Below are 72,089 nucleotides of genomic sequence, written 5' to 3'. Positions count from 1 at the left end.
TACTTCTGCCCAACATGAGGCAAATACTGCATTCTTGTCCTCCGCGTGGTACATAGTACATATTCTGCAACTATAGTCTTGTATTTAGTACCAACGTTAAGAGCCGTGTTGTTCAGACGTGTCATCAGAATACTTTGTTCCTGTTACCAAAAAAGACTAATGGCCTATGACTTATGAGTACTCATCCCCTGTAAAAGGATATATAAATACTGGTTGTTTGCGGAAGGAATCTGGTGATCAATACAACACACAAGGTTAGATCTCAGGAACTGTGAAATCATCACATTCTATTATGTAATAATCTATAATGAATAAACTATCTGACTATGGAGATTTGTTGTTTTATTTGTAAAAAACATTCATTCATTCATTTTCTACCGCTCATCCTCATGAGTGGTGCTATCTCAGCTGTCTTCGGGCGAGAGGCGGGGTACACCCTGGACTGGTGGCCAGCCAATCACAGGGCACATATAGACAAACAACCATTCACACTCACATTCATACCTATGGACAATTTGGAGTCACCAATTAACCTAGCATGTTTTTGGAATGTGGGAGGAAACCGGAGTACCCGGAGAAAACAGAGAACATGCAAACTCCACATAGAGATGACATGGGTGGAATTGAACTCGGGTCTCCTAGCTGTGAGCTCTGCGCGCTAACCACTCGACGACCGTGCAGCCCTTGTAAAAAACATTTTAAAAAATTTCAAACGGAAAAAACACAAATGTTATACGACTCAAGGTCCTCATATTGGGATAGAATAGCAGGAATTATATTTTCTGGTATTCAAGTATCCCAATAGTATCCCAATTTCCCTGCAAGGGATCCTCTGGTGTATCTGTATTTGAGATTTACTGGTCCACTGGGTCTCATCCGGCTTTCTGCAGGTTCAACTGGTGTCCCATGCAACCCCAAAGTGTTCAGGGGAAGCTGTTGGCAGCACGTTGCTCCCCTCAACGTCCTTTTCCACCATCCCCCAACATCTCAGGAGGTCCACCCAGGCCTGGCAGCCCGTCAAAGACGCCCTTTTTCAAACACATCCCCTGGGAAGCAGACCCCCCATATTTATGCAAAGTGAAGCCCTAACTGTAGTATCAGTTTACAAGCTAAATTCTTCTCGAGCGCATTAGCAACTGCAGTTAATTGTAAGTCAAGCAGAGGTGAATGTGACAGAAGACATTTTTTGAGGACACACTGGGATTTGGGGGGGAGGAGAAGTGGGACGCGGAAAGCTTACATCATTACTTTTTTAAAATAGGTGGACCTCCCACATTACGGTAAATATCCTCTTTGTTGAGCTTTGTGCAGGGATTTGCTCTAATACAGTAGAAGATCACAGCAATGACTCACACGTTGTCAGAGGCTGTTTTGTCAGCTTGATAGTTGATGTCAGTTCTGTAGTTTACGCAATTGACCAGCAAAAATGAACCACATTATCAGATGGGCAAAGACACAGCGTTACTGGATGAACAATACCGATTTTTTTTGAGTCTGCTAGAAAAAAATATCATAACGGTGTTGATTAATTAAGAGGGGATGTAAAGCGATGTGAGTCGGATGAACAGAGACAGCATCAGGCCTCGTGGCTCTAAGCTTACTTTATTGAATTCTCTGTTGTCTTTACAAGGCTCAGGCTAAGACAGGGCAAACAGGTGCTGGTCTGAAGTGAGATGATCATTAGGACTTTCCCTTTGACCCAAGAGGAAGCTTGGACAGCTGCAGTGTCTTTCTGTGGATAAGGACCGACTGGATGGACGGAGTTCATCTGGTCACAGTCAAAGGTGGGCTATAGGAATAAAACTATGATTTTTTGATTATGACCCAACATGTACATAATTTGGATAACTTTCAAATTCAGTTTTATTGACAAGAAAGAAACAAACTTTCAGAAAAAAATCCATACCTCTTAACTGTGTTCAGTGGCTGTAAACTGAAATTCTGAGCATGACCACAATACTAGGACTCATATTTATTTGTGTATTTTTAACTATACTGTGTAATATAAATGCTGGAGTTATTCAGCTAAAATTCCAAGATTGTGAAATACTCACAGGATGACCTGCTTTATGCATGCGTAGTGCATACATTGTGGTTTGGATTAAAGTGGTGAATCTCACAATTGGGAATGACAGACGGTGTATTTATTACCTGGACCTTCAGTGGAGACTTTGCCAGATTTTTTTCTTGGGCCAGTATTCTTAAAAAATGTATGCTACCATTCACTCTGACCTGGATACAAATCAGGTTTTCCTGTGCCTAGTGCTCAGTCACGTAAACAAAAAGCCAAACTGTAACACTATACAGTTGACATAATTGCCCAGTTATTAATGAAGCAAGAGACCGACTTAATCCTTTCTTTCCTAATACATTGTCATTGATAAAATACACCTATTCACCAGAGATAGATATTTTTTTTTTTCATTAAAATTAAAGTATCAGAAAAACAATGGCAAAATACGGGAGTTTCCCAGGGAACCAGAAACTAAAACAACAATACCAGTGTCACTGAAAAGTTCAAATTATTATTATCTTTGTTTGGATAGAACTAAATAAACATTTTAGCATTAAAATGTACAATACAAACATTTTAGAATGCTACTGACAAGCAAAGCTCTTCCTGGTATTAAAGAGCTGATATTTTTTCCACCATCAACATCATCCATTATGGGAACCAGCATGGTAACAATGACTCTCAGTAGGAATGACTGAGTATACCACTATGTGTATCTGTTCACCCAACTAAAGTACCTGTATCTGTATGGGTGAGGTATAATGAAAAGTTTGCAACGTACACACTAGAACACAGGGGTCTCAAACACGCGGCCCGCGGGCCATATGTGGCCCGCAGGACACCAGTTTGAGGCCCCCGCCTTGATATGAAAGTTTAATGTTCGTGCGGCCCGCGCAAGTTTGATATGGATGCTGTATGGTATCATGTACCCAGAAAAAATTATTACGTTTGACTAATGTTCATGTTAAAGGTTAAATAACTGTTAATAGTTATCCTCCCTATTCGTGTGGAAGTGGTAAGTTTAAGGCTATTTAAGTTTAAAGGAAATAACTTGAAGGCTACCGTTTAGGTCGCTAGCTCTCTAGTTTGCGAGTTAGCATGTGTCTCAAGACCCTGCAGTTGCGCAATATGTTGTAAATAAAAAGAGTATAAATGTGACTATAGTCGTGTTTTGTCATGTCTACAGGGCTCTAATAATGCTTTGTTCATTTTAATCTGAAAAAAATAATTTGTCTACCCACCAACTATATGTGGTTTCTTAAGTTTTTATTATTTGCTGTTTTATTGTTATTATTATATTTATTTATTTATTACGGATTGATTTTCTTTATTCTTGATTTGTTTATTTATTTTTCATCTTATTTTGTGTATAAAAATAAAAAGTAAGATATTTGAGAACAGTGGAATGTTTTATCAGAGCTTTTCCTGTAGAAAATCGAAACCAAAGCAAAGTTTATTAATTTTTATGTTTTTGGCACAAAAGCTGTCTTCAACCTGCCAATTTCACCGTGCAAAGCTCAGCCCCTCTGTGGCTGCAGCCTGCAGCCTGTAGAGTCGGTTTCGAGAAGGGTGGTTGATGTGTGTGACTGGCCAATCAAATTTTTTGTATTTAGATTACAGTCAATTAATACTGTACATTTTCCTTTGAATCGGATGTATGGAAGTTAGTTTATGTGGGAATAAAAATGGTTGCAACTTCCTTGGCAGTATGAGTGCAATGTGTGATGTCAATCCTCGGAGCCTCTTACTGTAAAATCCTACTTTTTTTTACAGTTTTATACACAATTGTATTATGTTAGCTAGACTAAACTAGTCAATTAAGGACTGGGCTAAGACTGAGAGGTGGACATGAGCGATATTTCAGTGGTCCATCCATCCATCCATCCATCCATTTTCCTCCGCTTATCCGGGTCCAGGTCGCGGGGACAGCAGTCTTAGTAGGGAAGCCCAGACTTCCCGGTCCCCAGCCACCTCCTCTAGCTCCACCGGGAGGACACCAAGGCGTTCCCAGGCCAGCTGTGAGACATAATCCCTCGAGCGTGTTCTATAGGTCTGCCCCGGGGCCTTTTCCCAGCTGGGCATGCCCGGAACACCTCACCAGGGAGGCATCCGGACTAGATGCCCAACCGAGCCACCTCAACTGACTCCTCTCGATGTGAAGGAGAAACGGCTCTACTCTGAGCCCCTCCCGGATGACTGAGTTCCTCACCCTATCTCTTAGGGTGAGTCCAGCTACCCTATGGAGGAAAGTCATTTCAGCCGCCTGAATCCGCAATCTCATTCTTTCGGTCATGACCCAAAGCTCATGACCATAAGTGAGGGTGGGAACATAGATCGACCGGTAAATTGAGAGCTTTGCCCTCTGGCTCAACTCTCTTTTCACCACGACGGTCCGGTACAGCGACCGCATTACTGCAGAAGCTGCACCGATCCGTCTGTCGACCTCACGCTCCCACTTTCCCTCACTCGTGAACAAGACCCCGAGATACTCGTGAACAGGACCTAATTCCCAACCCAGAGATTTCAGTGGTCCTCTGACAAAACATCTAAATCTAAACCAATGGGATGATGCATTTATATGAGAAAGGAATTTAGTTTTGACGCATAAGTGAACTGTTTTGGGAGAGATATAAGCTTTTGCAGGTGAACTGCGGTGTTGTGCCGAACCATCCAGGTTATTTTGGCAAAAGCACCAAGAGTGTTGAGAATGTCTGGTGAGTCAAAACAATTGAAAAGGATCTTTGCAATTTGGAGGTATTGAGTATTTATTTGGGGTGGCACGGCGGTCTAGTGGTTAGCGCACAGACCTCACAGCTAGGAGAACAGGGTTCAATTCCATCCTCGGCCATCTCTGTGTGGAGTTTGCATGTTCTCCCCGTACACCGGGTACTCCAGTTTCCTCCCACATTCCAAAAACTGGCCACTCCAAATTGTCCATAGGTATGAATGTGAGTGTGAATGGTTGTTTGTCTATATGTGCCCTGTGATTGGCTGGCGACCAGTCCAGGGTGTACACCGCCTCTCGCCCGAAGACAGCTGGGATAGGCTCCAGCACCCCCGCGACCCTTGTGAGGAAAAAGCAGTAGAAAATGAATGAATGAATGAATGAGTATTTATTTGAGAAAGAAATTGAGTTTTGGCACATGAGTGAACTGTTTTGTGAGAGATGTGTGGTTTTTGCCAAATTATCTTTTTCTGTTTCGAGAAATGAGCCAAACCAATGGAGAAAACTATAACATGCAAAATGAAATATTTCACGTTGTCTAACAAGTTTCTACCATAGACCAAAAAAAGTAACAGGGTAAAATTTCAATACCATAATTCACTCCTCAATCTTTCCATCTGTCTCCCGGGCTTAAGGTGTGTTGTGGCATGCACGGTGTGGGAAATCACACTTTGGCCATCTGCCAAAGACACTCGAACAAAGAATTGACGCACTGCCCTGTGGGTTTTTCCTGCCCGTCTTTACACCATTGAGCATGGAAGCTTCGCAGCCAAGAATGATTACATGTCATCTTCACAACACCCTTCTCTGCCAACTGCTACTAAAACATCAGGGTAGCAGCAGACTTTGACGGTGGATGGGAGGGGGCTGGTCAACAAAACACAATGCAGCACATATATAGCCCTAAAATCGATTCTCTACGTATGAACTTCATTGTTTTGAAATGATAATTTGAATGCAGAATGTTATTTTATAGGGGTGACAAATTCAGATATTTAGTTCGGCTTTGTATGAGCGCTACAAGGCTATTTGCCAAGTTGCTGACTGGGAGCCGGGCTTTGATTGACGGCTGCACCTGACCAAGCACAATTCCTGAGATCAGCCACCGTCACCAGCAGCCGCAGCTGTCGACCAATGAAAACGACTTTTTATGTAGAACAACCCACTCTTATGACCAATGATCCAATGGTAACAACGTTCTGCAAGCACGTCTACGCATTTCCATCCTTCCTATAAGCCACTGTAATAAGATGATGAAGGATGTGGTATCTCACAGCAGGATGGCCACACACACATTAGGAGTGCTGAGGGTTTAGACTGTTTCAAGAATCCGAGAGGGTCATCTGACCCCATAGTGTAATGCCGTGTTGTCTATTTTCTTACTGTCTGCATCTAAGCCTGGCTCATTAAGTGTTACATGGAGTTACTTTGGAGGATTGTGTTTCTGTATTTCTTGGGAGACGGCTTGATTATAGACATCCATTTACAAAATTCATACAGATTTCTATAAACAAATATTCATATTTTAAAGCCGGGCTTAAAGCTGTACATTATTTTAATTCTGAAATTGATTTGGATTGATCAGAAATTGCTGTATGTATTGTCTATTCAACTATTCCTTAAGACCTTATTCTTTAATTATGTATATATATATTATAATTATAAGTAAATAAGTTAAATAAAGTTAAATAAAGTTAAATAAGTAAGACCCTCAAACAATGCACAACGATGAGCCAATTCAAGAAACAATACAAGCAGTTGATGTTTTCTAAATACAAGGATGAAGAGTCTTGAACCAGTCATGATGTGCTATATATATCACTATATTGACACTTACTATGGTACCCATTATGTCATTGGATGCTCATATCACCTCGTACTTTGGTACGTGACAAAAATACAAAAAAAAAAATTAACTATATTAGGAAAGCAGGAAGTGAACAAATGTAACAGTAAAAGATTATGGGATGCACTCAATTGTAATCTGATGCACGTTCAAATGAAATAAAACCATTAGCATTAGCATTAGCATTAGCATTAGCATTAGCATTAGCATTACCATTACCATATTCTGTCAGTCTTGTTCACAGTATTTTTCTCAAAAGCACCGCATTCGGCACTACAAGCAACCAAAACAAGTACTCAAAAAAACCTCACCATCAGTAACTGATGCACAATCGTGCCCGCTGTCTTGAAATAAATGCACCGTGTAGTTACGAAAAACAAGTTTGCAAGGTGCATACTGCAACGTATTGAGAGGGGTGCAATATTTTAGCACTCTCATGTCAGCCATACATGCAGGATGCTTGATGCCGCACTTGTGCTCCAATGCAAGCGTACCTAAGGTTGTGGTCAGTCAATGCAGGTTACCGTTACCACTGTCTGTGCACGGCTAACTGAAATTTAACAAAAATCTTATATTCTAGGTAGCACAGCTGTTTTATGATGACTTCATGGAATAATACAAAAAGTAATTTCAAGGAGGGAAAAAAGTGGTTGTGGGCAGCACGGCGGTCGAGTGGTTAGCGCGCAAACCTCACAGCTAGGAGACCAGGGTTCAATTCCACCCTCGGCTATCTCTGTGTGGAGTTTGCATGTTCTCCCCGTGCATGCGTGGGTTTTCTCCGGGTACTCCGGTTTCCTCCCACATTCCAAAAACATGCTAGGTTAATTGGCGACTCCAAATTGTCCATAGGTATGAATGTGAGTGTGAATGGTTGTTTGTCTATATTTGCCCTGTGATTGGCTGGCGACCAGTCCAGGGTGTACCCCGACTCTCGCCCAAAGACAGCTGGGATAGGCTCCAGCACCCAGGAAAAAGCGGTAGAAAATGAATGAATGAAAAAATTCAGTTGTTGATGTTGTTGTTCAATTGTTGTTGTCTGTGCTGCACTGTGCACCACACATGTTACGGAACAAGTTAACCAAGTAACTTTAGATCCAAAACCAAAATAGCAGTGAGCTGAAGAAAACCTAATCAAGTGGAGGAATTGTGACAAATGCTGAGTGGTTTTCAACTTCCCAATTGCACCGTGTATGTGAATGAGGCATCACTGAGCTGAATGAATGAGTGAATACATAATGAGTATTTTCCTTAAACACGAATATGGATAATGATGAAATGTACTAGTTTCATACTCATTATCCACATTGCTCGTTATAAACGACTATCCGGCTCATCCCTACTGATTAGTGAGGCATGTTCCAAAATAACGACCCCAGTGCCAGTGTACTATTACTCTGCTCACCGGCCATGACTGTTCACTGAAAGATTTGAAACTTTGCTTAGTCTGTTTTCCAGTGTTCCGTTCTGTTGCCACAATGTCCAATACCTTACATCTGAGGGATGTTTTTGAGTCCGGTTGTGCCAAATGAATAAACCAGAGATGTTCAAGTCTGGCCTGCATGCTAATTGCCTTCCCTCAGCAATGTTCCGACAAGACCACCCATTGTAAGGAGCGTGCATTTCAACAAAGCGTGTCATTATCTCTCCGTCTGTGATGTGCTACCGCACCACTAAAAGATAAAAGTTATAATGCCCTCCACGATTTCTTTAAGGCAACATGTTTGATATTGTGAACACTGGTGGATATAAGCTTTTGTTTTGAAAGGCATGCACTTTTTTTTGTTTCCTTGTTTACACAGTATATATTTAGACTAGACTTTTCTAAGTCTGCCCTTGCCTGTTTTGCAGGCATAGAGAAGATTTGCGGGATAATGCATGAATGGATGTAGGCGGAGCTTCATGAAAAGATTTTCCTCCTTCTCTGGCCAAATACTCTTTGGTCCTGGGCCCCCCCCCTCTGTGCCAAGGATTGCTGAGAGGGGTCTGAGTTAAACCAACAACTGGGCTACTTGATGAAAGGGGCAAGAAGCCGGGGGGAGGCATAAACTCAACATCATCTTACTATCCTGATGACTCTATCCATGGTTTTTCCTTTTCTTTGGTGCACTAAACGCCTCCGAAATATAAAGCTCACCATATGGTGCTGATGTTCTTATACATGAGTTATACTGAGTAGAACTCATGGCATTTAACAGTGGATGCATCTTAGGAAAAATACAATGACATCAATATTACTGTATTATTTGATGTGGCCGAGCTGCAAGTTACTCCAGGAACTCTTTATAGGGAAGTCTCGTTTTTAATCTGTGATATCCGTCAAAAATCAAGATAAATGTCTTCACCTGCCATTTTGAGTGACCCAAAACTTGACTGTCAACTGTGAAAATCAGGGAGTGGCTCGGTGTAGGGAAGGCTTATCTCTTGCTGTTGTAGTATGACATGAATGTGTTTCATCCGGAGACAGGGGGACTATTACAGGAAGTGGCGGGGTGGTGCATTTGGTACCTGGTCCTTCGGTGGGCTGGGCAGAAAAACAAAGAAACAATGATGGTAAATATTTGCCAAACCACTAAAGTCACTTTAGCACTGTACCATGCGTAAGATAGCCGAAATCACTGTTAGATTGCTGCGATAATAATATACAGGAAGTACCCTTATCTTCAAATACTGGCCCCGAGATGCCTGACTTACATTACTGCTAGTAGCTGGTGCTCAAATTTGTTTTTACGGGGGTGCTGGAGCCTATCCCAGCTGTCTTCGGGCGAGAGGCGGGGTACACCCTGGACTGGTGGCCAGCCAATCACAGGGCACATATAGACAAACAACCATTCACACTCACATTCATACCTATGGACAATTGGAGTCACCAATTAATCTAGCATGTTTTTGGAATGTGGGAGGAAACCGGAATACCCGGAGAAAACCCACCCATGCACGGGGAGAACATGCAAACTCCACACAGAGATGGCCCAGGGTGGAATCGAACCCTGGTCCTCCTAGCTGTGAGTTCTGCGCGCTAACCACTCGTCCGCCGTGCCGCTCAAAAACACATCTACTCACCAAATTTCCTCGCCGGTCAGCCATTGTGGGTGTAAACCAGCTTGCTGTAATAAACCAATCAGAGAATGGAAAAGTTATAATATCACTGTGGGTTAGGGCCACTAGCTGGCCCTGAGTGGTGAATGTGAAGTCTGATTGTCTAAAAACAAAAAAAAAAGAAAAAAATGTACGATTACAGGCATCATCCAATGAATGTAAAAATGACCTTTATAACCACAGTCAAGGTTACTGGAGTTCAATGTTGCAAAAAGTGAAAGCACATCGACCACCCAGTATTTCAACATGGCTGCAGGGAACAACACACCCTGTGAAAACGACACATGATAAGAAATTAAAAGACATAAATATCACACAAATAGTTGATTTTTAGCCACTACATCGTTTCCCATGAAAGCAGCAGCCACAAACACATCCGTGTACTGAGACGTAGTATTTGTTTTCCTTCAAGCACACCGCCATATTGCGCTAGGCCCCACTAAGTGAGGCATGACAGAAAAGACATTTGATTTTATTTCTCTGATCAGAGGTCTCGACTTGATTTCATTTTTGCATATGGAACTCATCAAAACTGAATGGCATGTTAATGCGAGGATTGCTCAGCTGGAAAGTTGTTTTCAAATTCTAGGCTATTGAAGAAGCATGATGTAACAAAATACCCGCCGGGGCTGCACCATGAAGTCTGAAAAGCTTTTGCCCGTGGAGCAGAGTGCAGTAAAGCCTCAAAGAATAGGCCTGCATCTCCGTTGCTCAGATAAGGATCAAGACGTGATTGTACTGGGAGATTTGTAGCATTAGCATGTGGAGCCACAACTGGCCCTTGTGTCAACCTGAGCTCAGAGGGAAGTGTCTTTGTGCATTGAAGGCGGCAAAATTAGCACATTTATTTTCATTTACTGTGTCATTAATTAATTAATTAATTAATTATTGCCACAGACGTAGTGCCCATGAGACATTTTTTTTTCTGAACGAGAAATCTTGTCATGTTTTTAACTGGTGAGATCTTGTGACACCCCTAGTAGTATATTCATTCATTCATTCATTTACTACCGCTTTTTCCTCACGGTGGTCGCAGGGGGTGCTGGAGCCTATCCCAGCTGTCTTTGGGCGAGAGTACACCCTGGACTGGTGGCCAGTCAATCACAGGGCACATATAGAAAAACAACCATTCATTCATTGAATTCAAGAAATAACTCATGGCAAAACATGAAGGTGGTGCAGCCTTTTTTCTTTTACATTTTATTCATTCATTCATTCATTCATTCATTTTCAACCGCTTTTCCTCATGAGGGTCGCGGGGGTTGCTGGAGCCTATCCCAGCTGTCTTCGGGCGAGAGGCGGGGTACATCCTGGACTGGTGGCCAGCCAATCACAGGGCACATATAGACAAACAACCATTCACACTCACATTCATACCTATGGACAATTTGGAGTCGCCAATTAACCTAGCATGTTTTTGGAATGTGGGAGGAAACCGGAGTACCCGGAGAAAACCGAGGGTGGGATTGAACTCGGGTCTCCTAGCTGTGAGGTCTGCGCGCTAACCACTCGACCGCCGTGCATATATATTATATATATTATATTATATATAGTATGAATGTGGCGTGAATGTCTATATGTGCCCTGTGAGTGGCTGGCCACCAGTCCAGGGTATATACCACCTCTCGCCTGAAGACAGCTGGGATAGGCTCCAGCACCCCCGCGACCCAATTAGGATAAGTAGTAGAAAATGGATGGATGAATATAGTATTGTATAGTATATTTAGCATCATAATAATTAAAGGTACATATGAATGATAGTGTGGTCTAGCGTACTTGCATTCATGGAAGTTGGGGGGGACATGTAATCAAAAATCACAATCAAAATCATCAAAAATAAACATTTTAATGGCCCTCTCAATTTTTATTAAAATTAAAAAAATATTGATTTTCACCATTCGATGGTAAGTAACCCCTGCCAAAAGCGGGTATCTGCTATATACTGGAGGTGCAACAGTATGGTAACCCACAGTATAGTAGGAGACCCGGGTTCGATTCCCCCCTCGCCCATCTCAGTGTTCTCCTCGTGCATGCATGGGTTTTCTCCGGGTACTCCGGTTTCCTCCCACATTCCAAAAACATGCTAGGTTAATTGGCCACTCCAAATTGTCCATAGGTATGAATGTGAGTGTGAATGGTTGTTTGTCTATATGTGCCCCACCTCTCGCCCGAAGACAGCTGGGATAGGCTCCAGCATACCTGCAACCCTCGTGAGGATAAGCGGTACAGAAAATGAATGCATGGATGTTACTCCTCTATTTATAAGTTTTATATTGGGAGAAAATGCAAAACAGAGAGGCCCAAAACAGAGATTGCACATTCACTTTGGCAAAATATTCATGTTGGGCACGGTGATCTGCACTCATTCCAACACTGCCGACAAGCCCACACACTCATAGTGGATGTTTATTGTGCTAATGTGTCTATTTTGGTCCAACTCAACGTCAAAAGTAGTGGAAGGGAATATTTAATTTATGAGCATTTCAAATGCCTTTCCAGAAATCCTTTGGTCAGATGCGGGCTATGCCAGTCTAAACACATTACTGTCACCCTTGCTGCATGAAACTTCCCTCATGAACACAACAACATTGCGTATTCAAGTGTAGGACAAAATGATTTCCTGCTTTCATACCTGTCTTTCTCTGTATTGATGTTCATTGGAATATTTCACAAGTGACTCATGACATCACTCCCATTGTACCGATTCACAACACGATCGCGATAGTGTGGAAGTCACCTGACTAGATGAGTGACAGCTCCTACTGGCAAGAGTGTAATCAATCTGAAGAAAGGGCGTGCTGGTCTTCTGACAGCTGTGATAGATTGGGGAAGTTGCTCAAGATGACTGCGTTTGCCAGGTTGAAGTTATGTCTGTCACTTGGAATGCATGAAAAGAGCCAGTGACAGTGCACTGTACATTTGATTGATAACACAGGTGCTAATGGCTATTTGTCGCTGCATCTGGAATGTGTCGGTCGTGCAGCACAATGGTTATTTAATATTTGTCTTGTCTGAAGTGGTGCAAAGACAGGTGAATGTTTTTTTTTTTTTATACAGTTTATTCATGATGCAAATGTGCACTGATCTTTGTGTTGTAACCCATTTGTAGTACTTCTTATTAAAGTACGCTGCAAAGACACAAAAGCATGTATGTATCTACAAAAATAATATAAGCACGTCTACTTTTCTTTGTCAGTCTAAAAATAGTCCTCTCTCATGACTCCATGTGCATGGAAGCTTTATTTGATTTATGACTTTTTATGATACGCCTCTGGTGGTGTTGGGTGCACGGGAGAGGGGGGGGAACATGGATGGACGGTTGGGATGGGTTCCAGCAAGGCACTGTGCTCTCTGCCAAAGTTAACAAGGAGTTGAGTTATCACACCATCTGTCGTCTGTAAGATGTGACTCATGACTATTGGATAACCGCCAGCGCCTAACCTGCTGGCTGTGTGCTTGTTTGACTCTTTCTCAACACCTTACAAAATTAAATATATTTAAAGAGAGACACCTGAGATATGCCCTTTTGTGTAAAGCATAAAATGCGGGATTACGGTGAGCTCATGTTCCAAACCTCATACATCAAGGATTTTTTTTTTCTGCCCTTTAGTTCTGTTTTTATATTTAATATTTAATCAGAAACCATATTTACTGAGGATTCTTGTTTGCTCAGCTGTCTCTAATGAGTGCATGCAAATATGCTGGTGGATTTATAGCGTTGATTTTGACAGCAATGTGATGCGTGCGTGTTGCAAAGCAGGATCCCAAGACATATGAGGTAAGTATACTAACTGTCTTTGCGAGTGTAAAAAAAAAATCTACAGTGCAGATAAAACCCAAAGGCACCAAGAAAAAGGTGAGCAAAAAAGGACAAAAAACAATAAATAAAACTAACCACTCTGGTGGAGCTACTTAACGTGCTGCAGACAAACACGGCTGGATTGAATGGCACGGAGAAAGTAACCAACAGCTAACAATACAACAGGCAGGAAAGTTGGCAGCATGTGTTGTAGAGGCTTGAAAATCCCCCGAGTGGCATCCAGTTGCCACAGACGAGCTACGCTGGATAATGAAGATGGGAAAACACAGTAAGTAGATGACAAAGAAAAGCTCATTAAACTCAATAACAAAAACCTTTGTCACCGCAGGGCCTGACAAAAAGTTTTTAATTTACTTTTAATCCTTTTGTTTATTATTAAAATGAATGTTCATTTATTTCATCTGAATTGATTTACATTTAGTCTAGTTTTAAATTGATAGTTTTGTCAACTAAAATTACAGGCAACTAAAATGTAAAAGGAAAAAGGCTGCACCACCTTCATGTTTTGCCATGAGTTATTTCTTGAATTCAATTCAATGAATGAATGGTTGTTTGTCTATATGTGCCCTGTGATTGGCTGGCGACCAGTCCAGGGTGGACCCCGCCTCTCACCCGAAGGCAGCTGGGATAGGCTCCAGCAACCCCGCAACCCTTGTGAGGAAAAGCGGTCGAAAATGAATGAATGAATGAATCAAATGTAAAAGAAAAAGGCTGCACCCCCTTCATGTTTTGCCATGAGTTATTTCTTGAATTCAATGAAAGAATGGTTGTTTGTCTATATGTGCCCTGTGATTGGCTGTCGACCAGCCCAGGGTGGACCCCGCCTCTCACTTGAAGACAGCTGGGATAGGCTCCAGCACCCCCGCAACCCCTTGTGAGGATAAGCGGTAGAAAATGAATGAATGAATGAAAGAACGTCCATGAGAAACGCGATTGGATTCTATTTAATTTCATGGCAAAACATGAAGGTGGTGCAGTCTTTTTTCTTTTATATTGAAACTGGAAAAAAAAAACTGCGTTGATCTCACTGCCTGGCAACAGTCACGTATTCAGTAAACCTAAAAGCAACATGGAATGTATATAATAATCATATATAATATAATTTTTGTAATATATAATCATAGAAAAATTATAATGATAAAAAAATCACCAAAAATATTAAAAAATTTTTTTTTTTCCAATAATTGTTTAGTCGTAATATTTGCATGTATATGCATAATATAAATGGGAAGGTTAAGTATCTCTTCTGTGAAGGTGCATTCAAAAAAGATGGCATGTGATTCTATTTATAAACTTCTACTCCCTGAGAAATTTGCCAAGTTACAGTTACTGTAATTGGCCACAACTTCCCGCTATACTTTGGCCTCGGGAGGATTGTGGTCATTGTTATTTTTACACATTCAGACTTACGAGAAAATAGGGACTGGTTGATCAATACCAAAGCTTTTCATTTCACCTGCCAAACATCACCCAAATAATGCAGTTTAACCAGAAAAGTACTCGTTCATGCGGTACTTCTTCTGCTCTGCAGAGGGCAACGAGGTACGTATATGCATCACGATGAACAGCAGTCGAAGAAGATTTTCAACTCATACGCTTCTTTCACGTATTTTATATCGAGCTGTCAAATTATAAATTATATATTTAATCAGATTAATCACAGTTTTAATGAATTAATCATGATTAATCACATCCACAACTATGTCTGAAATATGCCAATTATTTACTGTATTTGATGAATAGAAAGATAAATGATAATATATATTTGTATGTATCAAAAACTCCAAATGAACTGACTATGCCAATCAAGCTAAAAGCTAGCACACAAGTCTAAAAATCAATTTGTCTAACATATGTCTCTTGAATAGTAGGAGAATATTTGAATCCCACTTTAAACTGTGTTATTATGAGTAATGCCGGATTGTGCTGACAGACATCACATAGTTTAAGGTAAATAATGTAAATGTAAAGGTAATGTAAGGTATTGTAAGGTATATGTAAATGTAATTTATTTTTTATTTTTCATTTTTCATTTTTCATTTTTCATTTTTCATTTTTCATTTTTCATTTTTTATTTTTTATTTTTTATTTTTTATTTTTTTTATTGTATGTGTGTATTCAGGTTAGAATGAAGTGACTGTGACTGTGAGCACGCTCCACTGCTCCACTGTGCTATGACGACAGACCCATCGGACCCGAGGCTTGCTTGCTCTACTGTGCATGTGTTAATTACGCTAAAAAATGTTACCTAATTAATGAAATAAATTAGTTACTGCCATTAACGGGTTATTTTTGACAGCCCTAATTTTATAACATTAAAAGGATGCGTGATCCTGGTCATGAATTCACAAATCTGAATTTTTTTAGGGGGCTATCACAGAACATTGGTGATTATATACAGGACATACATACATCATTTGTATTATTTCATTTTTTAAATGACTAGATCAGCAAAGGACTCAAACATTGACCCACTAATGATGTTAATGGACATGAAACTACAAAAGAAACAGAATAGAAAAAATAAATTTTCCCAGAAATCTGAGAAATGAAAAGTGCAATGCCCTCCCTCGCTAATGAATTGTTTCACTTCTTTTGTCTCTAGAAACAAACGTGCGGCCACCCTATCACTGCAGCTGACCGTCATTAGTAACATATTCCTCCTGGCTTACAAAAGCTGTGTTGCATGTACTTTATATGGCCTGGCCTGAGTTCAGGGCTGTATAGCCTCTTATTGTCCCATAGGTTTTAGATTACATTTGGGGTAGGATAACTCCCAAAGAGATTAGGATAACTCTCACTTTTTCTTCCTCGCATTTAACCTCCTTGGAAGCTTTGCTGCCACACACTAATCTACAGTTCTGGTACATACATTCATCATAGTAATGCATATCATATACATTTAGGGACCTGTATGATTTATGTGAACCATTCGTTTTCTGGAGTGGAATGATAATACATCATTAAACTACATTCAAAAGAGGTGCAAAAGTGGAATTTATTTTAAATTTACAGAGAGTCAAAATTATACCTTCAGGTTGAGACAAAAACATGCAACTCAAAAAGTGAAGTCGATGGTTGAGGTTTTAGATTTGTGTGGGTTGTTGTTTGGTCTAGAGACAGTTCCACTGAGGAAAAGGCAGGAAGCAGAACAGGAGGTATAGCAGGGATAAGGATGCTGAGGTTCTCATTGGGAGTGACCAGGATGGATAGGATCAGGAAGGAGTACATCAGAGGAACATTACATGTTTGAGGCCTTGGAGATAAAGTCAGAGAGGCCAGACTGAGATGGTTGGGACATGTCCAGAGGAGAGATAGTGAATATATTGTTAGAAGGACGCTGCGTTTAGAGCTTCCAGGTAGGAGATGTAGAGGAAGACCAAAGAGGAGATTTATGGATGACATGAAGCAGAACAGGAGGTAGCAGAGATAAGGATGCTGAGGTTCTCATTGGGAGTGACCAGGATGGATAGGATCAGGACGGAGTACATCAGAGGGACATTACATGTTAGAGGCCTTGGAGATAAAGTCAAAGAGGCCAGACTGAGATGGTTGGGACATGTCCAGAGGAGAGATAGTGAATATATTGTTAGAAGGATGCTGCGTTTAGAGCTGCCAGGTAGGAGATGTAGAGGAAGACCAAAGAGGAGATTTATGGATGACATGAAGCAGAACAGGAGGTAGCAGAGATAAGGATGCTGAGGTTCTCATTGGGAGTGACCAGGATGGATAGGATCAGGACGGAGTACATCAGAGGGATATTACATGTTAGAGGCCTTGGAGATAAAGGGAGGACATGAGAGTAGTTGGTGTGAAAGAGACAGACGCAGAAGACAGGGTTGGATGGAGGAGATTGATTTGCTGTGGCGACCCCTGAAGGGAAAAGTCGAAAAGAAAAAAGATAAGATGAGTTACGGCCACAACGGTAGCTCATGTTAGGAATTATTCTTCTGATGATGAGATGCTTCAAACTTGCAATACAAGCCTGATGTTCCGATGACTAAGTCTGGTGCTTGTGTGTTTTTGCTTTATGCTTTATGCTTTATTTTTGTATTTGATTTCATTTAGCCATTTTTTGCTTAAAAATTATTAATATAGGCCTAAGAATAATTAATGTGGTTAGCGCACAGGCCTCACAGCTAGGAGACCCGGGTTCAATTCCACCTTTGGCCATCTCTGTGTGGAGTTTGCATGTTCTCCCCAAGTTTTCTCCGGGTACTCCGGTTTCCTCCCACATTCCAAAAACATGCTAGGTTAATTGGCAACTCCAAATTGTCCATAGGTATGAATGTGAGTGTGAATGGTTGTTTGTCTATATGTGCTCTGTGATTGGCTGGCGACCAGTCCAGGGTGTACCCCGGTAGAAAATGAATGAATGAATAATTAATGTGTTCCTGACAAGCTGTGATAAATTGAAGCTGTGGAATTTGAGTCCCAAAGTGGCAACGGATTACTGTGGTCCACAGATGTTCAATAGAGTTGAAATAATAATAATCCAATGATGTCTAAGTTTCAGCCATCTCGCTGCTGAGGTGAATTGAAGTTGAAGAATTTGGAGGCAGTCCGAACTGGCAGCAAAGCAGTCCAAGAGCACGATGCTACCGCTACCATGCTTGGATTTTGGTATTATTCTCAGGTTTGAAAGCCTCACTTTGACTCCTCCCATATATATTTTGTGTAATTGTGGCCAAATCTTTGACTCATCTGAACATAAACCTTTTATCCAGAAGGAATCTGGATGCATATTTCAGTCGAGCTTGGTTGTTTGGATTTCAAAGGGGTTACTGGGTTGTTCCTGAACATCCTAACCAGTACGGGAACTCCCCTGGGGTACTTTTTTTTGGCTGATTTAAAAAGTGTCACCATAAAAAGGCATGCACACACAACCAAAACTATTGAAGAAAAAAACACGGGTGCACATAAAGCCCGTTGTCTTCCGTCAAACTTGGCTGGGCTGACGATAAAGTGGAAATACTTTAGATACTTTTTACTTTATTAGACAAAAATATCTGCAAAATGTTGACTGGGAGCATTGCCAGTAAAAATATTCCGATATTATGTTGGCCTTTCGGCAGCAGCACAAAAAAAAATTAAAAATACTGTTCCAAGGCAGGGCAGACCTCACAGCTAGGAGACCAGGGTTCAATTCCACCCTCGGCCATCTCTGTGTGGGTTTTCTCCGGGTACTTCGGTTTCCTCCCACATTCCAAAAACATGCTAGGTTAATTGGCGACTCCAAATTGTCCATAGGTAAGAATGTGAGTGTGAATGGTTGTTTGTCTACTATATGTGCCCTGTGATTGACTGGCCACCAGTCCAGGATGTACCCCGCCTCTCGCCTGAAGACAGCTGGGATAGGTTCCAGCATGCCCGCGACCCTCGTGAGGAAAAGCGGTCGGAAATGAATGAATGAATGAATTAATAAAATGTAAAAGGGAAAAGGCTGCACCACCTTCATGTTTTGCCATGAGTTATTTCTTGAAATGAATGAATGGTTGTTTTTCTATATGTGCCCTGTGATTGACTGGCCACCAGTCCAGGGTTTACTCTCGCCCAAAGACAGCTGGGATAGGCTCCAGCACCCCTTGCGACCCTCGTGAGAAAAAGCGGTCGAAAATTAATGAATGAATGAATAAAATGTAAAAGGAAAAAAGGCTGCACCACCTTCATGTTTTGCCATGAGTTATTTCTTGAATTCAACGAATGAATGGTTGTTTTTCTATATGTGCCCTGTGATTGGCTGGCCACCAGTCCAGGGTGTACTCTCGCCCAAAGACAGCTGGGATAGGCTCCAGCACCCCCTGCGACCCTCGTGAGGAAAAAGCGGTTCCCTAGCAGTAGCTGGATACAACAAATGTCAAACTGTAGGACTCAGGGCAGCCCTTCTATTAATGAGCCAAGCACACACATCGAAAATATTATATCATTGTGAAGAATTACATTTCATGTATCATGTAAGTGATATCACTAAATGCCTCTTTAGTCTGTGATTGTGTTTTTCCGTCATCTCCCTACAGGTAATAGAAAGAACATGTTGGAGTAATTTATCTTGTCTTAAAAATGGGTGCAGTGTGTGCTTTAACAAGGTTATTTATTGCTGTCATAAATCTTCTTCACACTACAAAAACGACACACTTTGAGTGACAGGAATCTCACGCATAGACACTCATAGGAAGATTCATAGGTAGACCATTTTTGTCATGTGTTGGTTTCCAAACGGATACTTTTATAACCTTAATGCACAGGAAAATGATCTAAATATTAAAGCATCTGTAGTAATTGTAGTAACAGTTCACTTCACGGTTGAAAGTCATATGAATTTTAAATTAATGAAGTTAATAATGTAACACAATAAAAAGAGAAATATTAACATAAAACATATTTTACAAACAATAAATCATGTATGAAATACATATAAATAAGACATTTAGCAGCGGGAACAATCATCATTACACACATTCACTGTCTGTTGTGTGTCTCCCTTAAACCCTTCCCTCTGCAAACTGTGTTAACTCGGAACTTTGACATTATTATCATAACAAACTTTGTACTTTGCTTGTTCTTTATCGTTCCTTGTTGAATTCAATAGTGTTTCTTACGTTTTCTGTCAAAGTTCTGGCAACTTATTTGGCCCGGTGGTGTGTTATTTTCCAGCCATAATAGCCAAAAACCACAAAGAACATTTCGAAATATGCAGTGCACTTGAAAGTCTCAACGGTTAGGAGGAAGAAAGCAGACAGAAACTGAATTATTCATTGTCCTGTCTGTGTTTTATAAACTAGTAAACTACTCACATATACTGTACATATTAAAGAAAATTCAATGATTTCCTGTCCAGAATTTGTTTATAATATCATTCTTCACTATGGTAACCGAGTCACCATGCACTCGATTCTGCAGAACGATACATAAGACACTATACAATAAACAGGCATATTTTTTGGCAATCATGTTCTTCAAAAACCAAATCATATGAAAACCTGGCGCGTATGAAAGCTGAGGTTCCAATCTTAAGCACTTTGAGTTGTGTGCTTAAACCACCTTTGATAGTTTGTTTTTGTCTTTCTTGAATCACACACTTATCATTCAACTGCAATTTGTTATTGACAATGGAACACTTGAAATGAATAATTATAGTAGCAAAAAATAAACAAATAAGTTCCCAACAATGTGACAGTTGGTTGCCTATTTACCTCCTTCCGGGTGCAAAGCCAATCATTAGAACAAACTGCACCTACAAGCTGTCACTCAGCACCTACTTAGGGAGGTACAGGAAGCTGGGCAACCTGTACACAGTCTTGCACTTTGCCTGGTATTATCACTGTTTTTTTTTTTAAACATTAAAACGGCCAAGCATTTTCACGACAAAGGCAACGCAATACATAATCAAGCACGGATTGTTCAAAAAAATTGTTTGTCCACCATTGACCCATGTTGCCATGGCAACAGAGATATGGCAATGATGTTTTGTAACACGGCAAAACAACATTAACGTGATTCTGAGTCCATTATTTAAACCTTAAGCCACATAATGAAATATACTTGAAATGGTAAAGCACATTTATATATACTTTTCTAATGAGATGTCCGCCTCTGTACACATTGCCACTTTGCCACATTGTGTTTGTGATTAAGGAAGATGTAGTCAACCATGCATTTCCAAGTTGCATGTGGAAGATATTTTGCATGGAACTCTTGTTTTGTTTAGGCAGACATGGGCCAAACTGAGCTCTTATTTTGAAGGACGGTCACAGAAATATGTTCCGTGTGTGGAGAATGTCTATTCACGGCTAAGACAAGCTAGGCTAAAAAATAAAAATAAATAAAATTATTAAATTATTATCCTCACGAGGGTCGCGGGGGTGCTGGAGCCTATCCCAGCTGTCTCCGGGTGAGAGGCAAGGTACACCCTCGACTGGCCGCCAGCCAATCACAGGGCACATATAGACAAACAACCATTCACACTCACATTCATACCTATGGACAATTTGGAGTCGCCAATTAACCTAGCATGTTTTTGGAATGTGGGAGGAAACCGGAGTACCCGGAGAAAACCCACACATGCACGGGGATAACATGCAAACTCCACATAGAGATAGCCGAGGGTGGAATTGAACCCGGGTCTCCTAGCTGTGAGGTCTACGCGCTAACCACTAGTCCACTGTGCAGCCCAATAAATAAAATATAAAAATTAAAATATTTTTTTCACTCAGAACTTCCACATTGTGAAATGTTCCTTACATTAACCGTAAAACCCTATAATACAGTTTAATGATTAAAAAACTAAATTAATTAATAAAGTAATTCACTAAATTTACGACTGTGTTGCTTTCTGTTGTTGTTCTATCTGACAGTACACACATCCACACAACCGCTGAGAATACAATGAGAGATTGTGAGTAAGTGTAAGATAAGGTAAAGTACATTTATTTTACAGGTTTAGCTACATACCTCAACAATGAACATCAGGCTTTAAAGAAATAACAGCCTTTCTGTGTAATTTGACGGATTACTAAGAGGAGCTTCTGCTGTTTCAGTCCAAAACAGCACTAAATCAAACTTGTCACACATTTCCACATTTAATAAGCATTCTGAAGTCACAGGGAAGACAGACAAAAATCTATTACGAGCAAGTTCTGTTATAAGTCATTTTTCAGACCTGTGATTAGAATGAGAGACAGGTTAGATCCCTGCTTTTTGCGAGGGTTATGTTCCGGGGCAAATGGTGATAATTCACCAGTAATGATACACCCATAAAAATGCCTATTCACCTCGTCGTTCCCCCTCCAAACCGTCCCACTAACTTGACGTTGATGTTGCAGTAATGTAATTATTCGATTATGTTCAGTTCCAGAACCTTTTTCTTGTCAATATGCCTCACGCACTTATTAAACACATTGTAATGTATAAAATGTATATGTACGAATGAATGACATATGATATGTGTCAAAGACATGCAGACATAAATATGTAAATATTGTTTCAAAAAATGTATGGGGAGTTACTGTAATTTTAAGCCACACAAAATATTTTCCATGTACGCATTCAATCCTATTTATGTTGAATATCTGCACATTGGTAGCACTGAGGTGATTAATGCTCCACAAGCCCAAAATATGCATCTGATTCCTTCTAATAGAGTCGAGGGTGTGAAGTGGACATGGGTGCTGAAAAATGACCAATGCTGTTTTGGTCACATGTTCACAGTGGGCAAACTAGAGCTCAAGCAGAGTGGATTTATGTGCATATGGGGATAAACGTTAGAATTTTATGATTAGGAAACATACATGAGTGTGGAATAGATCCTATATTTAATTCCTGAAGCAATGTTTTAAAATCAAAGCAATTTTTCTGTAATGTTTAGTATATCTTACCATTCAAGAGTATGAATATATAAATATACATATTTGTGTTTGAGTGTAATTATATATGTGTACCATGTGTAGCAAGATTACATGCTTCATTAAAATGTACTGGAGAACACTGAATAGAAGAACTTGGCACCACCCAGATGATAGGATCAAGTGTCCACTTGTATTATCCGGTAGGCTGTACAGTGTGCACGGTCATTCTGATGCCTTGCTTCACAAGATGTGGCTCAAATAATACGTTCCGCTCTGGAGGTGGTCAGTTGGGTTGTTTCTTTAATATCAAGATTAATTGTGTGTGAAGTCCCGTGGATCAGAAACTTATGGCCAGACACATCATATGGATACTTTGACGACACATGCTGTTTGTTGCTCTGCTGTCAAAAGCCCAACATTTACAAATAATATTGAAAATAGATTGCACCTTATCAGCTGAGCTCAGAAATACTGCAAAAGAAAATGTGCAACACAGCAAAAACAAAAGTGTTGCATTTATATTTATGTTGACTATATATGCACTTTATATATACAAGCCATAGAGAGGATGGGGGACAGACACAATGAAGCTTTCAAAATGGGTAACATACATGAAGAAGGGGTAGTAATAAATTTAAAGGGGACCTATTATGGTTTTCCCACTTTTCTGACCTATAAATGTTGTATTCTGGTGTTAAAAGATGTTAAACTTTCAGATAATGACGTTTGTGCATTTGCAAGTGTGCCCTGCAAGACGTTTGGGATGGCTCAAAATGCTAAATTTCAGAAGGTGTTGTCAGAGAGCGTTGTCTCTGACAAAGTGTATCTGACAATGAGTGCTCCTCTTCGGGTAGGCGAGGCGGACGTATCAGCACCCTCACTTTGCAGTTCTCCTGAGCTCCTAGGCACCAGCGGTACTTTTGACAAAGTGTGTGGGACAATACGTGCTAATCCTTGAACAGGCGAGGTTGGAGGAGTACCATTTCTTTGAGTTCATACACGGTAAGTCAGGGGTCTCCAGCCAGTAACTCGTGAGCTGCCAGTAGATCCTCAACACTTTTCAATTAGCTTTCCAAAAACATTATTCATTTCTCATCAAGTCTTCATTCATTCATTTTCTACCGCTTTTTCCTCATGAGGGTCGCGGGGGTGCTGGAGCCTATCCCAGCTGTCTTTGGGCGAGAGGTGGGGTACACCCTGGACTGGTGGCCAGCCAATCACAGGGCACATATAGACAAACAACCATTCACACTCACATTCATACCTATGGACAATTTGGAGTCGGCAATTAACCTAGCATGTTTTTGGAATGTGGGAGGAAACCGGAGTACCCGGAGAAAACCCACGCATGCACGGGGAGAACATGCAAACTCCACATAGAGATGGCCGAGGGTGGAATTGAACCGTGGTCTCCTAGCTGTGAGGTCGGCGTGCTAACCACTCGACCGCCGTGCCGACCTCAAGTCTTATACCCACTAAATTACAATGTGTTGTTCGCAGTTGTTCGGCACGGCGGTCGAGTGGTTAGCGCGCAGACCTCACAGCTCGGAGACCAGCGTTCAATTCCACCCTCGGCCATCTCTGTGTGGAGTTTGCATGTTCTGCCCGTGCATGCGTGGGTTTTCTCCGGGTACCTCCCACATTCCAAAAACATGCTAGGTTAATTGGCGACTCCAAATTGTCCATAGGTATGAATGTGAGTGTGAATGGTTGTTTGTCTATATGTGCCCTGTGATTGGCTGGCCACCAGTCCAGGGTGTATATGCCCAAAAACAGGCCCCCACGACCCTCGTGAGGAAAAAGCGGTGAAAATGAATGAATGAATGAATGTTCGCAGTAGTCAGGAAGTAGTTTGGGAGTGTAACCAATCACAGCAGAGTTGACTTGGGCCGTGGATGGAATAAATTAAAACAGTCTGTTTTGTCTGGAATCACAAATCCAAGGAAATACAACTGGAATAGGTGCAGATTCTCAACGATCTGGAAAGTTTTATGTGCGGGTTATTGTGTGTAGCTGCTCTATCGGCGTCCACAACTCAATGGAAAAACGTCAAAAGATGAGGTCCCCTTTAAGCTCTGCTTCTAACTGCTCCTTTTGAGACATGTTGAATATAAGCATGTGACGTTCTTTCATGTAACTTGTAACGTATATCTGAAACAAATAAACATACCACACCATACTACCGAGGGTCTTGTCCCATCCACCTGGACCCCATCATGGTCGCCACTGCAGACCCGGCAGCTGCAGCACTGCACTCTGGGACACTGGACACCCTGAGCTGACGACTCTGATGAATGTCTGCTGTCTGCCCTATGGCCTCGATCAGATCCATCCTACTGGAAAACTAGCGTGTCTTACTGACCGAGACCAAACACATGCACACACACGCACACAGATACGTACACTTCCTGTGGCCTCAAGTGCATGTCACATCATTAATATCAATTGGCCTTCCTTTATGGATACAAATATTTATCACATGCTCCTGGGCTTCTTGAAAATCATTTTGAATATCCGTGTCCACAACAAATTTGCAGGACTTCTTGTACTCGGGAGTGGAAAACCACAGGATATTCCAGCAAGGGTATTACATGTTATTACAAGTTATTACATGAGGTACATCGGCTTGTAGTGACTCTTATGAGTTGCATGAAAAGAATATTATTAGCATTTGTCATAATTTATTTTAGAATTTCACTGCATTTTGCATATTGCTTTTAGCACTCAACTCATGTATCAGTTGAAGTATTTTTACCTGTGCATTTAAAGCCAAGCTGATTCATTGGGCTCACCAATGACTTCCCATTGTTTTTCAGTGAGTGGGACGCCCTGATCTCACGGCAGAGTGTTTACTTTTCACTCAGCATGTTAGATGTACCTTCAGTATACCTGCATGCTGGTATCAGGTGGACATTTGTACAATCACATGGGTATACTTGTTATTTTTGTTTTGTCTGCCTCCGCAAATGTCAACTGTACCTGTCAGAAAGTGTGCTATTTGTAACGCCATACTGAGGCATACCAGTTCATCAAATGGGGAAATTCATGCTGACCCAATGGATCACTGCCTTTCTTTTCCCCAAAGGTATTATTACAAAAAAACTGCATGGTGTACCAATTATTCAATAATTCATCAGCCACTATGCTAGACCACTTCGTTCCTCCTAAATCTTAATTCTTCATCTTACCATGACAATTATAAGCGTCCAACATTTGTGGGCACAGAGCATTTTCTATTCCGACTTGACTGTACACCCATGCACAAAGCAAGGTCTATACCTTGGCTGGATGAATTTAGTGTGGAAGAACTTGAGAACCCTGAGAACAACCCCATCAAACACCTTTTTTGGGATGTCTCATCCAACATCACCATCGGTCTGAGCTCTCAATGTTCTTATGGATGAATTGAATTTGTGTTCTGGATACAGTGTGAGTGACCGTATAATAGCCGATTCACACCAAGTCTCGACTTACATCACAGTCTAGGGAGAAAACACATATGTGTATGCATTAAAATTTCCCTTCAGTAGCCATGTTTACATGGACCCAAACTTTGTATACACCTCATTCCGAATGACTATATAATGGGATTCCCAGGGGTAGAATATTCCTTTCCCCAATCCGATTGAGGTATCTTGTACCCGCTCAAACGGAAAGTTGTCAGACTGCGTTCTTCTTCGTGGTGTTTTTCTTCTTCTGTTGTTTATTGGCGGTTGGCAAGCAGCTTTGGTGTGCATTAGCGCCATCTGTGGAACAGAATCTAAACCCTTCTATACGCCATTCACAAGTCCACTTTTATTCAAAAAGAAAATACATATCTATATAAAACATGTGCCGAGATTAATTATAAAATATTAGCAAGATTGAACTTTATCTTTTCCTGTTCCCGGGTGCGTTCTTTCAGCGAATGCTGAGATATGACGTAACACGCAGTTCGAGACGTTCTTTGATTAAAAAAAATGGAGGCGAGCAATCAGCACTGGACTGCTAAGGAAAGTTTGTTTTTTGATTCAAACTAAATTCCAAGACTGGACGAAGGAAAAACTGGCAATACGGAGTTATTCCAACAAGTGAAAGAAAAAGTCGAGGAAGTCGGTATCACGTGATGTTGGTGTTTACGCTTTACTGGGCATGCCCCATTGACTATTCTGGTTGATTATAGCGGCGCATGTAGACACGCCATTGGAATATTCCTTTCCATGTATACCATTGCTTTCGGAAAGGTCATTCGGAAAGAGAAAAACTCCTCATGTAAACGTGGCTAGTGTGTAACCTCCTTCACGCAATGGCGTGGAATTTTTTAATTTTATCAACTGTATTTGTCAATATAAATGTTATTTCATGTCCAGAGGGCTCTAAAAATGTAAAAAAAAAAACAAAGTTAGACAACCATAAACAGGCTTCTATGCCATAACTATGAAAATATTTGATTTATGAAGAATTATAAATAATAATTTGCAGAAAATCATGTTCAGTCTAGAACCAATTAACCAAATAAGGTGCCGTATAAGGTGGAAAGGTTAATTGTAAAAGTGAGAAAGCTTTACACTGCTGACTAAACATGACATGAGTACATCTCGTGATGAAGAAAATCCTCATTATGTAAAGTATTCACTTTTCACGCTCTGTGATTGGCTAGTCACACGCAACAACCACCCCTATGTAGTCCGACTACACTCTGCAGGCGACAACCACAGAGGAACTGAGTAGTGTCTCATTCACATACGTCTTGCAACTATGAACCATATAAGGATGTCCTCCCCTCTGTGACATCACAAAGGGCCGGTTTTGCCACGCCTTTTGAAACCATGCTTTTTGAGCCATTCCAAACTTATTTCATGGCTCACTTATAATGAGTGCAAACTTCATTATCTGTAACTTTGGCATCGTTGAACATGAGAATACAACATTCTAACTACATTTACAGGTCAGATAAGTGGCACAATAGGTCCCCTTTAAGATAAAAACAGGTTACCAAGGTTAAGCCCATAACAAGGGTGACGTGCAGGAGAGTTTGTGGGTGAGTATGAGATGGGTCCAGGGCCAGACATAGGGTACTTTGGGAGATTTTTTTTTCTCCTGTAATGACAGGGTGCTGGGCAGCTGGTTCCTGTTTTCCCAATATGACCAGGGAGCATAGCGGGACATGGAGAGCTCCGTCTGTGGGCTCTGTGTTCATTAGTGCAGCAGCACTGCAAGCTCTAGAGGTGATTCACAAGCATATCAAGTTAAAAAGGATTGAATAGCCACAGAGGGATTTTTCAGCTGGAATAAGATCGTGTCTGTGTGTGGGGGAAGACATGAAGGGGTGGATCAAGGGGATGAAATTAGTGAACTTCAATCGAAAAACTTCCCCCCCACACACAATTAAAATTCAGTCCAAATCCACCAGAAACAAACACCTTGATCCAGTTTAAGTTCTGTACTTATTTATTACAGCTTTCTTTGTTATATAAGAATTAATATCAAACCATGCTTGTGTACTGTATGTTTGTACCAAACGTCCATTGACATTACAATCGGTAATTGTCGGTATCGGCTTGTTGTCAGTCAGTCCGGTTTCACTCTGTGTGTGTCTTGCATGGCAGAAACCAATAAAAAATCCTGTTCCTATTCCTACTTGTCCATCTCACTCTGCATAAAGAAGAGCAATTTATTTAGCATTTTTGGTAATGGTAAATTTGAACATGCATAAAATTACAATTGAATGCATCACATAATCAGTTCACAGTTCCACATGTCCAAAAGGAGTAGGAAAAAGCAAAGCTTATTAAATCCTACCCCTCCATCTGGTACTTTTACAATCAGTAACTGTTACATTTGTTCACTTCCTGCTTTCCAAATATATATTTTTTTTATTTTAATTTTTTTTAATTTAATTTTTTTATTTTCTGCCACGTACCGAAATAAGAGGTGATATGACCATCCAAACATGCATAGTAAGTGTCAATATAGTGATATATATAGCACATCATGACTGGTTCAAGACTGTGCATTGTTTGAGGGTCTTACTCAATCCATTCCATAGTTTGATTCCACATACTGAAATGCTATGGCTTTTTAACATAGTCCTAGCATATGTGTTTCAAATTTAGTTCTTCCCTTTTATTTTATTTCCATAACCATTCATGTGAACTTTTTACTGTAATTTCGTTCTGTTTTGTTATGTTATTTTAATTCTTCAGTGTACAGCACCATGTAAAGCAGATATTTAAAAAAACATTCTGAAAAAAAAAAAAGATGAAACTGGATCTACTCTTGTGTTGGGCATCCAGCCTCAGCAGCCCATTTATCTTTGAGACTACAAGGTGCCTTTTGGGTGGTCGCTTGGTGTTTGAGCCCTGGCTACCTTCCACTGACTCTTTCAATGCGGACATATCTGGATTGAATTGGTGCACCGCGCCGTCTCTCACCATGCGCTCCTTTTTGTTTCATGTGGTTTGTAACTGCGGCAAGACACATGTGGGTTATATTGCTCGGCTTATTATTTGACCTCCATCAAAATTTGTTATCAGAAATCAAATTTATTTAATCGCCACGTGAAACCCAAAAGGGAAATTTGTCTTGATGAGATGGTTACCGTACAGACTGTAACCTTGCACTTGAAGGCGATTCTAATTTAACATTTTCCACGGTCCACGGTCCGTCCACTGACTTTGGGATATACCCTGGATTGGTCATCAGTAAGTCACAGGGAATTTAAAGTCATAAGTCATAACTCATGACATACTTGTTTCTTAAACTTTGGTGCAGCTTCATGGCCATGTTCTAATCTACTGACATCTTCTTCACTTCAGAACTACTTCTAATCATTTAAATAATGTGTAACAGTAGCTCTGTCTTTGGCAAAATCCAAAAACAACCTATCAGTGATCTCATGACAAGCCTGTCAACTCATCGAAAATCGCAGGAGGTCATTACTCACAGTATGACTGATGGTGTCGTCTTTGACACAACAACTTAACACTCAAAAGAATAAATAATAAATACGAAATATACAATACAAGTAACAAAAGGCAGGTGACAAATATACAATACAAGTACCAATACGAGTTTAAAATAAGAGCCATAGATCGGTATTGACTGATATCAGTGAAAAAGGATGGTATCGACTTCAACCCTGCAAAACGTGCCTAAATACAAAACAATACTACAAAAGTATAACACACATGTTTTGCTGTGCAACTTTCTGTTGGGGAAGTGCGTGTGTGGGTTTCCAAGCATACCTTGCGGATTATAAATTGAATCAGAATCAGAATCGCCAACGAAATTTGAGTTGAACTCCACGGTGCATTTTGTAGAAGGAAAAATAATATTAAGGAAAAGGATAAAAATAAGACAAGGAATAACAATATAAATATAAAAGGTGCTGTTCAAAATAAGTGTAAATATGTATATAATACATAGTACAAAAACAATACCCTATACAATAACAACAATAGCCTATACAGTAACAGTAATTTGGTATAAAATAGTATTGTTTTGGGCGGCACGGTGTTCTAGTGGTTAGCGCGCAAACCTCACAGCTAGGAGACCAGGGTTCAATTCCACCCTCGGCCATCTCTGTGTGGAGTTTTCATGTTCTCCTCGTGCATGCGTGGGTTTTCTCCGGGTACTCCGGGTTTCCTCCCACATTCCAAAAACATGCTAGGTTAATTGGCGACTCCAAATTGTCCATAGGTATGAATGTGAGTGTGAATGGTTGTTTGTCTATAGGTGCCCTGTGATTGGCTGGCCACCAGTCCAGGGTGTACCCCGCTGGGATAGACTCCAGCACCCCCTGCGACCCTCGTGAGGAAAAAGCGGTAGAAAATGAATGAATCTATGAAAGAATCTAATCAGGTTCTAACTTTTTTTTTCCGAACGCCGCAGACATCACAGCACGCCGGAGCCCTCTCTGGTCAATTTAATAATAATAAACATGTAAAAAGATATGTTTTTGTACATCTTAATTGTATGAAGTCATAAGGCACCAAAAAAAAAAGACAAAAAACTCTGTCATCGCAGCTGTGCAGACAAATACGACTCTTATAAGAACTTCCTGTATACATGGCTAGTTATCACGTGAACAGATTCCGCCACCAGAGTGGACGTTCACCGCAGTGCCTACAGGGGTCGGTGTGAGTGAGTGGCACTTTGCGGATCCACTTTGCGAGCTCGGGTTAAGTGTCTGTTTTGATACCTGCATGGTCCGTGTGGTGCAGTTATATTTTGTGTTCCACGTGTTTGTCATTTTGGTTGCGCCATTTTCTTTCATAAGCACTTGTTGGTTGTGTTGATGTGTGAGTAAGGGTGTAAATATCAAGATGTCTCAGTGCAGATGAAGAACACCTCCCCCAGCAAGTTGAAGCTTGCCTCTGACGTCTATTTGTGCAACTAAAGCTTTACAAACGGATGGGGAATTAATTTTTTTTTTTATCAATAAACAACCTAATTATGCATCTTATAGGCACAAAATGATGCATTTAAAAAAACGGTAAATTGAGATTGTCATGCAAAAAAAGATCTTTGCGGAGATGTGATTTTATCTCATTCCTTTATCTATCTTAACAATATGCCACCATGCCTTCATAGTGACATATTGCCCAAGATGTCATGATGTTTTGAGAATGCAGCGCTCGGGGTGTGTGTGCACGTTCTATATGTCATTGCACAAACTTACATACATCAAATCTACCAACCTGTACAAGTCGAACCAGTTGAAAAGCGTGTCCTAAGAGAACAGCATACAAACAACATAGACGCCTGACATACAGTGGCCTTATTTGACAGAATGCTAACTATGTTTGCCTTACGCCCATGTCTGAGTTATGTGTGGCATTTACATGCGTTCAAATTTGCAAACGTTCTGCACTTCAACACGTACACTAATTTGTGACTGCTGAAATATTGTCTAGCATACAGTAAATAATCTACATGAATGCATTTTGATGTTTCTTTCTAAACTATTTTACTTAACTTCTTCTCTTAATTTCATTGAAAACAGTATCACCATTCCGTGTTCTGTGCAAAAAGCCCCATAAATCACTTTTCTGTAAACAGTAGTGACACACAGCTCGATGTGTACTTCGATATATATTTTGGAGACCACACTGAAATGTGAGCCGGACTGCATTTGAGGGACTCACGTGTGTTTTGGGTGTTGCCTCATTGCCCTGCATGTGTGTGTGTGTTTATTTGTGTGTCCCTCTCTGCTCGCAGAGCATGAACCTTGTTGTACACAGATGCCATCAGGGCAATTTGTTCATATTGTTACAAATTGTATGTATTTGTTGCACTTATATGTGGTAATGCTACCAGTAACAATAACACAGACTTGAAGCTCAATTGCAGCCAAAGCAGCTGCATGACGCCATGGCCGAACTAGCTGGCTGTTCCGAATTATTGAGCTGTAAGTCTCGGTGGTGTAAACACACGTTCTGCAGCACATGTTGTGAGGCAGAAAATACATGCCAATTAAATAATTTGCCTTATAGAACATACAGTGGGTTGCTATATTGTGCAAAAACCTGCAATACATTGGACATATTTCATTTTAAGTGCCTTCACCAAAAATTAAATAGGAATTAAAGGCACATTACACACAGAACGCAAGAATGCAAAAGAACCATATTATACCGAGGCCGTCATCTTTGTTTATACCATGAGGCTATTTTCAGTCTCTGCCATAATACGAGTTTATGCGTAAACGTTTCTATGAGTTTATATTATCTTTTACAATGCTTTATTATTGTTTACAGTTCTTGTGACTGATCATGTTCCCTTGTTGATAACATTCTTAAATAAACACTGTATGGAAATATACAACTGAAATTTAAGCAAAATTAACGCAAAATTACGCAGCGTCATACGTTACAAATTTATGCCAAAATGTTGCCATGTTGTACTTACATTTTCCAGTTAGCGTACCACTCGCCCTGTCACTCTTCTGTGATGTGTAGTTCACTGCTAAGTAACGCAGTTTTTGTTAATGCAAAACATGTTTTTATAGTTTTACATGCATACACAAATTGAATGAATATAAATGGTAAATGATAGAAATAACTTAATGTTACTATTACAATTGATACAGATTGCAAATATTTTGCAACAGTTTTCCCATAATGCATTACATTGGGGCACTGCAATGACTTCAGCCTCCCTCTGGGCTCTGGGTTCCTCTGGCTTCCTCTTGTGGACAGAGACAGAATTTTCTATGCAGATACAGATACAGATACAGATACAGATACAGATAGTGTTGTACTCACTCATCCAGAATTTGAACAAACATTTTGAAGCCAGCTGAAGCACCAGCAAAGATTACTCATTGCTTTTATTTGGGTGCTGAAAATGATCAGCACCTATATTAAAACCTATATTAATTGTAAAGGGATCACATATTGATTTTAATGGGTTTTTTTTCTGATGGCAAACCTTGGTCCCCTGTTAATCTTGCTAACCCAATCGCATCCCTTTCCTGTCTGAACTGTGTCGGTATTGTGGCCCTGAGTTTGATCAAAAATGACATAAAGGGTAGAACAAAGGGAAAGGATGCTTCATAGCGTAAGGGGCTGGGGACAAAGGGTCCGACTGGAAGTGCATGTTAGGGGTGACCGTGAGAGGGTTCCCCCAAGGACAGCGTTAGGCCCAGGTGCAGTCTATTAATGAAAATGGTGATTTTCAAAAACCACATCCCTATGTGAAGTCTCTGTCAACACTATGGCCCTCTTTGACCCTGGATTAGCTTCCTTGTCCAGGTTTAGGAGCTGACCCCCAGCATTCAACCCCTCTGCTACCTGAACTCTTAGAGATAGCTGTTTCCCCGGGGATAGATATCACAGTACCTTCCATTTTGTGGAATGAAGCCAGCTTGGACTTATCACAACAGCAAAGATGCCCATCTGGCAGGACAAACAGGAAGCTTGTCTTTAGGTTCTGACTCATCCATCCTGACATTTGAAAGAAAAGACTTAAAACTCACAATGTTTACGTCTTTGAGGATACAAACTCTTAGATCATACATGCTCAATGTGTCCTTGCACACTCTCAATTTAGCATTCCCCGCAAAGACTCAAGAATTTTAAATTTAAAAAACACTTAATTTGTGCAGAAGCAACGTTCAGGATGTCCCAATCTATCCCAGAGGAGTGATGTAAATGCTGGCACTTTTTAGTGAGCTGATTATTTTGGCTCGGTTCACTAAAAAGAGTCGCCTCTTTTAGCTCCCAAGTGGCTCCTCGAATTTTTTTGTCTCACTTCAGGGCCAAATTATGTGCATTGTCTAAAATATTTTACTAATGTAAAATAAATACCCAATATCAAATGTTTACAATTTACATTTATTTACCATTTATTTACTATTTACCTTTTTGTTATGGTGTGATTTGATGTGTTTTGAACTGCAGACCAGCTTGGTTCATCCATCCATTTTCTATGCAGCTAATCCTTATTAGGGTATGCTGGAGCCTATCCCAGCTGTCTGCAGACGCAAGGTGGGGTACACTTGATTGATTGCTAGCGCCATTCATAACTATGGACAATTTAGGGTCGCCAATTAACCTGACATGTATGTTTTTGGAATGTGGGAGGAAGCAGGAGTACCTGGAGAAACCCCATGAACAATTCATTTTCTACCGCTTTTTCCTCACGAGGGTCGCGGGGGTGCTGGAGCCTATCCCAGCTGTCTTTGGGTGACTGGTCAGCCAATCACAGGACACATATAGACAAACAACCATTCACACTCACATTCATACCTATGGACAATTTGGAGTCGCCAATTAACCTAGCATGTTTTTGGAAAACCCACGCATGCACGGGGAGAACATGCAAACAGAGATGGCTGAGGGTGGAATTGAACCCTGGTCTCCTAGCTGTGAGGTCTGCGCGCTAACCACTCGAACACCGTGCCGCCCGCTTGCCATTAATAGAAAAAAAAACAAAAAAAAGGCAAAATAAAAGCAAATTGGCTCCCAATTGTATCCCAACAACATGAGCCGGCAATGTTCTTGATGAATAAAATAATACCTAAAAACAATTCATTATAAATCTTAACTTTGTAACACACATAGAGAAGTGGGAATGATTGCTTAGTTTATGTGTGGAAAAACATAACGATTCCATTCCATAATTCCATACGGAAACCTTCGAGTGCATCTCAAAGTGTGCTCAGATTCCCAGTTGAAAGGCTTTGTTGACTCCCGGGCATTATCACTGTTTGTTTTAGATAGCTGCTTTGTTTTGAGACCATACATGTGTTAAAGAGCATGTCTTCCCTTAATTATACCACAGTTGGAGATGCAGCCGTCTTACCTCCGACTTATGTGTCTGCGTGTGTGGGGGGTAGAGCTCCCAAGTGTTGAAAGGGTATTTTCAAGCTAAGAATGCGGCTGTGGTTAGGCACACTCCTTGTCTGCGGTTTCCCTCTTATTCTCCATCTCTCCCACTCGCCCACACCTGCCTGTGCTATCTATCCTCATATCTTCATTGGCTTCCTCACACCTGTTGATAAAAGACATCCTCACCTGTCAGCAGCAGCCACCCAGCCATTTGTGGCCTGGAGAGGAAAACACATTCAGTGCTGCTCCTTCTGTCTGCAGTTGTTTCTTTCCATCAGTTACTCGTGCACACTGACGTGGAAACGCTTATTCCAACTGCCTTCATCATTTCCGGAGAATATTTACTACATAAAGGAAACAAGATTTTATGGAAGCATTTTCTCTCCCATTTATTTGCCAAATGCATGAAAGTAAAGGAAAATAATTGTTGATTTAAGTACTTAAGTCGCTTGGAAAACTTAACTTCAAGTACTTAACGCTGTGTTTTTTGAGACAAATACAGTGAACAAGGCTGACAATTTATTGTAAACAAAAGATGAATGTGACTTAAAAATAACTCACAATGATGGTGGTTGGATTACAACTAGTTGTGTTACTCCTAGCGATTAGCCAGATACTCGTTATAAATGAGTAGCTATTATTCATTCATTCATTCATTTTCTACCGCTTATCCTCACGAGGGTCGCAGGGGGTGCTGGAGCCTATCCCAGTTGTCTTTGGGCATGTACACCCTGGACTGGTGGCCAGCCAATCACAGGGCACATATAGACAAACAACCATTCACACTCACATTCATACCTATGGACAATTTGGAGTAGCCAATTAACCCAGCATGTTTTTGGAATGTGGGAGGAACCCGGAGTACCCGGAGAAAACCCACGCATGCACGGGGAGAACATGCAAACTCCAAACAGAGATGGCCGAGAGTGGTATTGAACCCTCGTCTCCTAGCTGTGAGGTCTGCGTGCGAACCACTCGACCGCCGTGCTGCCCTACTACTGCGAACAACACATTCTAATTTAGTGGGTATAAGAATTGATAAGAAATGAATCACAGGGCACATATAGACAAACAACCATTCACACTCACATTCATACCAATTTGGACAATTTGGAGTCAACAATTAACCTAGCATGTTTTTGGATTGTGGGAGGAAACCGCAGTACCCGGAGAAAACCCACACATGCACGGGGTGAACAAACTCCACACAGAGATGGCCGAGGATGGAATTGAACCCTGGTCTCTTAGCTGTGAGGTCTGCGCGTATCCATTATGGATGATGCATTTTTGCCCATTACGAATATGAAACGAGGACAGCTGTCAATTATATGTATCCATTAAGGGAAATCCTCATTGTGTTTGTATACTGTTCTGTAGTTGTTAGAAATAAAGTTTATGACAAAAAAACTGATTGGTTATGTATTCACCAATCACGCTTCATGCTCTGTGATTAGCTAAACACACACAGCGGCTGCTAGCAACCCAGCTCCTTGTAAGTACACTCTAAAATACAACACAAGCGATTTTGCTCCATGACTTATAACAAAATAAATAATTTAGGACACTTGTTTCTTGCGTTGGAAAGGCGTAATGATTCAGCAAATTTTGTTGGCTAGCCCAGCTACAAAGTGGCCCATGAAACAGTCCAGTATAAAATGCTGTTGACAGAATTAAAATACATTCTCTTGCTGGTAGGGAACTCCAACCAGCACTTGCGCTAATGGTGGCGTCTTTAGGAATTGTAAACAGATGTGGCTATCCTTTACATCCAAAGAAACACTTTTTATGAGCCATTGCTAGCAACGTAAACACAGAAGCAGAGCTTGAGGGAGCTATCCGTGCCGAGGGTGCACGTAGAAGTGTGTGTCTTATCCAGACAACAGTGTGTTAAAGACGTGCTTGTCACACGACTGAATGGAGGTGGCAGGGTGCTAACAGCTGGAGACAAGTTGTAAAGCAGCGAGGTTACAATTGGTGTTAACGGATGTCTTTCTAAAAGTGTGTCTCTCAATACACATTGAAAACACCCAGCCAGCCACTTCCCTGTCAGTTACTGTAACTTGTGTTTACCAGCAGCTCACAATTATGTTGATTTTGCTGTATATTCATTTTTTAAACAATTTGTCATCTGCCTTTGGTACACAACATTATTTTAACATGCAATCTAACATACCAAAATTATCACTCACTTAATTCAAAGTAATGTGTTCCATTGCACAAGGTGTCATTTTACTTTGAACACTGTAACACAGATGCAGAAGACAAGGTTGGATGAAAGCCATTGATTTACTGGAGCCTATCCCAGCTGACTTTGGGCGAGAGGCGGGGTACACCCTGGACTGGTCGCCAGCCAATCACAAGGCACATATAGACAAACAACCATTCACACTCACATTCATACCTATGGACAATTTGGAGTCGAAGAATTAACCTAGCATGTTTTTGGAATGTGGGAGGAAACCGGAATACCCACGCATGCACGGGAAAACATGCAAACTCACTCAAAGAGATGTCTGAAGTCAGCTGGGATAGGCTCCAGCATACCCTTTTACCCTAATGAAGACAGGTGGTATAGAAATTGGATTATTATTATTATATTATTTTATTATCATTATTATCACTTTCTGGCTGCACGAGTGGTTAGCAGCTAGCAGCTAGGAGACCAGGGTTCAATTCCACCCTCGGCCATCTCTGTGTGGAGTTTGCATGCTCTCCCTATGGGTTTTCTCCGGGTACTCCGGTTTCCTCCCACATTCCAAAAAATGCTAGGTTAATTAGCGACTCCAAATTGTCCATAGGTATGAAGGTGAGTGTGAATGGTTGTTTGTCTATATGTGCCCCGTGATTGGCTAGCGACCAGTCCAGTGTGTACCCCGCCTCTTGCCCGAGGACAGCTGGGATAGGCTCCAGCATACCCCCGTACGACCCTCGTGAGGAAAAAGCAGTAGAAAATGAATGAATGAATTATCACTTTCTATTGTTCTTTAGCTTATATTTATGGGCCAGCCCATACCCCAAATAATTTGCATGATAAAATAAGTAAAACGTTCTCGGAAAATAAGGTAAATGAGGTATTCCACAAAAACTGCTGCTGAGGTCCAACTTTACTGGCTATGTAATGCATTGCGCCAATGTTGCCCAAGTGTTGCCACCAGTGCTGTGCTGCTCTGGCAGGACCGGAAAGGATTTTTTTTCAAGTTAAAATACGAAAAACTATTAAAACAGTAGGGCGCCAGGAAAGCAGAGCAAAATATGGTGTTTTATGGTGAAAGCGGGAGAATTGAGAGGTACCTTTCCTGGATTTCTTGTAGTGTAAGACGAGCGTTTGTACGAACGTCACTGTTCATATTTGTGCATAGTTCTTGTACAAACTTTACCAAACACTTAAATTATTAGCTTTTGTTACTAAACATAACTTTTCAATACAAGAAGCAAGAAGTCACTAGCAGGGTAGGTTGGTATAGTTGACACCCTGCAGCCTCTGGGAGTTGACAAATGGTAAAAGAGGCCAGAAGATAAATGTAGCACAATTATTCCAGGTAACAAATGTTCCTCATGATTTATGCACAGCTCAAGTTGCTTTATTTTTGCCCGGGTAGGATTTTTGCAGGACAGTGGAGGTACGAGTAGCGTGAACCCTGAGGCTGTTCTGTGTTGATGCACAGACAGCGAGCAGGAGACTTTGACTAATGTGCTATGTGAGACCACCGCCATTGACGTTTACCTCATTGCTCCTTGCCCGAGCAGTGTCTCAACAATGTCGAAGCTCGTCATCATCCTTTGAGGTTTGTGTTTCTTTTCTTCATACCTCGTTGAGATATGGGCAATGCCAGGAGCTCCAACACTGACTTTTCCTACAGGCCCACCCATCGGTGCCCTGCGGCAGTGGGGGAGAAGGTGAGTGGGAAAACGGAGAGGGGAGAAGGTCAGACCTCCAGCTTCAGGCAATGTAAAAAAAAGTTACTTTTTTGTGTTTTCACTTGTCTGCTTGATAAACTACCATACTTGTTACATGGCTGACAAAGACAAATGACGCTGAGAATTATTAAAAATACTACAGACTTTGGTGAGATAGCATGACATATAGAAATATCTGCTCACTGTTTTATAACTACTTTGATAATATTTTCTTTTTCTCTTATTACGCAAGTAAGATGGTATCATTTAGCACAGTGGATGTATTAAAGTGGTAGATACTCATCACATCTGTTCACATTGCATGTCAACTTCCTAAATATTTATATGTTATACATACGTATAATGTATATATATACATTTTTATATCAAAAGGAGGGAGGCATTGAATTCATAATCCTGGAAAAAAGTTCTGCAGAGGATTCTAAATAAAATAGCAGGATTGATTATTCATTTGTGACCATTAAGGAAATTGTATGCTATTGTGATAAATCACTGGGGAAACATAAACAAACCACATTTGTGATTTTTACACTTAAGGAAAACAACCTTTTAGCCCTGCTTGATGTATGTGTTAGTTACAATGGGCAAAAACACTGTTGCAATCTGCATACAAGATATATTCCAATGTAGTTGTGTTGGGCCTCATTTCCTTTGTATTGCATTTGCTTATGAGTAAGAAGTTGTTGGTATGTGTATATTTAAAGTGCTCAGGACATCAAAATACATGTTTATCTTGTTATTTTTGCAAAATAACATAAGCCACGTTGACATGAGGAGTTTTTCTCTTTCCGAACCACAGAACGACGTAAAACGAGGACCACCTGTTTCTTCTTTGCTATCCTTTGTTCTGTCTGTCTTCACTGTGATGTGATCTTATCAACCAGCCACAGTTCAAACAGGGACATCATCTCCTTGCACATTCCCTCACAGTACAGCCCTCTTTCATTCTCTAAACTTAGTTCACTTAGACACCGTTAGCACATTTACCTACTGATGATGCAGCATCAGGAGCAAATGGGGGGTTCAGTATCTTGCCCAAGGATCCATGATCACAGGAAGACGGAGAATCTTAAGGTTTGGAGACCACCACTCTATCACCTGAACCATGCTGTCTCCATTAGTTAAGGTTTCTACAGTAGTTATGTTTTTTTCCACTGCAACACAATCGATACTTTAGCCATGTCTCAAAAATAAACATTTTTGTGGGCGTATCAGTTACATGTACTGTAATTTCTGGTTTATAAGCCACTACTTTATTCTTAAAAATTGAACCCTGCAGTTTATACAGCAGTGTGGCTAATTTAGGGCCATGTTCTAATTTTGTGACATCGCTACTTCAGCACTACTACTACTAAAATACATAAATACTGTGCCACTTGCAAACCAGTGAAGAAACACACTGCTTTCCTTGGCAGGAATCAGAAATCTCAGGAGGCCATTTTTCAATTTAACACTGTGACTCACAAAGGCTAAAATCAGCACACAGCAACTTAACACTCAAAATGTAGCTAAGAATAATACAAGAAAGTATCGATACAAATTGAAACAGTAGCCATTGCCGCCGGGCATTGCTTTTTATATTAAACTTGTATTGGTGCTTGACTTGTATGTTTCTTAGCTACATTTGAGTGTTAAGTTACTGGGTGATGATTTTAGCTTTCTAGCTAAGATGACACTGTGAGTCAGTTATATTGTGTAATGACCTCCTGAGAGTTCTGATGTATTGTTAAGCTTGTTTTCTCATAGCTCATGATTGACTCCTGCCAATAAAGAGCTGCCTTGTCCTCACTGACTTTGTGCCACAGTTTTTATGATGGGGCTTATATTCCTGTATGACTTATTTACAGTATGTACAATCTGTTTGTGTTGACATGTTTATGATGGTTTATGCCCCACCCAGATACTAATACAGATTATTTAGATGGGTGGACAAATACAGATACAGATAGTAATGTACTCGATCATCCCTAGTTACAGTCTTTACTTACAGGCTTTTAGATGGTATTCCATTTTTTTCAAGCCCTGAACTGCATAACATTTCTTGCCTGAGGGAAACTGTCTCACTTCCTGTTCAAATAAATAACTGCGCATGAAGTTAAGACAAAACAACAATTATCCAGGAGTGACATAAAGGAGAGTGAGCTAAAGCAGCTCACACAGCAAAGTATTTGTTTTTACATGTTCTTTTCTTCTGCTTTTATGGCACACTTGGCAGGTTCGGTCACGGACAAATGCATACACTGCAGATATGACCTGTAAACCTCTCTGTGCAGTGGTGTTGTGTTAAACAGCGTCGAACACTTTGATGGGTGCAAGCTTTTTAATGGACTGCTATTATCTCACAAGACAACAGTTCACGTTGCGTCGTGTTGACACTACAGTCTGAGCTGAGGACTATGTCTGTGTGGGTGATTGAAAGTTCTGTCTCACTAAGTACTCCAGGTACAAATGCAGGCATGTTTTCTCCACAAACACAAGACTGTGTATAAACTAACTCTTAAGCTCAGCTGACAGAACAATTTGATTTTTTAAGACAACCTGCATTAAAGCCTCTCCACCCCGTTTTAAGTAATAAGAGATTATAGGTAATCTCACAGTAACGACAGGTTGGCAGTTTGAGCACAGCAACTCAACTTCAGAACCTCTGACCTCCACCAACATAACAAGGTCAGGGTGAAGGTGTGCTTTTGTGAGTGAGCTGTATTTATTTTACATTTATACGTGTGTTTGGGCTTGTCCATAGTCAATGACAAAAAATGGTATTATTAATGGATTTGTTCTTGTTTTGCGATCAAGAAACCTTCATTGTCATCAAATAGAGTAACTAGAGTATGAGGATGATAAAAACAAGAATCCATTGGCCAAGACACTCCATTTTTATCATTGAAGTGCTTCTCTTCTCTGAAGTGCACTATGAATATTGTCATTCATCATATTCTCTGGACATTGAATCAGTTGTACCTGAATCAATAGCAATAATTTAATCTCAAAGACTTAATAGGACAGCTCTAGTCTGAGGTGATTTGCAGAATTGCAGAGGATTTACTCTATTGGGGTGTACCTCTTAGGCAGAAACAATACCTGTACTAGCTTAGGCTATTCAGTGAAGAAAAACTAAATGATCAAACTTAGAGCTTCTATGTCTGTGGTTGACTGACGGATAGTTGGGCAGAGCTTCAGTCTCTGTATTAAGATGTGTAGCGATGCATGCTTTTTGCAAAGCTTTCTAATGTTAAGTGGTGGGTCTTTGTGGAAGGAGGTTTTTCATTCATGACGTCATGAAAAGTTTTAGTGCCATTTTGCTCAAAAGTGTAGCAATTAATGAGGGAGATGGTAGATTTTTTTTTTTTAGATTTTGTGGTCATTTGTATAACAGGGGACCTTCAAAAATATGTTTTTTCATCAATGGCTGCAGACTAGAAAAATCTATTTTGTTTTGTACACAACCCATGTTGATATTAAAATAAGTTACATATATTTACAGAAAAAACAACCTGCATCTCTAGGTGGAAAAGTGTATGATTAGTAGAAACTTTGTCCCAGCAATTACAATTTTTTTTGCTTATTTTTCATTTTTACTCATGTTTTTTCCATAATATTTCAACTTCATTCTCATGTTATTACAACTTTTGCAACCTTATTTTCTTAAGCTTAAGCATTTTGATCAAGCCATAATGCCTGCAAGACTTATATTTATATACTATAGACTCATATTTGCTTTGTCAAGAGTGCAAAATTGAAAAACCGTGACAGCGAATTAGCCACAATTCCAACGGAAAACCGAGTTACAACCATATTCTTTACTACTTCTTTACTACTGAGATAATGCACCTGGAATTGTGTCCCACCTCTACGGGAAAAGCTTCAGTTTTGTTTGGAGAGTGCAATGCAGCTGCAGGGGAACGTGTGCTACAAAGTAAGAACATTAAGCTGAATGTCATGTCTAAGAGGTACGAGAGCCTGAAATAACAATGAGAGTGTACAAAGCTTTTACTGGAGCAAAATTCTTTCTTCAAGTGTGGGTTGGTTGAGTCATGCATCACAATTTGTGTGACTCATTGTACTTGCGTAAAATAAATTACATTGGTATTGGTGCTGCTGTACACTGACTACTTTACATTTATCAAAGTGTCATTTCCTTGGTAATTACCATGACAATATATAATACATACTTGCAGAAATTTGAGGGGTGTACTGAATTTTTGTGGCATGGCTCAGGTGGTAGAATGGTTGTCTCCTAACCTGAAGGTTGCTGATTCGATTCTCCTCAGCGTTTACCAACTGCGTCATCTGTTGGTAAATGGAGTAACAGTGTCAACGCTCTTTGAGAAACCTGAAGTCTATAACTTACTTACTTTAAGTGAGGTACTGTATATATTCATTCATTAATTCATTCATTTTCTACCGCTTATCCTCATGAGGGTCGCGGGGGTGCTGGAGCCTATCCCAGCTGTCTTCAGGCGAGAGGCGGGGGTGCTGTATATATTTCAAACCAAACCCATTTTGGACAATTGTTCAATTAATTGTAACTTAATGGGCGGCACGGTGGCACGGCGGTCGAGTGGTTAACACACAGACCTCACTGCTCAAAGACTAGGGTTCAATTCCACCCTCGGCCATCTCTGTGTGGAGTTTGCATGTTCTCCCCGTGCATGCGTAGGTTTTCTCCGGGTACTCCGGTTTCCTTCCACATTCCAAAAACATGCTAGGTTAATTGGCGACTCCAAATTGTCCATAGGTATGAATGTGAGTGTGAATGGTTGTCTATATGTGCCCTGTGATTGGCTGGCAACCAGTCCAGGGTGTACCCTGCCTCTCACCCGAAGACACCTGGTATAGGCTCCAGCACTCCCTCGTGAGGAAAAAGCGGTAGAAAATGTATGTATGATTGGTACTGATATTGGTATAGGTATCGATATCGGCCGATTTCACAAATGGATTATTGGTATCGGCAGCATAAAATCCTGATTGGAACATCCCTTGAAAAAACTACAAATGACTTCACAAAAATAGATAAGAACATAAAGTGCTGACAAATTGACAAATATTAATATTTTTTAAATTTTTAGTTTAATTTTCCATCATGATAATTTAGTGAGGATAAGCGGCATAGAAAATATATGGATGGATCACGATAGGTCCCTGCCTCAACTGCCTCCTCTAACTGCATGCAGTGCACAGAACATTGACTATAGTTAACCTTTAGTTAACTTAACTTTAACTTTTGAGACAATAAAGTTAATCTTTTAACTATTAAGTTAAACTATTGTCATGGTTTCCATATACGCGTTGAGCCTATCAGGGTCATTCCAGGCCAAAATCAACACAAGGTCATACTCTGTATGCTTGTTTATGTATCTTATGCCTATATGTAAGTTTTCAATTCTTCGGGAAATAAGAGTGTGCATCCTCATAAAGGGATTGGTTCAATTTGATGTAAAATTACACCAGTGCTTCTCAAATAGCTGCAGTAGAAAGCAGTAGCAATGATGCTGACATCAGGATTTGGCATGTCCCAGCACGTTAAGCCGGAGTTTACTACTTAAGCAATATGGGTCAGAACAACCCACTATTCTGCACAGAGACAAGTTTTTTTTCTTTCTTATGTTGGCCAGAGAGGAACTGTTCCACCATGGAACAATGCCAGGTGGGAGTCTGTGCCATAAGAATGAGGCCATGGGCGTCGGGTCTCTTGTCTAACCTTCTTGGTCTGGGCCCGAGGCTCCCTCACATCTGTGTGCTGTCTGACCCAGCGGCAGGCAGCTGCTCCCTCTCATTATACCCCCTAATGGATGGATCCGTTTCCCTCTGACCTCATCCTTCCTCCGTCCTTACACCCTCCCTCATTTTTATTCCACCAATGAGACACATAGCTGACACAACATTTGAAATAAGTTACTTAATTACATATGTATAAATGACCATAAATGGTAATAATTTATGAAAGATGTTTTGCATTATGATAAAATATGTGATGATATATGCCATTAAACATCATCATACATTATATCCACTCTTGCATACTGAATATTGCATTCATTCCATCCAGAGCATTTCACAGTGCAATGCATTGTCTCTACAATGCAAAGCTGTCACCTTTGTCTCGCACGAGGCATTTAAATGGCAAATAAAAGGAGGAGCAGAAAAACTAGGCTCTTCAGATCTCCCCACCTGTGTCTGCTACTGAGTAAACAGGAGCTGTTGTCACGAGCTGAAGACAGCTTGTGGTTTGCTCTTTGGAATTGAATTTCAGGTTCTTGCTCTTTTGATTTCGCCGCAGAGGGTGTGTGTGAGCCATCAGCGCTGCAGCCGATCCTGAGGAATTATTAACGATGGGAGATTCGACATTTAAGGAAAAAATATTAAATAAAAACAGGCATTGACTACAAAATCAGGACAATATAGAATTATTACAGATGACCTATATTGGCTTTCTTATAGCCAATAAAACAATATAACGATATTGTCCAGCATTTCATTTCCGATACTGATCAATATTGGCGGCAGATATAATTTTGCGTAATGAATGAACATACGCTTCTTTTACTGCAATGCCACTAGATGCATTTGACAAATAAAACACTTTGAGTGCAAAATAAGCAACACATGCAATACAAGTTATACTAAAAAGTGTCATATTTATTTTAAACACTCTGCCTCAACAACATACTAATAAATCAGTATCAACAATCAACTAAAATAACATGTTCTTCTACTATCAACAAGCTTGTAACTAGAAAGCTGCATATTTCTATGTGGCACAAACATCCGTATGAGAACACATTCAAGTTTAAAGTATAAAACTCAGGACTAATACCATCAGTGTAAATATACGTCACAACACAGGAAACGTATCCATGTAGAAGCACTAAAAGAATATGCCTTTCCCCTCCTTTGCATAATCATATTTTTCATTGTAAATTAAATATTTACAATCCAAAAGCAAAATTTGGAAATAATTTCACACCAGTAACTTACTGTAAAGTGTTATTTATGTGCTGATAACAATATGAACCAATTATTTTCATGCGGTATCGGCCGACTGAATGTTATTGGACATGTTTTTTTCCATGTTCATGTTTCCGGTAATTTACCACTTCCACACATGATGGGAGGAGAACTGTTATTCATTGTATCATGATGGACTTCATGACCTCATGCATGCAATGTTAAGGTAATGTAATGTAATGTGTCAATATGTTGTGTCATGACTGCCACCTAGTGACCAGAATACAATATAGGCCATAGACTATAGCTATATACTTTTAGCAAGACCATATAGAAAAATGTCCATTGTGTTAACGTCAATTCCAGATGGACAGAAGCAAAATATAAAGTACAAAATGTGGGTTTGATGATTTAAGAGATACAGTAGTTTGTGGGATTCTTGTACATGCACCAGCAGAAGCAGCAGCATATAAAAAAAAAACCAAAATAATAAGACAGGAGCAAAACATTTGGTTGCCAAGCAACAGACTTCAAGCAATGCCAGTACTGAGTTATGAGGAATGGGGGTGCATTACTTCACTTCCCAGATCCGGTGTTTGGGCTGAGGGTGGGGGGGCAAAGACAGTCTCCCCACCTGTCCTGATTTGTCAGGGGGGCATTGAACAATGACACTGACTGCAACAGACTGTAGGCCTCATGAGACCCCAATACTGGCATATCAGGAGGGGCCGTCAGACTTGGCAAAGGTTTAGAGGTCTCCTGATACTTTTGTGGTCTATGCTAGTCATTTTCACAGCATGTAAAGTAAATATGAGCTCTTTATATTTTATTGCTACATGAAAAAAAAGAGGTTTGGTGCATGCATGTGTGTGAGACGGCATTCCTGTGTGTGCGTGGGTGTGTGTGTGTGTGTGTGTGTGTGTGCACATGTGTGCTCAAATGACCCACAGAGCAACATCTGTCAGTCAGCTGATTCTAGCCAATTTGTCAAAACCATTCAGTCGCCAGGAGACCAGCAGACAACACACTGTAAGGCGACGACAACGCTGTTGATTTTGACGGTTCATCCCCTCCGACATTTTTTTTTCTTACATGCAGCCCTTGACAAGTATTTTTTTTTTCAATATACTTTAGTCATTTTAAAATTTTTGATTATGGATGAGTCGGTGTGACTGTTTCTAATCAACAGAAATACATAAGACTTAGATGAATTGCATTATAACAGAGGCTTCAAACCTCCGGACTGCGGGCCATTTGCACTCCGCTAAGTCACATTTTCATTATTCAGTCATTCTCTGTCTCTTTCTGGGGGATATATCACTACTAAACTAAATATTTATTTTTGTTATGCTTCTACTTTATAGCTTATAGCGTTGATCTACATCATCATGAGTTAGTTATACTGTTTGTCGACACCTAGCAAATCCTTACACATTGCATTAAAACAGTCTCACTTTTTTTGTAGCAATGCTCCTTGCATTCTGGTTATCGCTTATCCTCATTGGGTCACGGGTAAGATGGAGCCTACCCCAGCTGAATGCAGCAAACTTTACACTGAAGTGTAAGTGTATACACTGATATTATGCAGACCTAAAGGTCTGAGGACCCAGGTAAAAGATACATGTTATTGCCTCTCTGTTAAACAAATAATTGTAGTTTTAATGTACTGCTCTTTCCAAAATACAGCATATCTAATGATATCCAATAACATTGGCCACCGATAATTATCAGCCCAATATCGGAATAAAAATCTGATATAGGTTGTTAATATTCCACCTACCATTCTTACTCATAGTGTCTTAAAGAAAGTGCTGAAACCAAGATGCTAGAAACAAATAATACAAAATAACAAACAACTACGTGAGCTTTAAACATATAAGTTATTCTGCATTTACAACAACAGTACAGCAAACCACTCTGAGAAACAGGAAGAGATCCCGCCTTGAGCGATGAGCGTATTACGACAACGTTCCCTGTTTTTATTAAGCGTTTTTCTACAATGAAATTTAAGGGGGAGTTTCTTCCTGCAGACAGCACGCAAAGCCCGAGGAAGAAAATTGGGATGCAAATGATTTTTTTGCGTGCAAGCATCCAGCTTATAAGGGTAAGGCAGAGGGCGACGTCCTCCTACGGCTGTTCTTCGCACCTCCTTGTGCGGCTTCTCCGTGGACGTATGGTGGGATAGCATGAATGCCCAGAATTAGTAGGATTCCAATCAATACCATTTGACATTTGATAAAAATACCACATTGCAAGGGCGCTGCTCATGTATCTACTATATTCAGTGATACTCACAGGACCGGAAAACCCGGAAATGGAAACAGTTAGGTATCTATAGTACAAACAATTGGACTAGGGAATGGAATAGATCTGGACAACAACAGGGGACAAGTAAGACCTTTTTTTGTTTGTTTTTGTTTCCAAAAAAAACCCTGCTTTTATTTTTTTTATTGTATGGAAGAATACTGTAAATAGTGAATAGTGCATGTTGAATACAGGAAGTGAACAAATGTAAGATGTGCTTTTTTCTACTTTTCAGATATGTGGAAAGGTGAATTGCAACATGAAATATTCATTCATTCATTTCTACCGCTTAGCCTCACGAGGGCCAGCCAATCACAGGGCACATATAGACAAACAACCATTCACACTCACATTCATACCTATGGACAATTTGAAGTCGCCAATTAACCTAGCATGTTTTTGAATGTGGGAGGAAACCCACGCATGCACGGGGAGAACATGCAAACTCCACACAGAGACTCCACAGAGGTGGAATTGAACTCGGGTCTCCTAGCTGTGAGGCCTGCGCACTAGCCAGTCAGCCGTGCAGCCTGCAATATGAAACATTTCAGTGAAAACTGTATGCATGTTTGAAATAAATCAAACCATAACAAAAAACAATCTTCTTTGTTTACGCAACTTCAAGGAATTTGAGCTTCTGAGGGAACCAACCTAATCCCTGCATTGTACTTCCTTCTTCATCCGGCCCTCCAAATAAGAGGTTGAGCTATGGAATCAGAATGTCCTCACTGGTGCTGATAACAGTGAACCTGCATACCAGATGTAAATATGGCCGCTTGGTATTTTCCCTCATCCTCAGGAGTGGAATGTGGGAAGTAACAAGTGCCTCTTGCTTCCTTTAAATGTCCAAATGACTAGTATTAGTTAACAACACTGAGGATGTTGGTATGTAGTAAATAATGACATGACAGAGGTTTGTAATTCACTTGTCCGCTGCTGTTTGGGAACACTTTTAAATGCCTTTGCTTTTTATAGGTACAATTTTTGACACACACTGGTAACTTTATTAGTGACTCATGCACAAGCTGACATTTGTAGAAGTTTTGGTTTCAATTGCACTGTGTCTAATATTTGTAATATTTCTAATATCTAATATTCTATATTCCACCCTCGGCCATCTCTGTGTGGAGTTTGCATGTTCTCCCCGTGCATGCGTGGGTTTTCTCCGGGTACTCCGGTTTCCTCCCACATTCCAAAAACATGCTAGGTTAATTAGCGACTCCAAATTGTCCATAGGTATGAATGTGAGTGTGAATGGTTGTTTGTCTATATGTGCCCTGTGATTGGCTGGCAACCAGTCCAGGGTGTACCCCGCCTCTCGCCCGAAGACAGCTGGGATAGGCTCCAGCACCCCCGCGACCCTCGTGAGGAAAAGCGGTAGAAAATGAATGAATGAATGAATGAATATTCTATATTTCATGTGACTGAATCCTGTATTAAAACACATTTATTGTTGAACAGAATGAATAAGAATAAGATTAATTTTTGTTCAATAATAAATTCTTGAAGTCATGGAACTGCCTGAAGAATTTACTTTGGTCTTCCGAAATAAACCTAGTACAAATTATTGTTACATATTTAGCCGTCTTAAACATTACCATTACTTTGCATATTTTTCAACCATCTATCCTTTTTTTACACCACTAATCCTAATTAGGGGGTATGCTGGAGCCTATCCCAGCTGTACAGCATATTTTCCATATTACTATATCATCACTATATTGCTATAACAACTAATGGCGGCTTAGACTTTGGCATAGTGAGATTATCATATAGTCAGGGATTAAAGCCATGGTCACACCTGAGCTCGATCTTATCCCATCTGACTTTGGGTGATTGGCAGGGCTTTTCTCTGTGTTTAATGACATCCAAAGGTGATGTTGACTGACTTCTAATTCCAAACCGGTTCTCTCACAAATATAAGAGAAACAACTCCTTCTATTTTTTATATATATTGCTGGAATTGCTAAGTGTTATTTGCTACAAACACACTAGTTAATCCTTTTTCAGTGAGTCAACTCTTAGGTGATTTCTTGATATCTAATATGACGTCAGTTTTCTTTCATATCTCAAGCATATTTTCTCCCGAATTTGTGATTGAACTGTATCGAATGCAGTGCACCTTCATATCAGATAGTACACTCGCGATGCATGGTGCATATGATACTTTAGGACTGATACTTCAGATATCAATATATTTGCAGTCTCCATATGTTAATGAGCCCATACAGTATAGTATGTTAGATATGATTACCAAAGGTAAGGTCAGGTTGTTTTTCCAGATCACATACTTTGTCTTGAAAATGCCGTATGCAACTTTTCAGTGCATACGAAAGCTTTATAGATGAGACCACTGGGCAGTTTTCTTGACTATTTATTTCAGGATCCAGGATATAGATATTCAGGATATAGATAATAGTCGGTACTTAAGCTGTTTTACCATCACTGAAGATGTCTTGCCATTACTACAGGAAAGACAATAAAACACTCTCTCTTTTAGAGAAACATAAGATTCCTCTATGATTTCCCATCCTGCTACCCAGAATATTCCAATTATTCCAATTGTTTGTTTGTTTTTTTTCCCGATTACGGAGTCTCCACAGCGGATCTTTTTGATCCGCATACTGATTTTTGGCTTGAGCACTCCATATTATATATACCGACGATGCTTACTCGTGCAGATTCAAACCTGAGGTGTCCGCTCCAAAGTCCAGAACCCTAACCTCTACACCAGGGGTGCTCATTAAGTCGATCGCGATCTACCGGTCGATCGCGGAGGTGGTACTGGTCGATCGCGGCGTGACATTAAAAAAATATCATCCTCGCATCAATGCCGTCACTTGATTGATATACAGGGCAGCCATTCAGATGACAACTGAATGTTGCCGTTCGGGCGACCAATCAAATCAAACAACGTCTCTAAGTGCAGCAGAACTTACGATGTCAGCCTATCATCCTTTCCCGTTACTTGATTGACATACAGGACAACCAGTCAGATGACAACTGAATTTTGACCTTTAGGTCACCGCTCATGCGTAAACAGTGATGCAAAGTGCTAAGCTAGTCGGCGAATTGCGTCAGATTTTAAGCCCTCGCTAAAGTTTATGGTCACTAAAATGAGTAAAGGAGCTGGACCAAGTAAAAAGGCAAAAACATATCACTTCCATACGGAATGGGAGGTGGACTTTTTTTTCACAATGTCTTTTTCGAAGTGCGTTTGCCTCATATGCCATTCTACCATCGCAGTACCAAAGAAGGGAAATGTGGAGTAATGTGGAGGTAATTACAAAAAATGTTAATTGTTAATTATGTGTGTTTTGCAATATTGGCTCATTTGGTTATGTAAGGTACATCAACATACATTGTACGTACAAATAATCCTCAATACATTTGAAAATAAATAGATGTTTTGCATTTTTGTAGTGGGTAGATCATTTTGACTCGGTCATTTTAAAAGTAGCTCGCATGCTGAAAAAGTGTGAGCACCCCTGCTCTACACCATGGTGGGCTCTTTGTGAATTTCCAATTGCAGCCCCTAATAGTAGCCGTGCACTTCCTTGTAGCAGCATTTAAATCCTTGCATCCAATCCAACATCCAATTCATGTTTTTCTAATGTTCCTGTTATTTTCCACACACACGTGCATTATTAAACCATTTTTGGGATGTCCATGGTGTCGCCGAACGCATCTCAAGTGCTTGTAATTAGAATGAATGAGGATGAAGGAAATAGTGACGAGTCGGTTGGAGATACATACATACAGTATACGGTGGTTGACTTGTACTGTTATGTGTGTACAGGTCAGAATGAAGTAAACTGACCCGTCTGACCTGCTTGCTCTAGTGCACATGTGTTAATTACACAAAAAACTTGTTATTTTTGACAGCCCTAATATTTAGTTTAAACACAGGCTACTGCATGCAATGGTACAGGTTGTAACATTAGCAATGGTATCATGGTTTGAGCTGTTACACATTTTGTAATCAACTGGTTCTAAAAATGTTTGAAGTCCATTTGTACACATATAGAATATATATCAAATCAACAGAAATCAATGTTACTGAGTTATCTGGGAATATAACAAATGTGCGGGGAGAAGGCAGTCATCTTATTGCTGTCTAAAACCGTTCTTCTTCATCTTTCAGCATGTGCCTGTCTAGATGATGGCAGCATCATACGGTAGATAAAGCGTAACAGTCATCAGATAAGAAAAGCCTCAGGCACACAGTCCAGTTTATACACAATGCAGACATTTCCACCAAAACTTGAGAAGTCTTGCATGAATGATGACATCAGAGCAACAATATTTTGCTAAATTCTGTGGCAGGGCGAGGCACAAGTTCCTTGTTTTCTGGAAGTATTGGTGAAGTCACTGCAGACGTGAAACATGGTGTTTCCATGTAGACAAAAAAAAAAAAAACTCAGCCACAAAACAACACCCTCAGCCCGACCATTTGTTCTCATCTGCTTGACAGAAGTGTTACATTTCAGTTCCCTTCTCAGGTTCTTCCCAGTAATTTATCTTAAAAGACGAGCTGTCAGAAGCCTTGATTTCCTCTATGAAGATAACTTTGTCAGCCGGCAAAGACAACAGACTCATCTTCAATTTGTTTGGCACCTTGCCAAGATAAAATACTGTATCTTTCACACAACAGACAAAGAGACTGGAATCCATTTTTGCTGCAAATACCAGTTATGTCACAATAAAAACAAGTCAAAAGACCAAATCTCCCCGAATTTCGCCGAATCTTTAATTTTATCAATTTACCATTTTGACCAATATAGGCTTCCGACTATGTGGATCCAGTTTTGCAAAGGTTGTTATCTGTGGGGTTGGGCAAAATTTTGGCATCATCTCATACCAAGTAAATACATTGCCATATCCGGGGGCGGACTGGCCATCGGGGGCAGAGGCGGGGCAAGGGTCCTTGGGGGCCGAAATCATTCATTCATTCATTCATTCATTTTCTACCGCTTTTTCCTCACGAAGGTCGCGGGGGGTGCTGGAGCCTATCCCAGCTGTATTCGGGCGAGAGGCGGGGTACACACTGGACTGGTCGCCAGCCAATCACAGGGGGCCGAAAGCAAGAAATTCAATTCCATGCACACCGAAAAAAAGAAAATTGCACACAATTTCTGGGACGCCAGGGGGATGCCGGTGGGGTCCCCCAAGGGGGTTTGCTACATTGTTGTTTCATAATTGCACCGTAAATGCCCATTGTTGTCATTTCTGTGCAGTACATTTATTAGCACTTAGCTAGGGGGACGTATGCCCGGTTCATAGTTGGTTCATAATTAGGAATCACTTTCGGCGTGTGACCAATCACAGTGGAGTGGGTTGAATAAATTAAAATAGACCGTTTTGGCAAGAAGCACAAATAAAAGAAAATACAACTGGAATAGATGCAGATTCTGCAAAATCAAAAAAAATTTCCGTGCGGGTTATTGTGTGTAGCTGCTCTATAGGAGACCACAACTCAATACAAAGGGTCGAAAAATGAGCAATAGGTCCCCTTTAAGAAAATGTTGACTTCCATTGCACAAAATCTTTGAAATTGCCAAGGAAAGCATAAACTGCTAATGGTAATGTTAATGTTAATGGTAATGGTTTTATTTCATTTAAACATGCATCAGATTACAATTGAATGCATCACATAATCAGTTCACAGTTCCACATGTCCAAAAGGAGGAGGAAGAAGCAAAGCTTATTAAATCCTACCCCTCCATCTGGTACTTTTACAATCAGTAACCTTTACATTTGTTCACTTCCTGCTTTCCTAATATAAGTTTTTTTTTTTTTTACTTTATTTTACTTTTATTTAATTTTTTGTCACGTACCGGAGTACGAGGTGATATGACCATACAATGACATAATGGGTACCATAGTAAGTGTCAATATAGTGATATATATAGCACATCATGACTGGTTCAAGACTCTTCATCCTTGTATTTAGCAAACATCAACTGCTTGTATTGTTTCTTGAATTGGCTCATCGTTGTGCATTGTTTGAGGGTCAATATTTACTTTTGTAAATATATCACACATGCTTGTCACTTTCTGGACGTATTGCATTCACATTTACAAGTAATTTTTTTTTTTTTGGTTATGTCAAGGACCATGTAAGAGATCAGATTTGACCAAAAAAATCCAAATTGTTCATCATACAGTGTAAAGGTAGCCTTACATAGAGGTGGCAGTATGTAGTATGTAGCGCTTTCATGTTAAGGACACTTTAAGTGTGACACTTTTAAGTAGTAAGTTTCTCAAGAATCCAATCACAGTGGAACAATACAAGGAGCACAGCGAGAGTGAGACATCAACCTCACAATGGTCAGTACTTGCCAGAATGCACCGAGCTTTACTTTCAAGAATTCGACAAACTTCATCTGCCAACAGTAACAAAGACCCACACGACACCATCCAAGTACCCGTTCACTCCAGTACCAACACACATTAGGTCACACAGAGAGAGCTCTTGTCAATTTCAATGACTCCATGAGCAGCCGCTGCGTTTTTTTTGACTACACTTTCAAGCTCTAAGCAGTTTTGACACAAATGGAGTACCTCCTATGCACTTTGCCAGAGGGTTTGGGTTCAGAGCTGTGCTCATGGGGAGGAAAAACTGCTGTGTGCTGTGTTTGGCAGCTTGCAGCCTGCAGAGACAAGAGTAGAGATTTTCTGCCTGGCTGAGAGGGAACGACTGCAGCATGTGGGTGACTGGATGCGAGACACATGTTAATCACCGCAGCTCATCACCAGTCACCCACATCCGTCTGGCGGACTTTTATCTGTTTATTGGTTAGTTAAAATTTGCCATTGTAGACTAGTGTGGAAGGTTGAAACAACCATAAATTAAAATAGCCACATATGCATAAATCACAGGGCACATATAGACAAACAACTATTCACACTCACATTCATACCTATGGACAATTTGGAGTCGCCAATTAACCTAGCATGTTTTTGGAATGTGGGAGGAAACCGGAGTACCGGGAGAAAACCCACGCATGCACGGGGAGAACATGCAAACTCCACACAGAGATGGCCGAGGGTGGAATTGAACCCTGGTCTCCTAGCTGTGAGGTCTGCGCGCTAACCACTCGACCACCGTGTCGCCTATGCATAAATCAGTGGAACATAATTAAGCAAGAATAATCCTCGTGTATATAAAACATCTATACACCCAGTGTTTGTGAAATAAAAAAACCTGACAAAAATGATTTCTTGCATATTTCATGTGCTCTATAACATGCACAACTTCATTGCAAACAAGATCTCAAGATCACATTCAAATTTAAGTCGAATTTTAATTTCAACTGTTATAACTGATATCTGTACATAATTCTTACTGTCAGGCTGCAAAGTATTGAGCAATAATTGTTCTGTTGTGCTTTACAAATAAACGCCACACCCTAATAAAACTACTATTGTTGTTAACTAGCACACGTCAGACGTGTCTGTATGTTGGAGACCTGATCCAGTGTTCACATCAGTCAGCACAAATCTTGAAAACTGTTCATATTCAGAGTTTTTTTTCTCCTCTCCTTACTTCTGGTTACAGCAGGGACACATCAAGAGAGGAAGTATGAATGATTACTTGTATGTTATGTAACAGCGCATCCCTACTTCTCATGTATGTAACAACAAAGAAACATATGACATAAAAGCTTGCAGTTTCTGTGTTAACTTTTGCCCAAATAATCTAATAATATAAGTTTTGTGCAGGGGCACAGACACATTGCATAACAAACGTTGAGTTAAAAGAAACTCAGTTGTGTATTATTGCCATCTACTGGTCAAATTCAACTTCAGCTGCAGTGTGTGATGTTGACATACAATATACTTTTTTTTTTTAAGAAAATGTTTGCTCATTATAGAAATACATTACAGATCAAGTATAATAATAACAATACTTCTACATAATATTAATAATTATTGTTAATTTATTTATTCATAATTTATAACAATATTGCTAATTATAATATATATAATTATGTAATTATAAAATTAATTAAGCAATAAATAAATCAATAAGAATATTTGTTTTATTTATTGCTATAATTTATTATTATTATTATTGCCATTATCCAATCATTATTGTATTTTTTTTTATTTTGCAGACTACTAATTTAAAAACAAATACTGTCCGGACAATATTTATAAATTACAAAAAATGCTCATGAAGTGAAAAAAAAGCATCCTGTATGTTTTCAGCTGTGCACCAAAATTGAAGGCATCCTTCCTTGAGGATCAGAATAATCAAATGCAGCAAGACACTTCTTAAGACATACTTATTTTTTTTTAAGAAAATGTTTGCTCATTATAGAAATACATTACAAATCAAGCATAATAATAAAAAATACTTCTACATAATATTAATAATAATTATTAATTTATTTATTCATAATTTATAACAATACTACTAATTATAATATATATAATTATAATATAATTATAATTATATAATTAAATAATGATTAATTAATTTATCATTATTATTGCCTTTATTAAATCATTATTGTATTTTTTTTTATTTTGCAAACTACTAATTTAAAACAGACAATATTTATAAATTACGAAAAAAGTATCCTGTATGTTTTCACCTGTGCACCAAAATCCTTGGTCTAGTCCTTGCCCTTACAGAAGGCCTTGTGGAAGTCGTTACGTTGCTTTTCCATAATCCTGCTAACTAATAAAGGAGGACATTTTTTGTCAGGTGGACCATTTTAATCCTTTTAATGGTCGAACACCTGCCCCACTGGTTGTTACCACAAAAATCACGAGCTGATTGTACATCATCTGATCACGTCACCCCATCCCTTTTGTAGCTGCAGCTTAAAGCTCTTGAGCGCCTTACTTATGACTTAATGACAGGTATCAAATAATGGCTGCAGCTGGCCCATGGCGGTGTGTACAGAGCAATAACTCATAAACATTGCATTATCACAGAAGCTAAAAAGCACAATGGGTTAGGGAAAGAGTATCTCTTTCAAAAGCACTGGTCACATGCTGTGCCAAAATGTAAGAAAACACGCGACTGGGGAATAATCACGCACTTAAAAGCAACAAGTTGATACACTGTACCCGCTGTCACAACAATTCACCTGCCGCCATCTTTCAGCGTGACTATTCACAGCCTCGCCATCTTTTTTTTTTTTTTTATGCCAGAGCAAATTGACATGTCATCACTTACTCTGACTGTATTGATCAAACCTCAGGTGCAAAGTGGAGACACCCGCTGAACACCTTACCTAACACTTATTTTCCTGATTCAGACGCTTGTTGATTAAGTGACATGACAATCTCGCTCCCTTTAGACCGACCTATGGGTAAACACGAGGCTGAAAGGTTGCCTCGAGCTTCTTTAGAAAAGACAACAAAAAAGCTTTAACTGTAGCGAGATGCCTTTCAATTCCATGCAAACACAGCGCTAATGTGATACAGGCTAACTAACCCCAGTGTCCACTGCGGTCACACAAGTGTCGTCTGCTGACAGCTCCTGTTAGGACTCCATTGTGTGGACACGGCCACAGAAGACAAGAGAGGAGCTAGTTCAAGCACAAAGAGAACACAGGTACACGCTGAGCTCTGTCTCATCCCAGCTGCTCTTTCTTCTGGATGTCAGTCACCCCTCAGTCCGCCGCTCAAATAGTACGGTAGCCGGGATCGGCACAACGCTGAACTCCGAAAAAACAGGTGCAGACTAAGAAATATCATCTCATAATGGTGCTGACAGACAGGTTGCTCTCAGAGTCTCAGGATGGAGTTCTTCGGTTTCCATAAGCGTTCTAGCCGTACTTCAACTCTCGTGATCTAACTGCTGGAGCAAAGGTGCTGTTGTGCCTTGTCAGTGTGGACATGGTCAAAGCAATTAACACTGTGACTTGTTCTAGATCAGGGGTCTCAAACTCAATTTACCTGGGGGCCACTGGAGCTAGGGTCTGGGCAAGGCTGGGCCACATAAGGTTTTCCAAAAAAAACAAAAAAAAACGCATTTATTAAAAACAGAAAAATGAATAAACTTTGGTTCCGATTTTCTATAAGAAAAGCACTGATAAAACATTCCACTGTTCTCAAATATCTATCTAAAATAAATAAACAAATCAAGAATAAAGAAAATCAATCAATCAAATATAATAATAATAATAATAAAACGGCAAATAATAAAAACTTAAGAAACCACACATATAGTTGGTGGTTAGACAATTTTTTTTTTCAGATTAAAATTAACAAAGCATTATTAGAGCCCTGTAGACGTGACAAAACACGACTATAGTCACATTTATACTCTTTTTATTTACAACATATTGCGCAACTGCAGGGTCTTGAGACACATGCTAACTCACAAACTCGAGAGCTCGCGACCTAAACGATAGCCTCCAAGTTATTTCCTTTAAACTTAAATAGCCAAAAACTTACCACTTCCACACGGATAGGGAGGATAACTATTAACAGTTATTTAACCTTTAACATGAACATTAATCAAACGTAATATTTTTTTCTGGGTACATGATACCATACAGCATCCATATCAAACTTGCGCGGGCCGCACTAACATTAAACTTTCATATCAAGGCGGGGGCCTCAAACTGGTGTCCTGTGGGCCACATTTGGCCCGCGGGCCGCGTGTTTGAGACCCCTGTTCTAGATATTCTAACAGGCATTAACACGGGCAAATAAACTGAAAAAACCCCAAATCATAATATTACTAGATCTAGTAGTACTGTTATGAAAATAAACTCAATAAAGTTGGAATTTTAAAAGGAGAACATAAAAGGCCTGTTATATATTCATTATGTCATACCAATATTGTCATTTTGTTTAAAAAAAAAAAATTCTGACCAGCTGTCAGGAAAATGATTTGCTATCGCACTTACTTAATGTTCTGTGTCCATTATTCGATTTAATGTTGCTAATACTAGTTATAATTATACACCGACATACTGTATGTATATTGACTAATATACACACTAATGTCACACTGACTTGCCATAACTATCTTCTCGAGGCGAGAGTCCTCCTGATTCAGATAGCCTTGGGTGTCCAGGCATGTGAGTCTGCCCTTTATCATCTCTGTCCCTCACAGAAGGAAGAGAACAACTCTCCTTTTTTTCCCGAGACATTTTTTCTAGAAGACATCTGTCCAAATTGTGTTGATTTATCTCCTTGCATCCATATTTTATTAGATGGTACCTCTCATTATTCTCAAAGAACTTGTTTCTTCTCTTGTGTATTTAGAAGCTAGAAGGCAATTGGAATCTGTATACTTCTTTCAAAGAAAAGACACAAACTTTTGCACAATGGCGATTCATTATTGTGGAGTTGATTTGCCAAAACATCGGCTATGTATTTTACAATGGATCATTGCATACTTGCATTTGTGACCCCGCTAATTTGCAGCTTTTTGTATAAAAAAAAAAAATTATTTTCCTTTTTTTCAGCAACACATCTCATTCATCCTAGTTTTTTGATAATTCCAACACAAAGTAAAGTAAAGCATCAATGTACAATTTTACGTGTTTGGATCATCTCACATTATCATTCATGAATGATAATAATATAATTGTTATATTATATTATATATACTAATACTAATTAGTGTGTGAGGCACTAACACGAGATGCTGTCACCAGAGCAATGGCAATTGAAGAGAGAAGGACAGTGTTCTGCAGCGGAATATAACCTAATAATTCAAACTGTCACACATTTAAAAATTTGAAATCAGAGGATCACATTAACACTAAATTAGCAGAAGAGTTTGGGAGTTTGTGTCAAAATATTTTTTTTTCATAATTTTACGAACGTATAACTTGGCATGATCTTCAATATTTCTCATATTTTTTTTACCTTTACTGAATGTCCAATCAGAATAAAGGCTACACTAATTACAGCCTCTCGGGGGGCATATTTCCATGGTGTTTGGGGGTTGCTATTATATGCTGTGATATATTTGTGGTCTAATTTTTTATTATTATTGCTCCTCTGCAGAATCTGCCAATTTTTGTTCTTGTCAGTCTCTAATTTAAAACTGGCAAGAGGCAAGATTTAAAGTCCTGAGTGCAGTTTACAGAGCTAATATATTAGCAAAACGAGATGATGAGCCTGAGCATAGAGTAAACTAACTAAAGTTGTTTTAACTGTGAATGGGAGCAGCGCCAAATCAGTACTGCGTCTCTCAAAACCCAGCCCAAATCCTCAGCACCGCATTATTTTGTTAAAACTTTCATGTCCTATCATTGGATCCATATTCAGCCTTGCCATATTAAAAAAGACAGAGGTCACTCAGGTCACCGAGACAAAGGCCTTTATAAAGAGAGTGGAAGCCCTGTGTGCCAGGGATGACAGATGCCGAGACACGATTGGCCTGTTGCCGCACGGATGAGATTCGCTGTCAACAGGTCCCAATTAGCCCAATCAGAGTGGAAGGAAACGGCACAGAAAAGAGACTTTGTTAGTGCCGCTGTTTGTGAAGCTGGAGGCAAAAACAAAACACAATCGGGAGCTCATTCTTCCTGCACGGCATTCTATGGGGGCAAATTAATTCGGCCTTGTTGTAGCGTAGCTTTGTTGACACGCACTGCAGCGAGGGCCGCATTGTCTCAGACGTAAATGTTGCCGCTGATGTAAATACGACCGTCTGCTTTGCCTTTTGTGTTTGTGAATAGCAGTCAACGAGTAGCGCTACTTCCTGACACAAATGTGTCATCGGGAGCCTTTCAAAATGCGAACAAAAAACCACCGTGATCTAAGCAGGCTGCAGTTCACATGAAAGTCCATGTGAGAAAATTAAAGCGAGGGCACCCACAAGGAAATATGCTGCCACAAAAACGGAAGTTGGGAAAAACTATTTTGAAGCACTGCTGAAAACAAACAATAGGAGATAGTGATACCTTAAAAATTTTAAGATTGTCTTTGTAACTTTAGGAGAATTAGATCTAAATAAACACATAAATGCACATACCATTATAAACATTCCTGTAATTCTATAGATGGAAAACAGGAACTCTTTTATCACATCCGGCAAAAGAACAACTAGGTGACCTTGACAAGCCCGAGTCATCAACCAGGACTCAGTGAGTGAAGAGACATTGATCCTTGACCCGAGGAAATCACATAGCTGCAGAAGAACTGAAGGTCTGATTCATGCTGAAAATATCAGCAGGAGTCTTGATGGCAAAGGTGAGGATGGACAGGTAATTGGGAAGGTGGAGCAGAGATGCCCTTTGTCTCTGGACCTCCCATTTTCTATGCATGATGTCTCTTTGTTGGACTTTTCCTAAAAGGTCCGTTAAGCGTTTCCAAAAGACTGCGCTTTTATTAGTGTTGTCACTATATACAGTGGATTCCTGCACATTTGAGATTCAACATTCATGAATCTAGAATGCAAATTTGTCGATTTTTGGTCAGAACATTTTGATTATTTATTAGCACTGTGTAATTATAATGTTTGTCTATATGTTCCCTGCAATTGGCTGGCAACCAGTCCAGGGTGTACCCCTCCTCTCACCCAAAATCAACCTGGATAGGCTCCAGCATAACCCACGACCGTAGTGAGGATAATGTGGCATTGAGAATAAATTTTAATTTTAATTGACGCTGGCATGGTGGTCGAGTGGTTAGCACGCAGACCTCACAGCTAGGAGACCAGGGTTCAATTCCACGCTCTGCCATCTCTGTGTGGAGTTTGCATGTTCTCCCCGTGCATGCGTGGGTTTTCTCCGGGTACTCCGGTTTCCTCCCACATTCCAAAAACATGCTAGGTTAATTGGCGACTCCAAATTGTCCATAGGTATAAATGTGAGTGTGAATGGTTGTTTGTGTATATGTGCCCTGTGATTGGCTGGCGACCAGTCCAGGGTGTACCCCGCCTCTCACCCGAAGACAGCTGGGATAGGCTCCAGCACCCCTGCAACCCTTGTGAGGAAAAGCGGTAGAAAATGAATGAATGGATGAATTTTAATTGACATTATCCATCTATTTTCCTCACAAGGGTCGAGGGCATGCTGGAGCCTATCCCAGCTGTCTTCGGGCGAGAGGTGGGGTACACTCTGGACTGGTCGCCAGCCAATCACAGGGCACATATAGACAAACAACCATTCACACTCACATTCATACCTATGGACAATTTGGAGTCGCCAATTAACCTAGCATGTTTTTGGAATGTGGGAGGAAACCGGAGTATCCGGAGAAAACCCACGCATGCACGGGGAGAACATGCAAACTCCACCTCTACAGAGATGCCAGTACGGGGAATCGAACCCTGGCCTGCGCTCTAACCACCATGCGGCCCTACATGACATTATAATATATATTTTTTAAAGTTTTCCCAAAAAGTAGGCTCCTTTACCATAAATAGGTAATAATTTAGAAATACATGATAATGCAAGTAAAATGTATTGGCCATTACATGATACTGGTTGGAAATTGTTGGACTAGTGTTAATGGAATACCAAGTGTACATGTTATAAGCAGCAAGCATAAATATGCCAGTGCTCCATAGCCTGGCTGAGGATTCAATGGATGTATTTTTTTGTGCAATGTCACATACCAAGGCACAGTCTGCTTTGGGGGAAGATTTCCCTGAAGGCTTTCTACACATGAATTCCGTCTCCTGGAAAGGCTTTTAGAAATCAGAGGACGAGATCCAGGAAGTCAGGTGATATAGTATAAATAGTGCATTTCCACTCAGGGAGTTGTTGGTGGTGGTAGATGAGTGATAAGCGCAGGACTCAAACCCAGGAGACTAAGTGAGTAAAGCCTAATGTTACATTGTTTAATTGTTATTTTTAGACGACTGTGTAAAAAAAAAAACTCCAAAACATGTTAACCACAGAGAGAAGCAGACTATTCACACGCAGGAATGCAGACAAGGAGAGATGATTGATTGAGTGCACAAACAGTATTGGTGAGTAAGGGGGTGTTGGTGCCTTGCTTGAGGGCAACTCTCCAACAACAAGTTGCAATTTATTTTTGGAACTCTTACAGACTAAATGACTGCCATAGTATTTTATTTCATAAAAAAATAATCAAAAGTCTGGGCTGCACGGTGGAAGAGTGGTTAGCGCGCAGACCTCACAGCTAGGAAACCAGGGTTCAATTCCACCCTCGGCCATCTCTGTGTGGAATTTGCATGTTCTCCCTGTGCATGCGTGGGTTTTCTCCGGGTACTCCGGTTTCCTCCCACATTCCAAAAACATGCTAGGTTAATTAGCGACTCCAAATTGTCCATAGGTATGAATGTGAGTGTGAATGGTTGTTTGTCTATATGTGCCCTGTGATTGGCTGCCGACCAGTCCAGGGTGTACAGCTGGGATAGGCTCCAGCACCCCCCACAACCTTCGTGAGGAAAAGCGGTAAAAAATGACTGAATCAAAAGTCTAAGATTAAGTTATAGTTTCAGTCTCTCCACTATCATAACATGTGATATGTAATTAACGGTGACCTGTCCAGGTTTGAGTCTGCCTTTTGTCTGATTATCTGGGATAGGCTGCAGTTCCCAGAGAGCCTAAAAGCGGTTGAAATGGATGGATGTGTAGATGGATCGATACAGTTCATTTGAATTTCTGATTGAAAAACCATTCTGTCCATTGTTGTCTGTTTCAATAAAATATTAAAAACTCCTTTCAGCATGAACTGCAAAATACAACCACAATAACAAACTTGTTATGTTTTCATCAAAGTTGAGCGTTATTATCCTGACAAATCTCTGATACAGACTCTTTATCAGATCAGTTTCGATAAAACACGTGTTGACAGATTAGCGTTAAATTGGTGTATGCACATACATCGGGTTTGCAGAATGCAGCATGGCAACGGGTGATCTTCTAAAAGAAACAGGAGACGTTGTTATGCTGTGCCAGTCACTGGTTTCAGTCAACTATTTGAATGTAAGGGGATACCCGGTGCTTGGGGTTAATAGTCACGTCTAAGGGTCTCAAGGATCTCTGTTTTTTTCTTTGGTCTGAAGGCCAAGACTGAGGAATCTCTCTGAGATCAAAGCATGGGGCTCATAAACGTTGCATCCGTATCTCCATCCCTGTTTGTCTGGTGACCAGGTCTACAGTAAAAAAAAAAAAAAAAAACTTGCGACCTACAGAGTGCTTGATATCAAAGTTATGTGCTACTTGAGTCCAAGAACAAATGTTTAGACATTACTTCAGCTTTGCTAAGCCAACACTGAAATCACAGTGAGCTTGGTAAACAGTAAAATTAGCAGGAAAATTACTGTACAGCAGACCTGAGTTCAATCCCATCCTCGGCCATTCATGTTCTGAATTGTGACTATTAAAGATTGAGAAGATTGGATCAGTTGTACTTTTTTGGAATACTTGAAACCATTTTCACCCAGACTGTACCTCCAGCAGCTCCCAGGTAAGTTGAGTTTGAGACCCCTGCTTTAAAGACTCTGTATAATGTATCCCATGGGCCTCTTCAAGAGGCCATTGAACAGTGCGGACCGATCAACGGTGGCCCCAAATTCTCAGGTGGGAGCAGGACCCAAACTAATGATGTGGATCACAAAAGTATTAAATATTATTGTGATTCATCATCAAGGGTAAGCTTTCAGTTCTTCTTACCGTGTTATTATGTAATGTATAAATTAATAATAATAATGAATTTTAAATAACCTACGGCATCCCCATGGTTATGATCCAAACACACAGTCTTACATAAGCAGGAAAAAGTATTTAAAGGCCCACTGAGATTTCTCTGGGAGGTGGTATTCTGCAAAGAAATGGTGCTTTGCAGTATATCATGTATATGGAGTGTGAGATTGACCTGTTTATTTTACTAGTAGAACACATATTTGGGAAACCAATGACCAGTTCACTAATGAAGGAGAATTCAACATGTGCTATCCAGATTTGAACTTTAAGTGTTTACATGTTTTTAACATTATTGGAGACCTTTAGACATAGTCACTTTTACATTTGTATTACTCATTAAAATATACAAAACAAAACAAACCATGTAAGATATAAATAAGACTTGTGCTGGTGTGTGTTGTTATGAATGTGTTCTGGTGCTGAAAGAGTAGCAAAGAAGACAAAAGATAGGACAAAGCAAAAGGCATATAAGAGGAACTAGGGCATGGTAACTGCATCTCGTACCCAAATTTTAGCTGAGAAACAACCGGCCATCTAAAAAAAACACTTGTTAGTTGGGACACTCGTATGGCAAGGTAGCACTGTGTGAATGGCAATCAAAAAATACAAGCAGTACCTTCTCATTTCTGTCTGGCCGTCAATGTACTCCAATGTAGGCAGTAGATAAATAACTACTGTCTTGTTGAGAGCCATCTGCCAGGCCTAAACTTACGTAGCCGGTCTGGACTGACACTGGCTGGAATTGAACTCTGCATTGTGTTCTTTTGGTAAAGGAGGCTGCAATTTCTTCGCCAACCAGAAGAGGGCGTTTATTTCTGTACACAACAAACAAAATGTACAGCAGCTTTAGCACACTTGCACAAGTTTACTACAGAAAAGTACATAAAACAACGAATTCCTTAAAACTAACTCATACAACAACGGTAACTTTTGCAAGGTGCCCTTACATGCCGTACATTATACAAGCACGTACCGGGGGTTAAACGTGTAACATATTAATATTGTATATGTAATTAACAATCGCTGCCACCGACTAGCATACCTCGTCCTCGGCAGTCCAACAGGCGACTGTAGAAGAGCGCGCCAGAAAGGCAGGAAGTGACATCACACGGTGTCAAAGTTCACACAACAAAATAAATACAAAATAAAATAATTCACAATGAAAAAAAATGCATAAAGAAATACATACAAGAAACGAATTATCGGTGAAATGAAATTGAGTAAAAAATACAATACACTTTTTTTTGTCCTTTTCTGTTTCCCCCTTGAGGTTCCACTTCCACTGCTGCATTTCCTCAAACTACGGTGTGGGCTGAGGGTCAAAAATAAGACGTGCACACGTTAATTTCAAATGAAAAAAATAGTAATTTTATTAATGCGTAACATCAACAGCGGCAACAATGAACAAACAACTGTTATTTATATTTCATATAATATTGTCAAATTAATGTCGTGAATTTATTATTTTCATAAAGCCATAAACCACTGTGGTTGAACATTTAGTATCAACTTCTGGTGGAAATATTTACATTTCAACCAAATTTATATTCAAGTTTATGGTCAGGATGCGTGTCTGTCGCTCTGCTGCCGCCTTTGCCTTGCCTGCCTGGGCGGAGCTACCTGCGCACACCTGCTTGCAATCACTCATCATTGGTATTTAAGCCAGGCGCCTGGACTTGTTCGATGCCAGATCTTTGTTCCATGCACACCAGTCTTGTCCGTTGCCTTACTTGGGTAGCTTGATGTCATGTTGTATGGTTATTCTGTTCTCTTGTCCTTTTAGTAATTTTTTTCACCCTGCTCAATTCCAGCAGTCGCTGCCGTTTTACTTTTTGTGTAGTATTTTTTTTCTCTGCAGTGTTTTTTGTTCAGTGTTTTATGTTGTATTTTCTACCCTTGCGGGACACTTTTTGTATTAAGCATTATTCTTTAATATTTTTGTCGTTCTCTGAGTTAGGATCCAGACAGCCGAGCCAAATCCTAACATTTATATATTAATAAAAATATTTAAAAAAATAATAATTTCAGAAAGCTTGACTTTCTGATCAATTGTCAATTGCTTCCTGTTTTCCCACCTGCCAGTCAAAGCCAAATCATTTAGGTTATTCTGGCCTGAAGCATGGCGGCATGTCAAACTCAGCCTACCTGTCCACCAGTGGTGGAAATAAGGTGAACATCGCAAGGTTAAGACCTTCTGATATAGTAGTTCTAAAACAGCATAGAGTTACTGCATACATCCTGTATACACACATAATTGTGTGTGTGTGTGTGTGTGTGTGTGTGTGTGTGTGAGTTTGATGTGATATTTTCAGTGTCTGCCACAATGAAATACACACCTTTCCAATTTTAATACGTCCCAGCATGCCTATAAAGCAGCAGCACTTGTGTTATTCTTTCAGCAATGTTCATTTCACACTGACAGGGCCTCTGTTAACTAGCCGCACGGCCTCAGTGTGCACTGCCAGGTTTATTGCAACACACACACATGCTAATATTGCAAAGAATAGGTATTATATTTTTAACATCAGTTACATTTGTTCCCATCTGCAGCACAAAAACATTATTACTGCAGAAAACAGTCACCCTAAGGTGGAACCTTGTGTACTGTTCCATGTCTGCTTATTATACGCCATTTAGCCTTGTTTTTATGGAAAAAAGTTGCTTGCAAATTCTAAATTTCCCTGTTGGTTTGGGCTTGTTTTCAAAGAGCAAATCACTTGTTTGTTTTGCAAGGCGGGCCCATAACAAACATATAAGTGCAGTTGATTCAGCCGATTCAGCTGTTCTATCGACCATCATTACAATTCATGAGTGGTGAGTACTCGGGGTGCTCAGATCGATGGGCAACATATCAGTATTGGTCAATTTCTGTGAAAAAAAAAACATTTGTGACAGTCAGAAAGCTAAACTAATAACCTGAAAATAACCTGAAAAATAATTGAGTTATGACCAGTTTATGTTATGACCAGAGTTTTGTCTAAATTAAAGTAATTTTATGGTTTATTTTTTTATATCATATAGCCAGGATCAGGGGTGCAGCCAGGAATTTTGGCTGCCATGAAAAAAAAATCACATTGCCCTCCCATTATTAATTAATTACTCATTTTATTAGTAATTACCTATTCTTGGGTGCCTTGGCAATCAAGTGACCTAGGAATTGTCCTGACTTTTCCCTAATACGGCATCCCTGGACAATAGCACTCATTACAAATGAATTGAAAAATGCATAATTAATTCATTCATTCATTTTCTACTGCTTATCTTCACGAGGGTCGCGGGGGGTGCTGGAGCCTATACCAGCTGTCTTTGGGCGAGAGTCGGGGTACAACCTGGACTGGTGGCCAGCCAATCACAGGGCACATATAGACATATATATAATATATATATGTATATAACCTAGCATGTTTTTGGAATGTGGGAGGAAACCGGAGTACCTGGAGAAAACCCACGCATGCACGGGGAGAATTGAACTCGGGTCTCCTAGGTCTGAGGTCTACGTGCTAACCACTCGGTGACCGTGCAGCCCCAGTGAGTACCTATGCATTAAATATGTTAAATAAGTGTGTGCAACATATGTTAATTATGCATTTAGCATGTTGGCTTTATCGAACTATAGCAATTAAAGACAATTTCAACAGTCACATTTATTGCAAATGTTAAGACAAAATCGGAGAACAGCGTGAATATCATGCAGGAGGTTTTGGAGGTATAGAACTGAGTTCAGCTTTGTTAAAAATACACATTTTTCGTAACAATTGTAACATTTACTGGTAGGTGTGGAACATTACTCACAAGAAAAAGCAGCACAAGATATACTTTATTTGGAGATTTGCAATGTAATATGAGTTGTCGTGCAGCTACCTACTGCACATATACAATAGTAACAGCCAAATATACAGTTTGAAAAGCCTTACTTTCACACAAAAGCCTATGAAAACAACTGGTATTCCAGCGATATGACCTCTCCACATACATACATGTACTGTTTCAGACAAACGCTGATCTCAGGCCCAATGAATAAGGTCCCTTTGGGGCTCTAGTATGTAATTTATGTTCAAACAAAAAAAAGTTGAGACAAGGACTTATGGCCTATGAACTGTTTGTGTTAGCTGCCTCGTTAAAGGGATCACCCTGTCGGTTTCAGCTGTGTGTGAATTTGAAACAAAAAAATAGCGTGTGTGTGGGTAAGAGTAAGAGAGAGTACCATTTACAGCAAATGACATATGGTGAGTGAAAATTAATATCACAAAAAGCTACTAAATGTAAGCTTATTAAAACAAATACATGATTTGTAGACGGCCACTGTGTAGTACTTGCATAACTAATGAGACGGTGGATGAAAATGACTTTTTCAGGTGCTCTGCCTGGCGAGGAAGTAGGAAAATTACAACATAATCAACCTTTCAACCTTTCATACATTAATCCAGTGGTTCTCAATTATTTTCTGTCATGGCCCCCCCTCCTCGAATTGAAAAAAATATTTATTTATCTGTACTATACAGAGTGAACTCAAAAATTAAACTAGGAAAATATAATGAAATTGAGAGTTCTGAAGCACACAAGCGTATTTAAAAGTTAAATTGCATGTTGAGTAAGAAAAATGTGTACATGTTGGCAGGTCTGCACTCACATTGAAATTACTCCCTGCCTCTCATGCCCTTTTAATCGAAAAAGAAGAAAACAGCATTTCTGGCTCATTGATATCCCATGTGGCTGCACGGCGGTCGAGTGGTTAGCACGCAGACCTGGGTTCAATTCCACCCTCGGCCATCTCTGTGTGGAGTTTGCATGTTCTCCCCGTGCATGCGTGGGTTTTCTCCGTGTAGTCCGGTTTCCTCCCATTCCAAAAACATGCTAGGTTAATTAGCGACTCCAAATTGTCCATAGGTATGAATGTGAGTGTGAATGGTTGTTTGTCTATATGTGCCCTGTGATTGGCTGGCCACCAGTCCAGGGTGTACCCCGCCTCTCGCCCAAAGACAGCTGGGATAGGCTCCAGCACCCCCGCAACCCTTGTCAGGAAAAGCGGTAGAAAATGAATGAATGAAATTGCATGTTGAGTAAGAAAAATGTGTACATGTTGGCAGGTCTGCACTCACATTGAAATTACTCCCTGCCTCTCATGCCCTCTTAATCCAAAAAGAAGAAAACAGCATTTCTGGCTCATTGATATCCCAAGTGGCTGCACGGCGGATGAGTGGTTAGCGAGCAGACCTTGGTTCAATTCCACCCTTGGCCATCTCTGTGTGGAGTTTGCATGTTTTCCTCGTGCATGCGTGGGTTTCCTTTGGGTACTCCGGTTTCCTCCCACATTCCAAAAACATGCTAGGTTAATTAGCGACTCCAAATTGTCCATAGGTATAAATGTGAGTGTGAATGGTTGTTTGTGTATATGTGCCCTGTGATTGGCTGGCTGGGATTGGCTCCAGCACCCCCGCAACCCTTGTGAGGATAAGCGGTATGAATGAATGAAGGATATATCAAGTGTACATGTAACCCGTTTGGGTCCATCAAATGAGAATTGAGAGCGATAGCCGGTGACCTCAAAGGCTGAGCTGTCATTTCAATGTCCAGCACGACTCTTCAGGCATCAGCGAGTGACGTTTACCAACGTACTTTCTCACAGCTGCACCAACTGACGTTACACACACAACATGTGTCCATGTTCTCGAGTAAAATATGACCTGTGTTCTGCATGCAAAGTTCTCTGCCGCAGTATTTACATTAGGGCTCATTGCTGCACAATGACTCTACTATATAAGAGAGAGCTTCTGCAGTCTAATGAGCTTTGCTTAAAACCCTCTGACAGATGCTACGAACAAGAAACACCGCTTTTGCATGATTGACTTGATGAACCGTGTTTGTCATTCTCATAATATCCAATTTGTGGATTTACTGCAACATCTGTAGTCTCCACGAACAGAGGTAATTCAAAACCTCCCATAAAATATGAACTATGTCTTACCCACCAAGTGCTGTTATATAGTATATTTCAGCTTGTTTCCCAGGCTGTTTTTAGATGTGTTATATCCGTGGGCATCAGTCATAATGCCAAGGTCGTGGCTTCTAGATGGCTTTTCCACTATTAGAACTCATTAAAGCTCATTAGGCGTCAGCTGCTGTCTTGTCCCCCCCCACCCCCCCATACTCTCTCACATACACAACCTGGACAGATGGACAGGCGCACATTCCTCACACAAACACACTTATAAAATACACAAACATGAATACAGCCACTACTGCGACCCCATGTGATACACACTCATAGCATTGCAAATGGCAAATGGCGGTGGTAGAGAGTACTTAGAAACGGGTGTTTGGTAAACGGAGAAGGCTGGGAGTCAGGGAGTAAAGTGGGCGAGAGCAGCAGGTGTTTCATTTTCAGGTCCCACAGGGTGCATTCCTCCATTCTAAACAACACGCCAAGGTAGTGCGGCTGTCTGGAAACAAGTTCATCAACAGCTTGTGACACGCTGCTCTCGAGCAAGGTCACACGGTCGGGCAGTTTGAGCAATGAGAAGTGTTGGAAGCCCGGAAACCAGCTCTCCTTGGCCGATGACCGGTCTATTAAAACAGAGTTTAGATTTGAGGTACAGTACATATTGCTTCCAGGACCAGGACCACAACACCCACCAATTGGGGATGTTCAATACCAGTCCAAAGCCACAATAAATAGTGGAGTGGCAACCGGAGTGTAACTGACTCAATACAATAGAACGATACAAAAAAATAAAAAAGCTATCTTATTGTTAGAGAGTATCACCAATCAGCTTATAATTTTAGTGTAATTAAACTTTTTGGAAAAAGTTATGAATTTGAACCATCTGATTTTTAATGCACAAACAGATGGATATCATTTGCCTCTCTTCATCCATTCAGTTTTATTCTTGGTGACTTTTGTATGGCTAGTTCCCTTGCCACTGGTTGTAAAATTGCCTACGATCCCTAGAAGTTACTCAGGTAGTACAGGACGTCACACCTACACCCACACCCACTGTGGCCATAAGAATTGTTTTTTTGACCAACATGACCAAAGTTGACCAACGTTTTTTTACATGTGAACTCACCGCCATTAGTTTTTGCACTGTTTTCATTTCAGTATATCTTACTGTATTTATTTGACCATTTTTGGTGTTGTTTTGCATGATGTAAT

The sequence above is a fragment of the Doryrhamphus excisus genome, chromosome 4, assembly GCF_030265055.1.
Source record: "Doryrhamphus excisus isolate RoL2022-K1 chromosome 4, RoL_Dexc_1.0, whole genome shotgun sequence".
Classification (NCBI taxonomy): Eukaryota; Metazoa; Chordata; class Actinopteri; order Syngnathiformes; family Syngnathidae; genus Doryrhamphus; species Doryrhamphus excisus.
This window is presented reverse-complemented; position numbering follows the sequence as displayed.